Here is a 60,008-nt window from a genome sequence, read left to right on the forward strand (position 1 = left end):
TGGAACCCACAACTTCTGATTCTTCGTGGTATGAGAAAACAACTAAACTATGCTTCCTCCCTGCAGAGATTGATATTGGACACTTAATACAAGTTATCAAGAGAGAAAAGAGAGATTGGAACATGAATATAACAAAACATATCAGAGACAGGTTAATATTATTATCCAAGTTAGAATAATTATATGTCTGTATGACATCTTAATATTTCATTTCCCTTTTATATTAGAGTAGAACCTCACTAATTTATACTGGGTGACCTATTGTGAATTATTGAATTTTGCAAATTAGTACATAAGTGAACACACACAATGAATGAATGGATAATGTATCAGATGTTTACTTTGCACATGCATTTGACAAGTATGGTTTAGTTTTAAATGTTTATAAAATACTATTTAATATATTAGGAAATATGATGCATATTTTTAAAAATAAATGAAGTCTAAATATGAGACCTTGCTATAGAAGTCTGGTCAATCTTGAAGTGGAGAGAATCATTGGTTTTGTATTTTTTCTGAAGGAGGTGAGGGTAGGAGGGGAGATAAAAAGCTATGGGGTGTATTGATATAGTTTGAATTGCTGAGATTTTACTGCAAGCAGTTTACAAAGCTTTAATTTGTTTGGTTTATTATTCTTGTAGTTTAACTATTTTTTCATCCTATTCAAATTGCTCTTAAGGATAAAGTGGGTTAGATTCAGACAGTAGAAAGAATATAAGAGAGAACAGTAGGGAGAGGGAAGAGAATTTGTGACCACATTGTCATGGGGAAAAATAAGTTGAAGATTAATGAAAGGAAAATACTAACCTATAACTTTACTGAGTATAAAATTGTTTGCAGTGTTGTTGTAGTCATGTTGGCCCCAGGATATTAGAGATACAAGGTGAGTGAGGTAATATATATTTTTAATACACCAACTTCTGTTGATGAAAAAGCTCTTCTTCTGACCTGAAGAAGAACTCTGTGTAAGCTTGCAAGCTTGTCTCTTTCACCAACATAAGGTGATCCAATAAAAGATATTACTTCATCCATCTTGTCTCACTGAGTATAAAATTATCATTAAAGGCATGCGTACTGAAGCTCAGTATGTTATGTTTGGCAGTCATGTGATGAAGTAATCATAAATATTTTGAGTGGAAGGTGTCAACTTTTCCACAATGATAATGTTCCAAGTTTCTTTAAATCATTATTGCAGAATGGGGCAAAGCTTTTCTTCCTGAAGTCTGCTACCAAATTCTTAGCTGTCAATATTAGATGGCTGATAAGGGTTCTATATAAGTCTGTCAGAGAGAGCATTGTTGGGAGGCTTACTAGCAGGTAGATCTTTGAAAGGGGCAACAAAAGGCCACTTATTTATATAATCGTAAGACTGGAAGGGACCTTGAGAGGTCATCTAGTCCAGTCCCCTGCACTTGTGGCAGGACTAAGTATTATCTAGACCATCCCTTACAGGTGTTTGTCTAACCTGCTCTTAAAAATCTCCATTGATGGAGATTCCACAACCTCCCTAGGCAATTTATTCCACTGCTTAACCACCCTGACAGTTAGGAAGTTTCTTCTAATATCCAACCTAAACCTCCCTTGCTGCAATTTAAGCCCATTGCTTCTTGTTCTATCTTCAGAGGTTAAGAAGAACAGTTTTTCTCCCTTCTCCTTGTAACAACCTTTTATGTACTTGAAAATTGTTATCATGTCCACTATCTGTCTTCTCTTTTCCAGACTAAACAAACCCAACTTCTTCAATCTTCCCTCATAGGTCATGTTTTCTAGACCTTTAATAATTTTTGTTGCTCTTCTCTGGACTTTCTCCAATTTGCCCACATCTTTCCTGAAATGCGGTGCCCAGAACTGGACACAATACTTCAGCTGAGGCCTAATCAGCGAGGAGTAGAGCGGAAGAATTATTTGTGTCTTGCTTACAACACTCTTGCTATAACATCCCACAATGATGTTCGCTTTTTTTGCAACAGTGTTACATGGTTGACTCATTTTTAGCTTGACCTCCACATCCTTTTCTGCAGTACTCCATCCTAGGCAGTCATTATGGCCTATAACTATTCCTGCTTCTGCTGTGACCTTGACAATCTTACAAATTAAGCAGAGTTGGGTCAATAGTTGAGTGGGAGTCCTCCAAGCAAAACTTTAGGTGCTGTAGGACTTGATGGTAGTGATTCAGTACATGATAGTGCTAGTGAGGAACTGGAATTTCTGTTCTGAACTCCCTCCCTCCCCTCCCCCCCGCCTCAGTTCTGCAGTAGTGGTACTTCAACAACAAAAATTCAAAAACAGACTTCAGAGAGAAACTGCAGAACTAAAATTCATTTGCAAACTTAACACCATCAATTTGGGCTTGAATAGGGACTGAGAGTGGCTGGCTCACTACAAAATCAGCTTTCCCTCTCTTGGTATTGACGCCTCCTCATCAATTATTGGGCGTGGACCACATCCAACCTGATTGAATTGGCCCTATCAACACTGGTTTCCACTTGTAAGTTAACTCCCTTCTCTTCATGTGTCAGGATAATAATGCCTGCATCTGTAATTTTCACTCCATGCATCTGAAAGCTTATGCCCAAATAAATGTGTTAGTCTTTAAGGTGACACCAGACTCCTCGTTGTTTTTCTTGTGGGAAACTCAGCCGCAAATCTGAGTACTCTTTTCTAACCAGTTGTGCACCCTCCTAATAGCAGGTTCATTTGGGTTTGTTTCTTCGGTATGTTTATAAGAAAGTCATGTGAGATAGTATCAGAAGCCATACTAAAATCAAGATAGATCACATCTACTGCTTGCCCCATCCACGAAGCTTGTTAACCTGTCAAAGAAGGAGATTAGGTTTGGTTGGCATGATTTGTTCCTGACAATCCATGTTGACTGTTACTTATCAAGTTGTTTTCTTCTAGCTGCTTTTGATTGTTTGCACCCTTATCTTTCCACTTACCAAAGTTAAGATGACTGGTCTATAATTCCCTGCATTGTCCTTTTCCACCTTGTTATAGATAGGTATAATATTTGCCTTTTCCCAGTCCTTTGGGATCTCTCCTGTACTCCACAAGTGCTCAAAGATTGTTAATGACTCAGAGGTCTCTTCAGCCGGTTCCTTAAGTATTCTTAAATGTATTTCATCAGGCCCTGCTCACTTGAAGATATCTAACTTGTCTAAGTAATTCATAACTTATTCTTTTCCAATTTTAGCCCTCAGATCCTACCCCATTTACACTGATGTTCACTTCTAACTTTTTTGGTGAAAACTGAAATGAAAGTCATTTAATACTTTGGTCATTGCTATGTTTTCTTTATTGTCTTTCCCTCATAATTGTAATAGGACTACCCTGTCCTCTGTCTTCCTCTTGCTTCTAATGTATTTGTAAAATGCTTTCTTGTTACTCTTTATGTCACTAGCCAGTTTTATTTCGTTTTGTGCCTAGGCCTTTCTAATTTTGTCCTTCCATGCTTCTGTTGGGTTTTTTTTAATAGTCATCCTTCATAATTTGACCTGGTTTCAACTTATTGTATGACTTTGTTTGTTTGTTTCAAGCCTTTGAAGATCTCCTGGTTAAACTAGAGTGATCTGTTACCATACTGCCTATCTTTCCTAGGCATTGCGGTAGTTTGCCTTTGTGCCCTTAATAATGTCTCTCCAAAAGGCCGCCAACTCTCCTGAACTCTTTTTCTCTTAGGCCTTGTCTACACTACAAAACTATTTCGAATCTACTTAAGTCGAATTTGTGGATTCGACCTTATGAAGTCGAATTTGTGGATCCACAGTAAATACACTAATTCGAATTTCTGAGTCCACAGTAACGGGGCTGGCGTCGACTTTGGAAGCGGTGCACTGTGGGAAGCTATCCCACAGTTCCCGCAGTCCCCGCTGCCCATTGGAATGCTGGGTAGAGCCCCCAATGCCTGTTGGGGGGAAAAATGTGTCGAGGGTGGTTTTGGGTAACTGTCATCATAGAACCGTCAATCACGCCCTCCCTCCCTGAAAGCTCCGGCGGGAATTCTGTTCGCGCCCTTCTCTGGTCGGTTACAGCTCGGATGCCACAGCACTGCGAGCATGGAGCCCGCTGCGATCATCGCTGCACTTATGGCCGTTGTCAACTCCTCGCACCTTATCGTCCACCTCTTCCACAGTCAGCTGCTGAGAAATCGGGCGAGGAGGCTCCGGCAGCGCGGTGAGGACAGGAATTCACAGAGTGGTGCAGACCTGTCACAAAGCAGGGTACGCCGCGCCGTGGAGATCATGGTGGCAATGGGTCAAGTTCATGGTGTGGAACGGCGATTCTGGGCCCGGGAAACAAGCACGGACTGGTGGGACCGCATAGTGCTGCAGGTCTGGGATGAATCACAGTGGCTGCGAAACTTCAGGATGCGTAAGGGCACTTTCCTTGAACTCTGTGACTTGCTGTCCCCTGCCCTGAAGCGCCAGGAGACCCGGATGCGAGCATCCCTGAGTGTGCAGAAGCGAGTGGCCATAGCCCTCTGGAAACTTGCAACGCCAGACAGCTACCGGTCAGTAGCGAACCACTTTGGCGTGGGCAAATCTACCGTGGGGGTTGCTGTGATTGAAGTAGCCCACGCAATCGTTGAGCAATTGCTCTCAAAGGTAGTGACTCTCGGAAACGTCCAGGACATCATAGATGGCTTCGCCGCGATGGGATTCCCAAACTGCGGTGGGGCTATAGATGGGACTCACATCCCTATCCTGGCACCGGCCCACCAGGCCAGCGAGTACATTAACCGAAAGGGCTACTTTTCTATGGTGCTGCAAGCACTGGTGGACCATAGGGGACGTTTTACCAACATCTTCCTTGGGTGGGCGGGCAAGGTTCATGACGCGCGTGTGTTCAGGAACTCTGGTCTGTTTAGACGCCTCCAGGGAGGAACTTTCTTCCCGGACCACAAAGTAACGGTTGGGGATGTGCAGATGCCTACAGTGATCCTCGGGGACCCAGCCTACCCGCTAATGCCCTGGCTCATGAAGCCCTATACAGGCGCCTTGGACAGAGAGAAGGAACTCTTCAACTACCGGCTGAGCAAGTGCAGAATGGTGGTGGAGTGTGCTTTTGGACGTCTCAAGGGGAGATGGCGGAGCTTACTGACTCGCTCGGACATCAGCGAAAAGAATATCCCCGTAGTTATTGCTGCTTGCTGTGTGCTCCACAATCTCTGTGAGAGCAATGGCGAGACCTTTTTGTCCGGATGGGAGGTTGAGGCAAATCGCCTGGCTGCAGTTTACGCTCAGCCAGACACCCGTGCCGAGAGAATATCCCAGCGGGAAGCGCTGTGTATCCGGGAGGCTTTGAAAGCTAGTTTCCTCGGAGAGCAGGGTAACCTTTGACTCTCCACTTGCTTTCAATAGAAAGTGACCCTGGGCCTGTGTCTGTATGTGTCGATTTCGATCTGCGGTTACATACCCCGTTCTCCAAGTTTCCCCCACTTCCAAAGCACGTTTTAAATACAATTAATTGTTACACTCATTATTAATAAATCTTTGTTTTACTTTGCATTTCTGTTCAGTTGTTGAAACATGGACGCATACTGTGCTGGGCACGGTGTGCACTGATGTACAGACCGCTTGTTCCATAGAGGAATGACATCCTCCTGCTCCTACATAGGTCTCTGGGGCGGGGGACGGTTGCAAGTGGTTGTGCATCAAGGGGAGGGATTGCAGGAAGGGGTGGGTTTGCAGGAAGGGGCGAGTGGTGCCTTCTTTGGATAGGGGTTTGGATGACGGCAGTGGGCTGCGGGTTTGGGCGTAGGAAGGGGTGAGGGGTGTGGGGGAAGGGTGAGTATCTGTCCGTGGATGAGGGCTCTTGCTGGGGCTCAGGGCAGCGGAGAGGCTCGTTGCTACGGTGGAAGTGCATGGTAAGGGCAGCGTGCCTTAACATTAAGGGGGTGGCAGGTGCTAGGACCCTGGACAAGCATACACATCACAGAATGACCCGGGGCAGCATACACCACACAGAGTGACCCTGGTGCCTACTGACTGCAGTGTGTGTGTGCCCTGCAGTTGATCATGCCCCCAAGTCTGTACCCTGGTAATGTGGGCTATATCGTGCAATTATAAATCCCCTCCCCCCCCATACACGAAGAAATCCGCTGACACGAAAGACGTGACCGAAACAGTGAATAACAGCAAACAGCTTTTAATAATCTAATACACAGTGGGGGGATGAAACTTGGATTTGGGACTGGGTGAGCCTGTAAGGGAAGCACTTCTACAAATTTATAGCGTGAGAGGTGTGTGGTACATTAGCGCTATGCAGTGGTGCAGTGACAGTTCTCACGGCCCCTACCGCCCCTCCGTCTTGTACTTTGGGGGGGGGGGGCAGGACTTCTTGGTGGGGGAGGGAGGTTGCAGATACACTGCAGGGGGGCTCTGTCCTCCTGCCTGCGGTCCTGCAGAACATCAACAAGGCGCCGGAGCGTGTCCGTTTGCTCCCTCATTAGCCCAAGCAGCGTTTGAGTCGCCTGCTGGTCTTCCTGCCGCCACCTATCCTCCCGTTCGATGTGTGTGCGATGCTGTTGACATAGGGTCTCCCTCCACTGTCTCTGCTCTGCCGCCTCGGCTCTGGAGCAAGCCATCAGTTCCGCGAACATCTCGTCCCTAGTCTTTTTCTTTCGCCGCCTAATCTGCGCCAGCCTCTGCGAGGGGGATGCCGGGGCAGTCCGGGAAAGAGCCGAAGCTGTGTGATGGGAAAAGTAACTGATTTTCTTGAACAGATACATGTTTGCGAACAGTGAACACAGTCTAGTCAGTTTCTCTGAACAAGACCATACAGGGCAACAAGTCTCACGAGATCTCGGGACAAGTTCGAGATTTCGGAATACGCTCTCATTGGCTGCGGCATTGCACAGGAGAGCGGACAAGTGGGGAGAGACAGCTGAATCCGTCTAGCAGACAGTCCTGGTAAGCCTTACAGTACATTCTGCTTATCAGTTAATGGATAGCTGTGCCCTCCCGCTAAAGGCAATCTGGAAATCATATATTCTGACCCTTTTCCAGCCACTCCCGCCAGTGCACAGGAAAGATCAATGTATGCTTTTCCTATGTGGCCTACAACACGTGGCTGTTAAGCGAGGGTCATTGTTATGCAAAGTAAAAGTCAACCATTCACAACAGTAACAATACACTAATTGCCCTAATTAGATGCAGCATTTCATGAACGAGATCACCCTGATGCAGGTCCCTCGGAGTCACAAAGAGCGGATGCTAAGGGAAGCCCTGCAGAGACCAGGACCATATGCGGCCATGCTTGTAGAGGCGATGATTCCCATCTACATAAGGATGTCCTGGCGCGGAAGAGTGTGCTTCCACGGAGCACCCAACAAGGCACCTCTCCCCAGGAACCTCCTGCGGAGGCTTTTCGAGGACCTAAATGAGACCTTTCTTGAATTGTCCCTGGAGGATTATTGTTCAATCCCTATATGTGTGGACCTACTTTTCATATAGTTTTTCATTGAAAATTTTATATATAGTATTTCTATTTTTTATACCTGTTTTATAAAAAATAAATGTTTACATGTTTCTAGCACTTACCGCCTGATCCTTCCCCTGATTCAGAGTCCGGGTTAACGGCCGGGGAGGGTTGGTAGGGGATCTCTGTGAGGGTGATGAAGAGATCCTGGCTGTCAGGGAAAGCGGTTTTGTGTTCGCTGTCGCCTGCGCCGTCCTCCACAGACCCTTCCTCATCTTCCACATCGGCGAACATCGAGGAGGAACTGTCCAGGTTCACTATGCCATCCACTGAGTCCACAGTCACTGGTGGGGCAGTGGTGGCAGATCCACCTAGAATGGCATGCAGTGCCTCGTAGAAGCGGCATGTCTGGGGCTGGGCTCCGGAGCGTCTGTTTGCCGCTCTGACTTTTTGGTAGCCTTGTCTCAGGTCCTTGATTTTCACGCGGCACTGCATTGCATCCCGGCTGTATCCTTTCTCTATCATTGCTTTGGAGACCTTCTCGAAGATCTTTGCATTCCGCTTGCTGGAGCGCAGCTCCGACAGCACAGACTCCTCGCCCCACACACCGATCAGATCCAGGACTTCCCGGTCTGTCCATGCTGGGGACCTCTTTCTATTCTTGGATTGGCCGGACTCCTCTGCTGGAGAGCTCTGCATCGTTGCAGGTGCTGCGGAGCTCGCCCCGATGTCCAGCCAGGACGTCAGATTCAAAGTGCCCAGACAGGAAAATGAATTCAAATTTTCCCGGGTCATTTCCTGTGTGGCTGGTCAGAGAATCCAAGCTCGGACTGCTGTCCAGAGCGTCAACAGAGTGGTGCACTGTGGGATAGCTCCCGGAGCTACTAAGTTCGATTTGCATCCACACCTAGCCTAATTCGAGCTAGCCATGTCAAATTTAGCGTTACTCCACCTGCCGGGGTGGAGTACCAAATTCGAACTAAAGAGCCCTCTAGTTCGAATTAAATGGCTTCCTGGTGTGGACGGTTGAGCGGTTAGTTCAAATTAACGCTGCTAAATTCGAATTAAAGTCCTAGTGTAGACCAGGCCTTAGACTTGCTTCCCATGAGATCTTACCTACCAATTCTCATGGATTCATTCTCATCAATCAAATTAGTATTTTGATGCATCATTTTACCTTCTCTTTAAGATTTACTCCCATGATTATGGGAGTCTTCATGTACTTACCTAGAATCCAAGCCCTAGACCTGATAAAAATGTACACAAATACAATTTGAGGAGCCCCAGTAACTTCAGAAGGATTACTCAAAGTGTATGAAATTAGGCCAGGTCTAGATGGGAACCTTTTGCCAGAATAGCAAAAATGGTTAGGTGTTTTTTGTTTTATTTTATTTTATTTTTTTAATGACACTTCTGTGCCAGCAAGAGCATTAGTACAGGTGCAGTAATACTGGCTAAAAAAATGTTTTTGATACTTATTTTGCTTGCTGAACCTGTATAAGCTATACAGGCAAAAGTATGTTGTAATCAATATAAGCTGTGTCTGCCATACTAAAAATTCTGCCATTCTCTGAAATATTTGCCTGTTCAGGTATAGTGGAAAAAAAATAAGGCTTTAGTCTTTGTAGGATCAGGGACTTAGTGATGAATGAAAAGTAATTTTTAAAATATCACAATATAGAGATGTATAATTATACAATCTCATCTATAAGAGCATTTTGCAAACATAAACATCCTAAGATGCAGGTTTTGTGCATGCGATTCACACACATGCTGAGAGAGAGAATTCCTTTTTTTTTTTTAGAAAATGAAAGTTCAATATCCCAAATAGCAAAAGTGAAAGGAGCTGGTCAGCCACAATGTGTAACCTACCAATAGTTGTGCTCTAACACTGTGCTTCTATGCAGCACAGTATCTCCTTGAGCTTCCCCTGAAGTGGTGCAGACCTATACCGCTCTTATCATGGAGTACCTTAATAACATGATCTAGATCTAAATAGCTTTGTTGCACATCCCGGAAATAAATGTCCTAATTTCAAATGAAGGTATGATACTAATTTGTTCTGTACCAAAATTTCCAAAAAGTGACACTAGCATTGTATTTAAAGAGGGATCCATCTTGCAAACCTACACTTTCCTAATGAGAGAATTCACAAGACGCTCCGAGTTGAAACTTGTGGTGTTTTTAACTTCTCATTATGCATGTTATCACTAAACATATGGAAGAGTGGTATCTCAGTTTTGACTTCCGTGGGAGTTCTCAGTAAAAGCGGAGTAGGCCTCCAGGATTTGGCACAATGGGTCTCTCAGATAAAAACTCCTCATGTGCATAAGGATTTGCAAGGTCCAGTAATTTACAAAGCAATTATCCAATGACTAATTAATTGACTTTTAAGAGTATTAATGTATTTTACATTTTTAATGAATTTTTTGCTGCTTTTTACAGTATTTTCTTTTTCAGTCTTTGGAAATTTGAAACTGAAGTATGTTTTCTTACCAAAACTAGTTTTCCTCTTTTGTGTTCTCATAAAGAATTCTTACTGTATAAGTCTCAATCTAGAAAAATATTCTTTTTCAGGAAGGGTATTTAAGCACATGCATAACTTTAAGCATGTGATAAAGTCATACTGATGTACATGGGACTTCAGAATGTATTTAATTGCCTTCCTGAATCAGGGCTTAAGTGTTTAATTTCATCAAGCAAATCTTTTTTAAGAAGAGCATTTAAGCATTTTCAGGCTAACCCTCCCACTACTTGTGTGAATGATGGTTCTATGACTGGGTCCACTTGTAGGGGAGAGAGGAACTAAAAAACAATGATAATTTATTACCATCAAGATTAATTAAGGGATCAAGCTAAAAACTGAGTGAATAAGTCATGGTTTGAGATGAAAGCTTACTTAGTGCTATGCCTACTGAATCTCTTGCCTAATTTCTTTTCTACTTCAATTGACCATTTCAACGTTTGTTGTTCATCATATTGGAGGACATGAGTTCACATGGTTGTAATGTAAGCTACTTCATGTTTTTCCCACAGAAATATATTTCAAAATAACTTAGGCATGCTATAAGCCTAGGCAATAGTTGGGTAGAGGTGTATATGAGGAAAATTCTGACAAAGTTAGTTTAGGCCCCAATTCTGCAAGCACTTATGCGCAGTCTTAACTTTACTTCCATAAGTAGTAACATTTAAATTAAACTGCTAAACTTGTGTAAAGGTAACTGTATGATTGTTTAAAGAACTGGGGCCTGACTGGAACAGGACAAAATTATTTTACTGACATGAACAAAATGTCTTTAGACTTTGTTTTTTGTTAGGTTAGTCAAATCATTAATGGAGCAGAAGCAAAACTTGGGCTAACACAAAGTAAATTACTTTTGGACTATTCAAAAAGGGCTATAATATTAATGTATAGAAGGAATTATTTATTAAAGTTGTGTGTCTGTCATTTAAACCTATGCTTCCCATTGGTAAATTTTTGTATATAAACTGACTTGACTTAAATTACAATATGCTATTTCGGACTATTAACAAAAAACATGCAATCTGCTTAGTTCTCACTTGAAAAATAAATGCTATTTCTTCCCATAGATTTTAAACTTTTTTTATTTAGCTCAACAATTGTAAATTACTGGAATGAAAATTATCATAATGCTGGATAATTCAGCAGCATAAAGCTCATTCAAACCGGGCATGGCACTGAAATATTTTTAACGCTACTTTGATTCAAATGTACTTAAAATCTTGTTTATATATTACATTGACACTTACCAAAAGTCACGTCATCGCAATAAAAAATGGATAGTAATACACAACAAGGCCTATTATTATAAACAGTTAAACTGGAAATGTTTGTAACTATTTTCTTTTATACCTTTAGTGCTTCTGGCAAATTCAATCTTTTATTATTTTTCAATGTGTGAGGGGGCACACCCTCATTCTAGTAGAGAGGAGGCTAGCGAGCTCTTACAGGCTCATCCAGCACTAACCAGTAGTGCTTGCTTTGCTTGAAGGGAGGAAGCTTAAGAAGAGAGAGCCTTTCCATAGGAAGGAGCTGTGACTAGAGAGACTGCTCACCTTTTATCTTTTGTCTTTTTTCTTTTATTCTGATTCTTTCTCCCCCCTGGAAAGGAAGAGGGGAAAGAACCTTACTGTTCTTGTCTGGAGAATTAGCACAAATTGCCACAAATGGGGGAAGGACTCTATAAGCATCCCAAATCATGGTCTATTGGCAATCCGGGGAGCCCCCACCCACCACACAGTGCCATCTGATTCCTCACCACAGCACAATTCCTCACCAGTATGAGTCATTCCAGGAATGATTTTATCTACCACTGACGAGCAAAACATTGAAATATTTTCTGTAAAATATTTTTTGTAGTTTATTTTAAAATTTAAAAGGTTACAAGAATACAGTTACAAGAAACATTTCCATTTCTGCAGTTAATAGTGGGTTTATTGTGTCCAGCCCTACACTTTTGTGTGGAGAAGGGTAAACATAGTCTCCACCTACCCTATTGTATTACAGCAGACCTTGAACATAAATAGAAGAACTACAGGAATCTTGATGTGCCAGAATCCCCAGAAGGGGTGAGATTGTATATAATTAAAGTACAGTCTACCAATAACTTGAGGTAAGGAGTCCCAACTTGTACTCCATCACCTGACTACCATTGTTTCCAGTGCCATACAATGGTCTAGAAAGGTTAGAAGCTTGGCTCCTAGCCAATCACCTCATCTTCCTTTATCATTTATTTACCCTATACAGGATTATGCTCTTGTAATAAAGAACACTGACAAAGATGATATAGTCCTTCTGGACAATGTGAAGTAATGTGGTAAATTAAAGCTATTTATATACAGGTTTGCAAGGGAAGTAAAACCTGGGATTGGACATGATAGTTATCATTCATATATGGTTATAATATTTCATATGAAGCGTATGTGTGTGTATAATTGGTGCATATGAAGTCATGAGATTTTGCTCTATGGTTGTTATTGAAATATGTTGTGAGTTTGGGAGTCACCCACTACTCATTCTCCAGTGACAAAAAAGGAGGTGACCCACACCCAGGCCCACATTAAACAGCCATTCATCAGCAGGGTTGTTGAAAACAAGGGATTTACAATTATGTAAGAGTTACCCAAGCATCACAAAATGGGGATTGCTTGACTTTGTGACTCAGAAAGGCCGACCAGGACATGTCTGGGCTGGTATTTTCCAGGCACGTGAACTGAGGGTATAAAATAAGGGACAGTGGCATCATGCCTTTACATCTCTCCTCCCCCCACCTATGCTGAAGGCAACAAGAATGCCAGAAAGACAAAGACTTGAACTGAGGAGACTTGTCCCAGCCTGAGAAGGAAAGTCAACCTATGTATGAAGAAGTGTAACTTGCCTACAACATCCAGTAGGGGTGAGAACCTGCTTGATACAACTACTGCTTAGTCTAAGAAGGTTTAGGATTTAGACTACATGCTTGCTTTTTATTTTCTTTTGTAACTATCACTTATCTTTATGCCTACCATTTATAATCACTTAAAATTAGGGCTGTCAAAAAAATAATCATGATTAATCATGCAATTAAAAAATGAAGCAAGATTAATTGTGTGATTAATTGCACTGTTAAACAATAATAGAATACTATTTATTTAAATATTTTGGATGTTTTCTACATTTTCAAATATACTGATTTCAATTATAACATACAATACAAAGTGCACAGTGCTCACTTTATTTTTATTACAAATATTTGCACTGTAAAAAAACAAAAGAAATAGTATTTTTCAATTCAACTAATACAAGTACTGTAGTGCAATCTCTTTACCATGAAAGTTGAACTTAAAAATGTAGAAGTATGTACAAAAAAAATGTGAAACTTTAGTGCAGGGGTCAACAACCTATGGCACGCGTGCCAAAGATGGTACGCGAGACGATTTTTAATGGCATGCTCCTGCCTGCCGGAGTCCCAGCAGGCAGCAGTGTGCCATTAAAAATCCTGCCCAGCCCGGCCAGTCTGCTCTACTCCACCCCCCCTCCCACAGAGGGGAGGGGGCAGAAGCTTGGTCCTGCTGGCTCCCCTGCCTCTTCCCGTAGTGTGCTATGTTTCTGCCTCTCCTCCACCTCTGCGTCCTTCTCTCCCTGCCAGCCAATCAGCTGATGGCGCTTGTGAGGGAAGGGGTCGGGAAGGAGCAGAGTCAGCATGCTTGCTGCTCCTGGCGGAGGCAGAGAAGAAGTAGAGGGCAGGGCCTTGGGGAGGGGGAGAGGAATAGGGGCATATTCCCTCCAGCCCTCTGCCCTGAACCCTCCCCACACACACACCGCCCTCTGCCCTGAGCCCTGTGCCCCCCTCATACACACCCAGCCCTCTGCTTGACTCCTTCACACACACCCCACGACCCCAGCCCTGACTCTGGCACCCCCCCCACATCCCATGCACCCCCCACATCCTGACTCTTGCACCTCCCACATGCTCACCCCCCACCCTCAGCACCAAATGGGAGCTCCTGCACACACACCCCCACATTCCCACCTGCACCCCTCGCGCCAAATGGGAGCTGCCCAGGTAAGTGCCCCACACCCAAACCTCCTGCCCCAACTCTGAGCCCCCTCCCTCATTCTAGCTCCTGGCCAGACTCTTCACCCCCAGCCCTGTGCTCAGTGGACTTCCACCCTCAGCTCAGTGCAGAGAGAGGAAGAGAATGGGCCAGAACCAGGGAGAAGGTAGGTACCCACTGTATGTGGTCAGGGCCAGGACCCCAGACCGGCAGCGAGCTGAGTGGGTCCGGCAGCTGGGATCCCAGCTGGCAGGAGCTGGCGGATGGAACCCCTGAGCGGCAGTGGGCTGAGCGGCTCAGCCCACTGCTGGTCTGGGGTCCCGGCTGCCGGCCCCGCACAGCCTGCTGCCGGTCTGGAGTTGTGGCTGCCGGACCCTTCCCAGCTGCAGGCCCCGCTCAGCCCGCTGCCGGCCTAGGTGAACAGAACCCCAGACCAGCAGCGGGCTGAGTGGGCCAGCGGTGTAAGATCAACATTTTAATTTAATTTTAAATGAAGCTTCTTAAAGATTTTGAAAACCTTGTTTCTTTTACAGTACAACAATAGTTCAGTTATATAGTATATAGACTTATAGAGAAAGACCTTCTAAAAAACATGAAAATGTATTACCGGCACACGAAACCTTAAATTAAAGTGAATAAATGAAGACTCGGCACACCACTTCTGAAAGGTTACCGATGCCTGATTTAGCATCTACAAATCCACTCAGTCCTATTTCTTGTTCAGCCAGTCATTCAGCCAAACAAATTTGTTTACATTTTCAGGAGATAATGCTGCCCACTTCTTGTTCACAATGCCACCAGTTCACAATGAAAGTGAGAACAGGCACTGTTGTAGCTATTGTTGCAAGATACTTACATGCCAGATGCGCAAAAGATTCATGATTCACCCACCATTCCAGAGGGCATTCTCGATAAGGATCCAAAGAAGTGCAGACCGACGCATGTTAATTTTCATCATCTGAGTCAGATGCCACCAGCAGAAGATTGATTTTCTTTTTTGGTGTTTTGGGTTCTGTAGTTTCCACATCAGAGTGTTGCTCTTTCAAGTCTTCTGAAAGCATGCTCCACATCTCATCCCTCTCAGATTTTGGATGGCACTTCAGATTCTTAAACCTTGGGTCGAGTTCTGTAACTATCTTTAGAAATCGCATATTGGTACCTTCTTTGAGTTTTGTTAAATCTGCAGTGAAAGTGTTCTTAAAATGAACCACATGTGCTGAGTCATCATCCCAAACTACTATAACATGAAATATATGGCAGAATGCGGGCAAGATAGAACCAGAGACATACAATTCTCCCCCAAGGAGTTCAGTTACAAATTTAATTAACACGTTATTTTTTAATGAGCATCATCAGCATGGAAGCATGTCCTCTGGAATGGTGGCCGAAGCATGAAGGGCATATAAATGTTTAGCATATCTGGCATGTAAATACCTTGCAATGCCAGCTACAAAAGTCCAATGTGAACATCTGTTCTCATTTTCTGGTGACGTTGTAAATAAGAAGTGGGCAGCGTTTTCTCCCATAAATGTAAACAAACTTGTTTGTCTTAGCAATTGGCTGAACAAGAAGTAGTACTGAGTGGACCTGTAGGATCTAATGTTTTGCATTGTTTTGTTTTTGAGTGCAGTTATGTAACATAAAAAATCTGCATTTGTAAGTTGCACTTTCATAATAAAGAGATTGCACTACAATACTTGTATGAGGTTTATTTGAAAAGTACTGTTTCTTTTGTTTATCATTTTTACAGTGTAAATATTTGTAATCAATATTATAATGTGAGCAGTGTACACTTGCTATTCTGTGTTGTAACTGAATCCAATATATTTGAAAATGTAGAAAAACATCAAAAAAATAATAGATTTTGATTGGCATTCTATTGTTTAACAATGCAATTAAAACTGATTAATCGTGATTAATTTTTTAAATCACAATTAATTTTTTTAGTTAATCGTGTGTGTTAACTGTGATTAATTGACAGCCCTACTTAAAATCTATCTTTCTGTAATTAATAAACTTATTTTAATGTTTTTTTATCCTTATCACTGAGTTTGTCTAAGGTGCTTGAGAAATCTGCTGAGGTTACAAAGGCTGGTGCATGTGCCTTATCCTGTGTGACTAACTCCTGTTCAGGAAGCACCAGTACTTGCGGTGATAGGATAGATCAGCCATCAGACAGGTGGAAGCCTAAGTCTCTCAGCTGAGTCTGACAAAGAATGTCAACATATAAAACTTGATCAGGTTGGACTGAGACTACCAGGAAAAACATATTGTGACTGAAATAGTTATCTAAAGAATAGCTGAATGAAATAATGCTTCCTGACTGCACTGTTGTACTTTTAAAACATACATCGATTATCACATCATTATACACCTTTACCCTGATATAACACGAATTTGGATATAATGTAAATTCAGATATAACGCGGTAAAGCAACACTCCGGTGGGGCAGGGCTGCGCACTCCGGCAAATCAAAGTAAGTTCGATATAACTCGGTTTCACCTATAATGTGGTAAGATTTTTTTTGGCTCCCAAGGACAGCGTTATAACGGGGTAGAGGTGTATTAATAGTACTCAATAGAACCATTATTATTGGTCAGTAACTATTTGGAGACTTTAAAAATTCATTAACTTTCTTACAGAAACAAATTCTCATTGCAGCACCCAGCCAGGGTATCTGGGTTGTATGCTGGATAGATGACATGGAACAGCGGCCAATGGTTTAAGACACACTTCAGAAATTTGCCACCAGTAGAATGTGTGGGCGGAGGGGAGGGGGGAATGTTATTGCTACTACATGAACAATTTTATTCATGAAGCATTGCCAAAAAACTTCATAGCTCCCTGTCTGCAGCAGCACAAATTCCTGCATTCTCTACTATCCTTGACACCAAACTTCATTACAGACATGTTTTTTAAGGCCCATTGATGAGAAAGCAGGCCCATTGATGAGAAAGCTATATATATAGATATACACAGTAAACAAGTAGCTATATATATAGATATACACAGTAAACAAGTAGTATAAATACAAATATATATATATATATATATATATATTTGTATTTATACTACTTGTTTACTGTGTATATCTCTCCATTTCAATGTCTGATATTTCTGCACAAATATAGTGCTGCAATGTTTGTGATGCAAACATTGCAGAGGAAATGTTTATTTTAAACTTCAGATTTTCAAAAAAAACCCTCCCTTGGCATCTGTTCCAGGATTCAGGGTGCAGTACAAACCAGAGAGGGGTTGTCACCATATGCCCTGCAAACCTGGGTGCATTACAATGCTTTGCTGCTGTAGCTCCGAGCTGGGGACATTCTCACAACCAGCCTGTAAGCATGTGGATCAAACCATATGTGTGCTAGACAGCCCCAGTTCAGCAGCTCCAACCTCAGCTTCCTATCTGCAACCCCACAGCCCCACTCTGACTTCTTTTAGCCTTAGTTACAACCAGCAGGGTGACACTCCCTCAACACACTCCCAGTCCCACATTTTCCCAAAACCATGTGCTCTGCAATGTGCAGTTCACTCCTGAACAGTTCAGAGAAATAATGTTTATTCCTCTAAAGACACAAAAAACACATCACTGCTTATTAACTTAACTGGGGTTAAAACACCCTTCCATTTAACACAGCACTGAGTTGGTTAATAGTAAACATAAAACAAATTGTAAGGCTGAAATTGTTTGAAGAGTAAACAAGTCTGTTTACTGTAAACAAGAGCCGGTTGGGAATTTTTTGACAAAATTTTTATATTGAAATCAAAATTGTTCACAAAACAGGTTCAGTGTCCATGAATCTTGAAGAATTATTAGAAAGCAAAGTTTCAAAACTGTTGAAAATTCCCATTTTGACATATTCAAAATAAAAATGTTTTTTCTAGTTGAAATGACTTTACTGCTGTCTAGCTAAAATAGGGTTTTAAAAAACAAGAAATGTCAAAATTGAAATGAAATGTTTTGATTGACTCTTTTGTTTATTATTATTTCTTTTGTTTGTTTTTGCAAAAATTTGAGAGAAACTTTTTGTCCTGATAGGGCATCAGATTTATTTTTTTAACACTTTGAAAATGTTTACATGATGGGGAAACCTTTTTCCCTCCAAGCTCTATTTTGTATAGTGAAAAGTATATTGTTAGTTCAGAGGTTTCCAAACTCTTGTCTGTGAATTGGTAGTGCTCTTCAGAGACGTATCTGGTCACATGCTATGGGCTGTACTCCTTGTTTACTTTGCTAAATTACATTAAAAGAAGCTTAAAAGTATACTCAATGTGTTACTGATATTATTTTTTCCACATAAGCCATTGTTGTAGATTCCACATATTGCGTAAACTGATTGTGAATGGGAAAACAAATTGTCTGTGAAGTTGCCAATGGGAGAGGAGGTTGTCTGTGAAATAATCTTTATTAAGAGATGACCCACCCTGTGAAACTTTTGAGAACCCTTGGTCTGGGCATGCCATTCTGGCTGCACAACTCTTTACATTACTCTGCCTTTTGTCACTGGATGTGGAATAGTAGCACAATGCATGAGAATTCTCAACTTTCCACAAAAGTACTGAGCTGGATCTTACTCACTATCCCTTTTTGTTCAATCTTTTTTTCCCTCCATATAGCTGTTTCTGCAAGGGCCAAATGCTGTATTTCTTAGTAGTTTAGAATAACCGCAGTGTGACTGTGAGGGACTACACTGTGACTGTTGGTCTGCTAGGGAAGGGTTAAGAGTGTGAAGAAAGATTAGGTGCCTGATCCTATTTCTGTTGTAGTTAATGAATTTTGTCTCTGACTTTGGTGCGTCAGGATCAGGCCTTTGGTTGCTATTACAACATATACATTTTAACATTTAATTAATTAAGCATATAAAACACAGAGAAAATATCCTTTCAAAATAAACTTTTTAGATTCATTGAAGCAACTTGTATTTGATTTTGTGTTAATTAGGAGGGATTGTGGTGCCTCTCAGATATGAAGTGTGTGGTAAAAGCAAACAGAACGCTGAAAGGACAGAGCCAACCAATATTAACAAGGCTCTCTTTTTTTCTGCAAAGATTGCATAATATATGTGTGTAGAAAGAAAGAGACTATTGTGTGTTGCAAGAAGATTAGGGGAAGTGATTGCTGAAGTCAGAGAATAAAATCTTTGCAAGGTCACCTCCAGGAGCAGTTAGTGTTAGAAGACAGCGTGTACATAGCCGAGAGCAACAGAAAGTACTACCTATCATTGTAAATGTGATGGTCTGCTTCTGAGTCACTGAGATGATATTGCTGGGCTATTCTGTTTTGCTCCTACTGTGGACATGTACTGCAGAAAAAGGTAAGTTTATTGAAAAGAAAGGCATGATCCTCACTGATACTTTGGGGACAGTCTGGAACAAGTGGTCTCCAAAATATTTTATAAATAGATAAAACTTTGATTATCATTTTTTTTCAGCAGTCTTGGAGTCAAAACTAATTAAAACTGTCTTGCAGTAGTCAGTATGCAGTATCTTATAGTAAATGTGATCTCAACTGTGTATTTGGCTACATTTTTGCTGTAGTGCCCAATGCTATTAAACTGAAGTTCAGCTTTTTCACTGATTACTGTGCTTAGAAACTAGAGCCAAGAAGTCCAACGTGTTTGTCAGCTTAATATATTAATTTGTGTTATAATTGTTTAAAGCTAACATCTAATAATTGTGAATAAATAAATATCTCCTTTAGAATTAATAAGGTAAATATTACATACAATATTGAAAAAGTTATAAAATTTTCTTTTGGTTAAGGGATTTTGTATTTCATTACTGTAAGTCATTAGTAAGTTAAACTGAAAGAATACCATTTACAGTATTGACTGGAATAGATGCTTTCAAAATACGTTTTTAAAAATCCTGGTTGTATGGCTAGATGGCAGAGAAATAAACTTCTTGTCCATTAAAGGGGAAATGTTTTTGTATGAAAACTTTCTTTCATTTTTTTTTATTTCCAGCTGTGTGCTCCCTCTATTTCTTTGGTAGCCCTCTTGCCATTTATTGTAACACAGATGAGTTTCTTATGCCCTAAGGCTAACAAACTGCATTTTTGTTTAATTTTCAAATTCTTTCCTCTGTAATATAAGAATGTGTCTATACTGTCTACCTAGGGTGTATAATAGTTTAATATACAATATGCCTTCAATTGAGGAACTGTACCTGCATTTCCATTAGAAGGGTCTCATTGATCCATGTCTCACTTCTATGATCACTTTTAATTTTTAATTACACACATTAGTTACATAATTACAAATTACATACAATCCTGATCTTTTAGTCACCTAAGAAATCTCAGTAAATTTATGTGGGATCTTGCGGCTGAGTAAATATTGCAGGATTGGAACCTAATATTTTTCAGATAGCCTTTTCTCTTTCAGAATATTTCAGTGAGATTGAGTTTTAAACTGGAAAGTCAGTAGGCAATATCAGTGTTACTATTGCTATTATAATTTAAACCAAATAATTATTTATTAAAATGTATAACTAATATACTACTTTACAAACCTTTTACTAAGGTCTCAGTTGTTTCAAAGTAGTGTAAAAATATCTTCAAGTTTGAAAAAACAAGTAGGTCAAGTTTGGCCTCCATTTCACACCCATGTAACATTCCTCAGATAAGTGGGATTGCAAGGGTGTGTAAATGAGGCAACATTTGATTCAGCAAGGACAGATGTTACCATTAAGTTTCACTGTTACCATAGCCGGCTCCAGGCATCAGCTTAGCAAGCAGGTGCTTGGGGCGGCCACTTCTGAGAGGGGTGGCACGTCCAGCTATTCGGCGGCAATTCTGCAGCGGGGTCCCTCGCTTATGCTCGGAGTGAAGGACCTCCGGCTGAATTGCCACAGATCGCGATAGCGGCTTTTTTTTTTATTTTATTTATTTATTTTTGGCTGCTTGGGGCAGCAAAACCCCTGGAGCCAGCCCTGACTGTTGCAAATCTGGGGTAAATCCGTTTTCTACAGTGAAATGATTCCAGATCTACAACAATGTAAACAATAGAATAACTTGTCTCAGAGCCCTTTACTAAAGTGAATTTAAAACAAAAGTGTCACCCATCCATACAATTGACACAATTAGCAGAGCAAAGACTATGCCTTTAAAAAAACAGCTAATGGCCTATGCATCCCAGGATTTATTTTCTATTTTCTTTTAAATATATTTTAAAATCATGGTTAGTAAAGTTCTTGCTTGAGCAATAAATAGATAATTGAGATGAGTGAAATCCTATCCCCAGTGAAATCAATGGCAAAACTCCCATTAACTTCAAAGTGGCCACGGTTCCTGTCAATAAGTATAGACATTAGAGTTTAGATTCCCCCCAGCTTCTGTTAGTGTAAACCAGGAGTAATTCAATTTAAATCAGTGGAATAGCACCAGTTTGTGAGTGGAGTATCAGCCTCTAGAACTTAATTCTGAAATCTATTGGATGGAATAGACTACTGGATGGAAGCGTTACCCAGACTGCTCATTTGAAACTTGGGAAAGGGGGATGAATTTGAAAATTGTCGGTTGGCTCCTCCGGAGGATGGGATCATGATTACACACAGAGGTTGGAGAAATAGACTGTGCTCAGGAAGGGAAGAAGTGCTGGACTTTATAGGTTTTCCCTCTGGTCTGGGAGTAAGAAGTAGAAGGGTTACTGAAAACTATTGTTATGTTTATGTTATATTTACTCTGGCTAAATAAACATTTAGGTGTTTACCAAACCCAGAAGTTGGAGTCATAGTCAACTGAGATCTTTTGAAAAAAATCTGAAGAGTCCTCAAAATAGAGTTAAGAAAAGCAGACAGGATCATCCGATATTCACCAGTAAGTTTCCTGAGAGGAAGCTTTGAGGGGTAACAGGGCTGTACCAGTGACCCAGAGACATGATTTTTAAACAAGATGTGTGCCCAAGAAGGTGCAGTTTGTGACAACCTGTAAAGAAGGTTAGATTTGAGAAGAAAATCTTGAATATAAATGTTAGTCAAGTTTGAGAAAATTAATGTTTCATAGCCTGTTAGTTAGATTTTCTTAATTATGTAAAATATTGTGAGAATGATTCAAATAGTTGCCGTTATTAGTAGGGCTATGTGCAATGTAAGCTTTTACAGTAGCTCTTATGGAGACTATAGAGAGAAAATTACTTGAATAGATAGTTACTGTGCTGATGAACTGGCATCATGATTAATGGGGCCAACCATGAAGCATACCAACAGCATGTATATAGAGAGCAAATGGAATTGTGAACAAGATCAATTTGGGGTTTATATTGTAATAAAAACATTATATGTAGCTTTTTCTTTATAAACATGCTTGAAGTGGGATTTGAATATGATAGTGTCCTGTGTGTGATATGATCAGTCGCGCATTGGTATTCTATTTAGCTCCAATGCTGCTTAAATGTTTTTGAAGTTGCTAATGAAAGAGACTACAAAAGCAGATGATATAGGCAGGGAAGATTAGAAAAGTTAGTGCTATCTTTAATGAAAAAAATAATCTCCATAAACATAGAGTTTTTGACTATGCCTTTCCCATTCTGAGAACTCAAAGTGCCATGAACTTTTCTGAAATATACAATTTCTGTAGAATCTGAGAAATTCCTGGTCTCTTTTCAAACCAAGTTTTTTCTAGGAAATCCTAAAATGTCCTACTTCATTAAGGCTAGGGGAAAATAAATTGCACCGAAATCTTACATAAAATCCACATTCTGAATTAAATGATATAAAGAAAACCAAATCTAGAAACATGTGCAACCACTGAAATGGTCATAATAAGGTATTTATTTTAATTTGTCAACAAAAACAATATTGTCAAATGTGTCATTTATTAAAGAAAAATGAAGCAGACACAAGTCTATTTTCCCTTTGATGTAAGCATGAACAGGAAATAAGTTTTTTCTCATAGACATGAAGGGAAAATGTCACTACTTAATGGAATTTATATACTTAAAAATGGAAACACTGAAGTCCACATTCTATCCTTCTCACCACCTATTTGAACTTCAAGGTGAATACTTGGTGCACAAATGTGTCATAAAGATGCATTGCCGATGTATGAAAAAAACTGAAGGCCAAATGGTTTTTATATTTTAATGTTACTGCTGCACAAACACTCCTGCAGCCAAAATGTTGCTATTTAGTTATAGAACTATTATCATTTATCCATTCAAATGAGCAGAACTGTATGCAAAGGGAAGAAATGGGAAGAAAGAAAAGATACCTTTTTGAGAGAAAGCGAAGATGAGGAATGCATTTCACTTAGCTGTTGGTATGTAATAATTGCTGGTGATTATCAGAATATCAACCCAACATATTATTTTAAAAAAGGAGGGAAGCAAAAAGTTAGTGGATTAAAAAAGCAAATGAGTTTTAATGGGTCTTGCAAGTTACTCTGTGAAAGTCCCAGCATCTGGTTTTTGATAGCATGTGGGCACCCTCTAGTGGGCTTAGAGTAATAATTTTACACAGTTGTCTGCTTTAGTTTTACAGACTTGTTCTGTAATAAATAGTTTTCCTAGTTCTGCATAACTTTCTGAGTAACTCTCAGCTATAGGCATCCATATTAGTGAATTATAAATACTGAGAGGTAAAAAATGTTTTGGTGCTAATAAAATGAAATTCATTTCCTACATAAAGACAGTAATTGGAATTTATGCTGCAGAAGTTCAGGGGTAGTGGGGAACTGAAATGTATCACTCCCATCTGTTGCCTGGGCAAGAACCCATAGTGCAGCTTCCTCCTCCCACCCCAGCCTAGCAATGACATATTATCCCTGCCCACTTGCTTAATTGTTCGTTGTGTGTCTCCCTTCTAGTCAGCACCAGGACAACTTCCAACAGAGGGGCAGCATGGAGACCCCTTTATATGGCAATCAAGGATCGGGGGTGGCAGGTTATACGGGCTCAAGGTGCTCGAGCACCAGAAATATTCAAGGCTGAGGGCTGTGCTTCACCAATATTTGGAGCTGGGGGGTTTCTCCCCTGGCCCAGCCTGGAGCGGGCCCTGCCCCTCCCCCACTTCAGTGCTTCCCTGCCTGAAAGAAAACAGCCTGTGCCTCTCTCCCCTGCTTGTGCTGCTTCTGCCTAAGGCTATAGAGATCAGCGGCGGGCAGCCTCTTGGAGCACCGGGGGAGGGGAAGAGGGAGAGAGGAGTGGGGGGGGAAGGCACACACGTGCTTGGGAGCTCTCTTCCCCGCCCCCAGCACCCACATGGAGGAGACGCCAAGGGGACTTCGTCCAGGAGATGGACATCTGGGGTGGACCTCACTCACCTGAGCAGCTGCTGGGGCTTCGATGAGGTTTGACCCTGTGATCCACCCCCTCCCCCCACAGCCCTCACTCCTGCCCAATGCTGGGCAAGGGGCAGCCCCATCCCCAGTGAGACAAGGGTGATGGGCAGCAGGCTGCAGCAGAGGAGGAAGGAAGTCATATGTGCTGGCAGTCCCCCGCCCCACAGCACCCACCCACCTACCACAGGGGAGATGGGGGAGGAGGGGAGCTTCCTAGACCTGAGCAGCTGGTGCTTGGGTGAATTTTGTGACACCCTATCCCACCACCCCAGCCACAACCCTGTAGTCCCCACTCCTGCCCCATGCTGGGCAAGAGGCAGTTCCGTCCCCCATCCCCAGTGAGGCTATGGTGAGGGGCAGCAGCAGGGGAGGCCACACGTGATGGCAACCCCCCTGGTACCCACCATAGGGGAGGCGAGTGGGCTTTCTGGACCTAAGAGAGTCCCTAGGAGCATCTGCAGTGACCGTGGTGCAGAGTGAGTGTGCTGCCGGGGGGAGGGGGGTAGAGGAGGGGTCCCTCCCCTGGAGCTTGCTGCTGCCAGTAAGGGGGAGGAGTCCTCTCTGGCCCTAGCCCTGGGGCAGCCTGTCTGCATCCCAAGTTCCTTATCCTAAGCCCTGCCCCACCCCAGAGCCTGCGCCCCCAGCACCCCAACCCTGCGCACCCTCCTGCACTGTGAACCCCTCATCCCCAAACCCACCCCAGAGGCCTCACTTGAGGGGAAAAATGTGCAACTTAAATTTGGTGGTCAGTTTGGAGTATCATTGTGTTTAGCACAATACTTGATTATTTTACACCCTTTAAAGTATACAGGTGTTACAAAGTGGGAATGTTCTTAATGTTTTCTCTGAATACTGTGTGGGTGCCTCAGTTTCCCCTATGCATGTCTCAATGATTTAGATGGTGGGATAAGGGTGTGTGATTGTTGTAGAGCCCTAGAATGCCAGTGTGATGCCATCTGCACAGAGAATGGCCGAAACCCTGTCTCCAGGCAACTGATGGCCTGGGCTGCACTTCTGCAAGCTGCCAACTGAAGGTGTTGGAGAACAAAGAGATCAGGTGGCCTCCTAATGCTTGGAAAAGAGACAAAGGCCAGAGGAGGGAGTGTCAGTGCCTGTGTGGACTTCCGGGAAGCACATGGTGTGAAAGGGGATGCTGGAATGCTTTGGAACTACTCCATACAAAGCCAGTCAGTGCTCTGGGGGAGCCTCCTTTCTCTGAGCATACTGTCTCCAGGGCAAGAAGCTTACACCTTCCTGGGTCTGACCTCGGAGCATTCAACATGCCCTTCCACACTGTGCGCTTTCTGCAGCGAGTGTACCCAGGCAGGTCCTGGGGCAACCAGAGGTCCCTGCACCCCAACTCTGCAGTCAGACGTGACTCTCAGCCAGCGGGTAAAACAGAAGGTTTATTAGATGACAGGATCACTGTCTAAAACAGAGCTTGTAGGTACAGAAAACAGGACCCTTCAGTCAGGTCCATCTTGGAGAGTGGGGAGCCTAGACCCAAGTTCTGGGCCTCTCCCCATTTCCCCAGCCAGCTCCAAACTGACACTCCCTCCTCTGGCCTTTGTGTCTCTTCTGGACAAGGAGGCCACCTGATCTCTTTGTCCCCAACACCTTCAGTTGGCACCTTGCAGGGGAAACTGAGGCACCCACACATTATTCAGAGAAAACATTAAGAACATTCCCACTTTGTCACAACAGGTGCAACAAAATATAATACCGTATATTGAAGCAGGCAAGTGCTGCTTCTGATTTTCCACTTTTAATTGACCCTTGTAATCTGGTGGTGCCGATGCGTTGTAGCTTCATTTTATATCGGCTTACAGGGCTGGAGTGGGGGGGGACCCCATTTTCGGCACCACCAAAAATTATACAAACCTGCCGCCTATATTCAAGGTGTACCTTCTATTGCTGCCTCCAATCTGCATGTGGCCTCACCACTTGAGTGGTGCAAAGGACCTTGCACAAACCTTCCTGAACTCAGTGAATCTCACTGGGAGTAAATCCCTTATGACTGAACATTTTGCTTGCGTTTTGTTTTTTCTACAGAAGTTTTTGTTTCTTTTTGGTGATTTAAATCATTATAAAAAGTCTTTTTAGCTATAGCTGAGTTTTCAGACTCTGTGTTCAGGTCTTTTTATCTGCGAATCCGCAATTGTGTGCTAAAAAAAAAGTGGTGCTGCTGTTATAGTTATGCTGGAAGGTGTTAATTATCCCCAGTGTCTAGATATTTATTGTTTCACATTTGATTGACAATTTTGGTTTGCTATGGGATATGTACCAAGTTTTTTTCCATTCTATTAAAAATCAGGTTAGTCTGATGGTGTTATAAGAACATAAGAACATAAGAAAGGCCGTACCGGGTCAGACCAAAGGTCCATCTAGCCCAGTATCTGTCTACCGACAGTGGCCAATGCCAGGTGCCCCTGAGGGAGTGAACCTAACAGGCAATGATCAAGTGATCTCTCTCCTGCCATCCATCTCCATCCTCTGACGAACAGAGGCTAGGGACACCATTCTTACCCATCCTGGCTAATAGCCATTTATGGACTTAGCCACCATGAATTTATCCAGTCCCCTTTTAAACATTGTTATAGTCCTAGCCTTCACAACCTCCTCAGGTAAGGAGTTCCACAAGTTGACTGTGCGCTGCGTGAAGAAGAACTTCCTTTTATTTGTTTTAAACCTGCTGCCTATTAATTTCATTTGGTGACCCCTAGTTCTTGTATTATGGGAATAAGTAAATAACTTTTCCTTATCCACTTTCTCAACATCACTCATGATTTTATATACCTCTATCATGTCCCCCCTTAGTCTTCTCTTTTCCAAACTGAAGAGTCCTAGCCTCTTTAATCTTTCCTCATATGGGACCCTCTCTAAACCCCTAATCATTTTAGTTGCCCTTTTCTGAACCTTTTCTAGTGCTAGAATATCTTTTTTGAGGTGAGGAGACCACATCTGTACACAGTATTCGAGATGTGGGCGTACCATGGATTTATATAAGGGCAATAATATATTCTCAGTCTTATTCTCTATCCCCTTTTTAATGATTCCTAACATCCTGTTTGCTTTTTTGACCGCCTCTGCACACTGCGTGGACATCTTCAGAGAACTATCCACGATAACTCCAAGATCTTTTTCCTGACTCGTTGTAGCTAAATTAGCCCCCATCATGTTGTATGTACAGTTGGGGTTATTTTTTCCCATGTGCATTACTTTACATTTATCCACATTAAATTTCATTTGCCATTTTGTTGCCCAGTCACTTAGTTTTGTGAGATCTTTTTGAAATTCTTCACAATCTGCTTTGGTCTTAACTATCTTGAGTAGTTTAGTATCATCTGCAAACTTTGCCACCTCACTGTTTACCCCTTTCTCCAGATCATTTATGAATAAATTGAATAGGATTGGTCCGAGGACTGACCCTTGGGGAACACCACTAGTTACCCCTCTCCATTCTGAGAATTTACCATTAATTCCTACCCTTTGTTCCCTGTCCTTTAACCAGTTCTCAATCCATGAAAGGACCTTTCCTTTTATCCCATGACAGCTTAATTTACGTAAGAGCCTTTGGTGAGGGACCTTGTCAAAGGCTTTCTGGAAATCTAAGTACACTATGTCCACTGGATCCCCCTTGTCCACATGTTTGTTGACCCCTTCAAAGAACTCTAATAGATTAGTAAGACACGATTTCCCTTTACAGAAACCATGTTGACTATTGCTCAACAGTTTATGTTTTTCTATGTGTCTGACAATTTTATTCTTTACTATTGTTTCGACTAATTTGCCCGGTACACACGTTAGACTTACCAGTCTGTAATTGCCGGGATCACCCCTAGAGCCCTTTTTAAATATTGGCGTTACATTAGCTAACTTCCAGTCATTGGGTACCGAAGCCGATTTAAAGGACAGGTTACAAACCTTAGTTAATAGTTCCGCAACTTCACATTTGAGTTCTTTCAGAACTCTTGGGTGAATGCCATCTGGTCCCGGTGACTTGTTAATGTTGAGTTTATCAATTAATTCCAAAACCTCCTCTAGTGATACTTCAATCTGTGACAGTTCCTCAGATTTGTCACCTACAAAAGCCAGCTCAGGTTTGGGAATCTCCCTAACATCCTCAGCCGTGAAGACTGAAGCAAAGAATCCATTTAGTTTCTCTGCAATGACTTTATCATCTTTAAGCGCTCCTTTTGTATTTTCATTGTCAAGGGGCCTCACTGGTTGTTTAGCAGGCTTCCTGCTTCTGATGTACTTAAAAAACATTTTGTTATTACCTTTGGAGTTTTTGGCTAGCCGTTCTTCAAACTCCTCTTTGGCTTTTCTTATTACACTCTTGCACTTAAGTTGGCAGTGTTTGTGCTCCTTTCTATTTGCCTCACTAGGATTTGACTTCCACTTTTTAAAGGAAGTCTTTTTATCTCTCACTGCTTCTTTTACATGGTTGTTAAGCCACGGTGGCTCTTTTTTAGTTCTTTTACTGTTTTTCTTAATTTGGGGTATACATTGAATTTGGGCCTCTATTATGGTGTCTTTAAAAAGGGCCCACGCAACTTGCAGGGATTTCACTTTAGTCACTGTACCTTTTAACTTTTGTCTAACTAACCCCCTCATTTTTGTATAGTTCCCCCTTTTGAAATTAAAGGCCACAGCGTTGGGCAGTTGAGATGTTCTTCCCACCACAGGGGGAATGCTATTGTATTATGGTCACTATTTCCAAGCGGTCCTGCTATAGTTACCTCTTGGACCAGCTCCTGCGCTCCGCTCAGGATTAAATCTAGAGTCGCCTCTCCCCTTGTGGGTTCCCGTACCATCTGCTCCATGAAGCAGTCATTTAAAGTATCGAGAAATTTTATCTCTGCATTTCGTCCTCAAGTGAAATGTTCCCAGTCAATATGGGGATAATTGAAATCCCCCACTATTATTGGGTTCTTAATTTTGATAGCCTCTCTAATTTCCCTTAGCATTTCATCATCACTATTACTGTCCTGGTCAGGTGGTCGATAATAGATCCCTACTGTTATATTTTTACTAGAGCATGAAATTTCTATCCATAGAGACTCTATGGAACCTGTGGATTCGCTTAAGATTTTTACTTCATTTGAATCTACACTTTCTTTAACATATAGTGCCACTCCTCCCCCTGCACGGCCTGTTCTGTCCTTCCGATATATTTTGTACCCCGGAATGATTGTGTCCCATTGATTGCTCTCAGTCCACCAGGTTTCTGTGATGCCTATTATATCTATATCCTCCTTTATCACAAGGCACTCTAGTTCACCCATCTTATTATTTAGACTTCTGGCATTTGTGTACAAGCACTTTAAAAACTTGTCCCTGTTTATTAGCCTGCCTTTTTCTGATGTGCCAGATACTTTTTTATGTGACTGTTTATCATCTGATCCGGCCCTTACATTATATTTCTCATTCCTCTGCTCCTGACTATAACCTGGAGATTCTCTATCATCAGACTCTCCCCTAAGAGAAGTCTGTGTCCGATCCACACGCTCCTCTGCAGCGGTCAGCTTTCCCCCATCTCCTAGTTTAAAAACTGCTCTACAACCTTTTTAATGTTTAGTGCCAGCAGTCTGGTTCCACCTTGGTTTAGGTGGAGCCCATCTCTCCTGTATAGGCTCCTCCCATCCCAGAAGTTTCCCCAGTTCCTAATGAACGTGAACCCCTCCTCTCTACACCATCGTCTCATCCACGCATTGAGACTCTGAAGCTCTGCCTGCCTACCTGGCCCTGCGCGTGGAACTGGGAGCATTTCTGAAAATGCCACCATAGAGGTCCTGGATTTCAGTCTCTTCCCTAGCAGCCTAAATTTGGCTTCCAGGACATCTCTCCTACCCTTCCCTATGTCATTGGGTACCTACATGTACCACGACCACCGGCTCCTCCCCAGCACTACACATAAGTCTATCTAGATGCCTCGAGAGATCCGCAACCTTCGCACCAGGCAGGCAAGTCACCATACGGTTCTCCTGGTCATCACAGACCCAGCTATCTACATTTCTAATAATCGAATCTCCCATTACTAACACCTGCCTTTTCCTAGAAACTGGAGTTCCCTCCCCCAGAGAGGCAACCTCAGTGCGAGAGGCAACCCCAGCACCATCTGGAAGGAGGGTCCCAACTACGGGAAGGTTTCCCTCTGCTCCCATTGACTGCTCTACTTCCCTGGGCCCTTCTTCCTCCTCAACAGCACAGGAGCTGTCTAAGCGGAGGTGGGACAATTCTACAGTGTCCCGGAAAGCCTCATCAACATACCTCTCTGCCTCTCTCAGCTCCTCCAGTTCCGCCACCCTGGCCTCCAAAGTCCGTACATGGTCTCTGAGGGCCAGGAGCTCCTTGCACCGACTGCACACATACGCCACCCGCCCACAGGGCAGGTAATCATACATGCTACACTCAGCGCAATAAACTGGATAGCCCCCACTCTGCTGCTGGGCTTCTGCCTGCATTGTCTCCTAGTTAGTGAAAGGGTGGTTTACGGAAAATAGTTTTGGAATGTGGTTCGGTTTATAGGTTTTAGGGGGGGGGCACAAGGAAGGGGTTAGGGCTGGCGAGGGGCTCCCACTCCCTTCACAACTCCCTTGCGAAACTCCCTGTTAGCAGCTCCTGGTCGCAAAGCTCCCTGGTCGCTTGTGCGCGGCTTTATAAAGCCCTGGCCTGAGTGAATGCCCCGCCCACTGATTAAGGCTCAGCCAATTACCAGAGGCTTCGAGCTTTCAAACCTGTTGGAGAAAAACAGAGTTCTCACTCTCAGTTTGGGTGCAGCAAGTCAAATACTTTATTTTCTCTAGCAATTGCCTGGAGGGAGAGAGCAGAACAGGTCTCTCTCCAGGTAAACAATTACAGCAAGCATTTATATCTTCTGTTACATACAATAATGGACGACAGCTGCATTTTTTTATACATCTGTCCTCCTCATATCTTATTTTCCTCAACAATTTAGACTATAGTCTACATTCTATACTTATCTAACACAAGGTCACAACAACTTCTCATACAGTTCTTTCCCACTTGCCTCACACAATCCTTGCTTCTACAAATCTCGTGTAATTAGGGTTACAGCTAGCCTGACTCTTGCTCACACAAGGGGACTGTTTGAATATGAAATCCCCTTCAAATCTCTGTCAGTTCTTTCTCTACTTCCACAGTGTCCAGTTTGTACATTGTACATTGGCCAAATAGGACAGTCTCTATGCAAAAGAATAAATGGACACAAATCAGATGTCAAGAATTATAACATTCAAAAACCAGTCGGAGAACACTTCGATCTCCCTGGACAGTCAATAACAGAATAAAGTGGCAATTCTTCAACAAAAAAAACTTCAAAAACACACTGCAACGAGAAACTGCAGAAGTGGAATTAATTTTCAAACTGGACACCATCAAATCAGGCCTGAATAAAGACTGAGAGTGGATGGGTCACTACAAAAACTAATTTCCCCATGCTAATTTCCCCCTACTGTTACTTACACCTTCTTGTCAACTGTTTGAAATGGGCCACCATGATTACATTGGTCTCATTACCACTACAAAAGTGATTTTTTCCCCCTCCTGTTGAGAATAGCCCACTTCCACTTTAATTGAATTGTCTCATTAGCATTGACTCCCCACACACACACTTGGTAATGCAACTCCCATCTTTTCATGTACTGTGTATATATACCTGCCTACTGTATTTTCCACTCCATGCATCTGATGAAATGGGTTTTAGCCCATGAAAGCTTATGCCCAAATAAATTTGTTAGTCTGTAAGATGCCACAAATACTCCTTGTTGTTTATGCTGACACAGTCTAACAGGGTATCACTCTGAAACCTTCCAGTTGCCCATGATCTTTCTAAACACTGTGTGGTAATTACAATCAAGAAGCTGCACTTGCTTGCTCTCAAATCTCATTCTTCCTTTTGTTAACATTATTTTTGGGTATTTACCATCTATTTTAATAAAAAATTTCTCATTTACTTAATATCTAGATTGTGAAACTCCACCTCCTAGAAGAACTAAGGAAATACTTACAGAAACCTGGGACAAGGCATCCTATCCACATGGTACTTTAGCAACTTACAACTGTCGACCTGGGTACATAAAACTTGGTCGTGTTACATTTCAGTGTACAAATGGTGTGTGGAAACATGTCCCCCCATATGTGGAATGTAGAAGTAAGTATCTGTACAAAATGTGAATATGTTCAACTGAAGTACTTTCTGTCATTTTCCCTTTTTCTTCAGGTCAACATTTAGGGAGACATCACAAAGTCCTCACTTGGGCAATGATACTCATTAACAACAATTGGAGTTTTGTCTGTAATAATTCCAAGTTTTGGCCCCTAAACTTTAGTGAGAAAGAAAATTCCATTAAAAAGAATCTCTATTATTACTACTGTGATTTACAATACAGACACCAAAGGTACAGATAGATGATTTAGCAAAGCAGGTGTTTTTTAACAGTTGCTCAAGGTAAACATAGCTACTTCATAGTAAGAAATAACTAGAACTGAGCAAAATTCAGAATTTCCATCCTATGGGAAATTCTTACATTTGAACATTTATTTTTTGTCATAAATTAGGATGAAAAGTTGATTTTTGAAATGTTTCAAAGAATGGAAATTAAAAAAAAATTGGTTCTGAAAGGTCAAAACAGTTTTGATTAAATAGAACTGATTGAAATGTTTCATTTCAAACTGCATTTTACCGAAGTGACGCATTGCCTCATGGGAATTGATGTTCAGGCGCCTTGATACCTCCATTTTTCCCATATAGGCTCCCTGACCAGACTACAACATTTATTATGTACTGAGAATCATCTGACCTCCATATTACATCATACATATCAATCAGAGGGAAATCCACAGTGCATTATGGGAGATGTAGTGCTCCAGGGAACATGGCCTGCAGGAGAGAAGGGGGACTCTGAAACCTGTCATTATATAATGGATTCATAGAAATGCAATTTAATGTTTTATTGGCCTGATTCAAAACTAAATGTTCTGGGTCGGGTCAGTTCAAGAAATTGAAACATTCCAGTTCAGGTTGAAGTGACCTACAATGAAATATTTCATTTAAATTTTCCCAATGGAAAATCAAAAATGTTTGGAAAGATCAAATTTTTCCAAAGAAAATATCAATTTTGCAGAAACTGCATTATCCATCAGAAGGTCATTCAGACAGATAATTCCTGACTAGCTCTATGAATAATAAAGTCAGATTAACATCTACTGTAATTTTGAATTAAAAAAGTAAACTTCCCATAAATTTTACCATATGTTCTTTCAAGTCTGATGTTGTAGATATCATATAATCATTTAAAAAGAGATTATGTTTGTAAAGCTCATTGAAGAAGCAAAGCAGTCTGAATAAAGCTAGATCTTTGAAGGTCATTAAATAGTGCTTGTTCCAAGAATGAACATGGCCAGCACTTTTAGGAAGGGGTCCCATGATTCCTTTCCTTTTATTACATGCTCCTTTAAATCTGGAATCAGTTATCTTCTCTGAGTCATCCAAATATGCTTCTTTCCCAAATAGTCTACATCTCTAATCAAAATATCCTACATATAGCAAAGTTAATTTGACATGAAAATCATTAAGAGAAAATCATAGATTCTAGGACCAGAAGGGATTATTATGATTATCTGATATGAACTCCTCCATAACCCAAGCCAAAGAACACAGCCCGATAATTTCTTCATCAAGACCATAATTTCTGTTTAAGATAGAACATTGATTTAAAGATTGCAAGTGATGAAGAATCCACCCTGTCCCTAGGTAAACGGATCCGATGGTTAATTACCCTCATTTACTTCTTTTTGCCTATTTCTAGTTTGAATTTACTTAGCTTCAATTTCCAAACATTTGATTTTGTTATGCCTTCTTCTCTTAGTTTAAAAAGTGGTCTATTATTGGAAATCACTTCCCAGTGGAGACACTTCTAGAGCACAATCAAATCTTTGTTTAATCTTCTCTTTGAGCCTCTTTAATTTCTCAGTCAGGCATGTTTTCCAGACCTCTAATCATTCTTGTTGCTCTTTGCAATTTACCAACATCTTTTGTGAAGTGTGAACACAAAAACTGGACACAGTATTCTAATAATACACAGTAAAGAAATCAGAGGTGAAAAATTATGCAGAATAGCTACAGAACTAGAGTAAATGGTTCAGAAACTTAGCCAGTGAGGCCCTGCTCTTAAATATGAAATAAAGGGTGATGTGAGCTTAATCCCATTCCCTCCCTCCTTTTTTCCAGGAAGAAACCAAAGACACTTTTTTACTACAGGTTTTTTGCCCTTCCCTTTGGGACGTGAATGCTATAAAAGATCTCTCTTCTATGTACAAGTCAGGTGCTTCTGCAACTGCTTCCACAGATGTCTCCCACCTGCAGCTCTCTCCTGCTTATAGCAGACCTCAGAGAAATGTTCTTGAGCAAATAGATCTATTAACTGGTCATAAGTTTCTGCCCCTTTACTTTTTTGAAATTTTTTTTTCCAAATAATCCACCATTTTATGAATATATTCCCTGTGATTTAACTTGTCAACCTTTTAAAGGTTTATAAACTTTGTGGTATGCCTCTGGTGTAATTTGAAACCTTTCTGACAAACAATTTTAAAATGTCATACTTCATAGTCTCATTTACATCCATATAATTAAACACCTTCAAAGTTTTACCATTCAGTTTGGAGAGTAAGATGGTCATTCTCCAATCATCAGAGTTGTTATGTACACTGCAGATCCTTTCAAAGGTGGTTAAATATTCTTCAGTGCAATCAGTCTCCCTGTAACTAGCGCACAGTTTGTCCCAGCTGTGTGATCCCTGGTGAGGATTACACATGGGCTGAAGGATCTGCTTTTGTAAGTCCAGTATGCTCAGGGCGTGCTGCCTGCCATCTCTTTTTCTTGCCTCTCCTTCTTTTCTTTGACCTCTGCTTCTTGGGCTTCAAAAATGTTGTCGTCCAGCTCCAGTGCTCTCTGGTGTGTGGCTTCCACTGCATCCCATTTATCTTTGGCTGCCCAGAGATGGTTCCTTCTCTACTTTTGCCACCTCCTAGATGGCCAACTCCAACTTCATAGCTGTTTCATTGAGGGCTATACCTGTGCATAACTTAACTTGTTCCATGAGTGAAAATCTCAGTTCCACAGTGATTTTCCCTTCATCATCTAATTCACGAGCTTCACACTGCTGCGCCAACTATTGCTTATTTAGTTTGGAGTCGATTTCTTGTCTACTCATTTTATACTGCACTCTATTTCCTTACCTGAAATAAACAGAAAATAGCAATCCATAACCTGTTTCTTCATTTTTCACCATTCTAAGGGTGACTCTCTCACAAGCAAACTGGATGTAGATCCTGCCTGATTACTCCACTGTGGTGCTTCCCAGGGGTAGGGTTGTGAGGCACCTCACTACCACCTCCCCTTATCTGTGCTTATCAGGGTGCAGCTTCCTGACACCACTAGCCGCAGGCAGAACGAGCACACTCTCTCTGCCTATGCAGGCTGTGCTGTTCCTCTTCAGGTTAGTGATAGGCACACACCAATCCCCAAGTCCTTCAAGCATCTGCCTGTAGCATCCAGCCCCAATCCACTGGACACTCCCAGATCCTCTATTCCCAAAGGAATAGAACACCACAGCTTACCAGTTATACCACAGAATACAGTTCTGCTTAACACACAGTACTTAAGTTTGTTTATAGAGAAAGCATTTTTAAGTTTATTTAGCAAAGAACAGAGTTTCAAATGATAGCAAGCTGAAATATTGGAAACAAAGGGTTACGTCTAAAACAGAATCATAACACACATAATGGAGCCCAGACTTAACTAACATGATACTCTTCTGTCTAGTGATCTTTACGTCACCCAAATTTCTTCTCCCAGGATTTAAAAACTTGTGATCCTTATTTCATGAAGGAAAACCCTCTGTTATCTTGCATCCTAGATGAAGAATGTAGAGTTAGGGTACGTCTACACTACAGGATTATTCCGATTTTACAGAAACCGGTTTTGTAAAACAGATTGTATAAAGTCGAGTGCATGCGGCCACACAACGCACATTAATTCGATGGTGTGCGTCCATGGTCCAAGGGTATCGTCGATTTCCGGAGCGTTGCACTGTGGGTAGCTATCCCGTAGCTATCCCATAGTTCCTGCAGTCTCCCCCACCCCTTGGAATTCTGGGTTGAGGTACCAGTGCCTGATGGGGCAAAAATCATTGTCGCGGGTGGTTCTGGATACAGCCTCACCCCTCCCTCCGTGAAAGCAGCAGACAACTGTTTCGCGCCTTTTTTCCTGGGTGAACTGTGCAGACGCCATAGCACAGCAAGCATGGACCTTGCTCAGCTCAATACCGCAATCGTGGACATTTTAAACACCTCGCGCATTCTCATGCAGTCTATGCTGAACCAGGACCTGCAAAGCCAGGCAAGGAGGAGGCGGCTACGGCAGCACGGCGATGAGAGTGATGAGGACATGGACACAGAATTCTCTCAAACCGCGGGCCCCTGCGCTTTGGAGATCCTGATGGTAATGGGGCAGGTTCTAGCCATTGAATGCCGATTTTGGGCCTGGGAAACAAGCACAGACTGGTGGGACCACATAGTTTTGCAGGTGTGGGACGATTCGCAGTGGCTGCGAAACTTTCGCATGCGTAAGGGCACTTTCATGGAATTTTGTGACTTGCTTTCCCCTGCGCTGAAACGCCATAATATCAAGATGAGAGCAGCCCTCACAGTGGAGAAGCGAGTGGCAATAGCCCTCTGGAAGCTTGCAACGCCAGACAGCTACCGGTCAGTTGGGAATCAATTTGGAGTTGGAAAATCTACTGTGGGGGCTGCTGTGATGCAAGTAGCCAAAGCAATCATTAAACTGCTGCTACGAAAGGTTGTGACTCTGGGAAACGTGCAGGCCATAGTGGATGGCTTTGCTGCAATGGGATTCCCTAACTGTGGGGGGGCGATAGATGGAACCCATATCCCTATCTTGGCACCGGAGCACCAGGGCACCCAGTACATAAATCGCAAGGGGTACTTTTCCATGGTGCTGCAAGCACTGGTGGATCACAAGGGACGTTTCACCAACATCCATGTGGGATGGCCGGGAAGGGTTCATGACACTCGCGTCTTCAGACGCACTGCTCTGTTTAAACAGCTGCAGCAAGGGAATTACTTCCCAGACCAGAAAATAACAGTTGGGGATGTAGAAATGCCTGTTGTTATCCTGGGGGACCCAGCCTACCCCTTGATGCCATGGCTCATGAAGCCATACACAGGCAGCCTGGTCAGTGGTCAGGAGCTGTTCAACTACAGGCTGAGCAAGTGCAGAATGGTGGTAGAATGTGCCTTTGGCCGTTTAAAGGCGCGCTGGCGGACATTACTGACTCGCTCAGACCTCAGCCAAACCAATGTCCCCTTTGTTATTGCTGCTTGCTGTGTTCGCCACAATCTCTGTGAGAGTAAGGGGGAGACCTTTATGGCGGGGTGGGAGGCTGAGGCAAATCACCTGGCTGCTGATTACACACAGCCAGACACCAGGGCGATTAGAAGAGCACACCAGGAAGCGGTGCGCATCAGAGAAGCTTTGAAAACGAGCTTCATCATTGGCCAGGGTAGGGTGTGACTGCTGTGTTTGTTTCCCCTTGATGAACCCCCACCCCCCTTGATTGACTCATTCCCTGTAAGCAACCCACCCTCCCCCTTCGATTACAGCTTGCTTAAGGAAATAAAGTCACTATTATTTAAAAATCATGTATTCTTTATTAATTCATTATAAAAAGAGGGAGAGAACTGAGAAGGTAGCCCGGGTGTGGTTTGGGAGGAGGATAGGAGGGAGGGAAAAGACCACTAAAAAAATTTCACAGTAATGACAGCCTTTTGGTTGGGCTGTCCACGGGGGTGGAGTGGGCGGGTGCACGGAGCCTCCCCCCACACGTTCTTACACATCTGGGTGAGGAGGATGTGGAACATGGTGAGGGGTGAGGGTGGTTATACAGGGGCTGCAGCGGCACTCTGTGATCCTGCTGCCGTTCCTGAAGCTCCACCAGACGCTGGAGCATGTCAGTTTGATCACGCAGCAGCCCCAGAGTTGCATCCCGCCACCTCTGATCTTCCTGCCGCCACCTCTCATCTCGCGCATTCCTCCTGTCCTCATGTTCACTGGCATCTTTCCTGTAATTTGATACTACCTCCTTCCACTCATTCAGATGAGCTCTTTCCTTGCGGGTTACTTCCATGATATCCGAGAACATTTCATCTCGCGTCTTCTTTTTCCTCCGCCTTATCTGAGCTAGCCTTTGGGATGGAGTAGGGAGGCTTGAAAAATTTGCACCTGCATGAGGGAGGGAAAAAAGGGAGAGAAGTATTTAAAAAGATACATTTTACAGAACAATGGTTATACTCTATCACAGTGAACAGCACTATTCACCTTACATAGCACATGTGATTTCACTACAAGGTCGCATTTTGCATCTTCATATTGAGTGCCTGGTGTTACAGATCTCACAGATGCAGGTCCGGGCATCAGATTTCAGCTTGCATGCGACCATGGTAAGCCACTGTCTTTCGGCTTCTGCAGCCTTCATATATACAGTGCTTTACCCCTCCCCCCACCGCATGGCTGGTATCATGCAAGCTCACTGCTAATCACCCCCCTTCCCCCCCCCCCACCACATGCCTGGTAGCTGGGAAGATCCCTGCTGGCCAAACGCGAAAAAGCTCATCGCTATTTCACTCCTCCCCTCCCCCCGCTTGGCTATGTGCAAGGAAGGATTGTTTTTAAGCAGCAGGCCACGAGCCCAGTAGGAAAATGGGCATCTCTGTCCCCTTAATTAAATTCCTGATTTTCAACCAGGTTACCCTGAACGATATCACTCTGCTGAGGATAACACAGCAAGATAAAGAACGGATGTTTCTTGAATGCCAGCAATCACTGGGACCATACACAGCTATGCTTTGTCATGCAATGATACCCGATTACTTGCTACATGCATGGCGTGGTAAAGTGTCCTACCATGGTGGACGGAACAAGGCTGCCTTGCCCAGAAACCTTCTGCAAAGGCTTTTGGAGTACCTCCAGGAGCGCATCATGGAGATGTCCCTGGAGGATTTCCGCTCAATCCCGACATGTTAACAAACTTTTTAAAGTAACTTTACTGGCCGCGAATGCATCCCAAGTCCTCAGGGCAAATCAATCATTAATAAACGCTTGCTTTTAAACCATGTTTTATATTTAAAAAGGTACACTCACCAGTGGTCGCTTCCATGACTTCACCATCTGGGCTAGTGGCTTGGGAGGGCTGGTAGGGTAATTCCGTCTGGGTCAGAAAAAGCTCCTGGCTGTTGGGTCTAACGGAGTGCTGTGTGCTCTCTACAAGCTCGTCCTCCTCTTCTTCATCGTCATCTTCCCCGTCCGCAGAATCCTCAGCCATGGCTGAGATTACAATCCCCACTTCGGAATCCACGGACAGGGGTGGGGTAGTTGTGGCGCAGCCCCCTAAAATTGCATGCAGCTCAGCGTAGAAGCGGCATGTTTTTGGCCCTGCACCGGACCTTCCGTTTGCTTCTTTGGTTTTCTGGTAGGCTTGTCTGAGCTCCTTAACTTTCACTCTGCACTGCACTGAGTCCCTGCTGTGGCCTTTTTCCATCATAGCCTTGGAAATTTTTTCAAATACTTTTTCATTTCATCTTTTGGAACGCAGTTCTGTTAGCACTGAATCCTCTCCCCATATAGCGATCAGATCCAGTACCTCCAGTGCAGTCCATGCTGGAGCTCTTTTTCGATTCTCAGGAGACTGCATTGTTACCTGTGCAGATGAGCTGTGCGTGGTCACCTGTGCTGATGAGCTCTCCACGCTGGGCAAGCAGGAAATGAAATTCAAAAGTTCGCGGAGTTTTTCCTGTCTACCTGGCCAGTGCATCCGAGTTCAGATTGCTGTCCAGAGCGGTCACAATGACGCACTGTGGGATACCAGCCGGAGGCCAATACCATCGATTTGCGGTCACACTAACCCTAATCCGATATGGTAATACCGATTTCAGTGCTACTCCTCTCGTCGGGGAGGAGTACAGAAACCGGTTTAAAGAGCCCTTTATATCGATATAAAGGGCCTCGTAGTGTGGACAGGTGCGGCGTTAAATCGGTTTAATGCTGCTAAAATCGGTTTAAACGCGTAGTGTAGACCAGGCCTTAGTCTCTGTACCTACAGTTGCAGTCCAAAAATCCATGATCTTCACTTATAAAAGACCTTCCTGGTCATTTATTTCCTGCTGTAAATTCCCCCTTCCGAAGATTTCATAATTCCATCATTAACATTTAGCTCAGACTGTAAATGTGCATTCATTGTGAACTATACAATACTCCATTTACATTCAGACAGACTGCTAGATAAACATTTTCTGCCTGAAATAAACTTGTTTGTCAACTTTTGGTGACTGACTCCAACTCACAGGCCAAAAGAACATAAGTGTGTGTGTGTGTAAACCCCTTACATATTATCTATACATACATTTTTTCAGTGATCCTGATGACCATTGTGACACAAACTTTCAGTAGATACCTTACATGACACTCTTGGCAAACTAGTAGGTAGATACCAGACCAAGGGGGATCCCTATAATCCTTATGTACACTGATGCCCTCTGCCATATGGCACCAAGAGGTCCCTGGCTCACACATCCTTCTATCTTAAGAAGTCCTTGGGCTCCAGTTTGAAGGGTAACCATTCACCCAGGGTCCCAGCTTGTCATTGTAGGAGTGTATTTATCTTCTGCAGAACCAAAGTGCCATCTCTCAGTCAGATATCTTTTCATGAACAATGTTTTTCATATAACTCAAGCTCCTCACTGCTATAATCTGGGAATTTATGACCAGGTATTTAAAAACTTCATTAGCATGCTGGAATTTACTATATCCCTGAGTTAAAAAGTCAATGCATAATTACAGTTCTGTCTCCGTGTATCACCTATGTAACAAGCAGTACATGTAATTTACTTGATTGACTTAATAATATGTTTATTTTCCTCCTAATATACATGTATGCGTATAGAAGCATTTCTAAAGAGCCCTTACCTCTTTGAAAGAATCCTTTTGAAAGTGTTCAAGGAAAAGTTTTAAATATCAGGTCAATAAACCTTGTGCCTTAAAAAAATATTAACAAATTGGGACTTTTCAATGTGTATTTAAATCTGATCATAGGTCTGACAAAGCATCCAATTTTAGAGCAGAGGCCTTTAGAGTATTAACAAATATTTTATAGAGTCAGATTCTTTGCTGTTTGTCACTCAGAAAGCAAAAATTTGGATAGTCCCAGTATTTAATTCGCCAGCATTATGGTTGAGTTTTCAAAAGCGCTCGGCATTCAGCTACCACTGAAATCAATGGTAAAACTCCCATTGACTTTAATAGGAGAGAATTAAGCTAATGCTGAAAGCTTTTGAAAATCCCACCCCATATAGCAAATACAATTCCTATCTGACAGTCAAAGTTACCTCCCTTTACAGCACTGTAGAAGGTTTATAAACACATTTCCCTTTTTTTCCACCCCCACAGACAAGCCCTGTGGCCATCCTGGAGATATTCAGTTTGGCTCCTTTGAACTTACTGCTGGAACAGAGTTTGTATTTGGTGCTCGCGTTGAGTACAAATGTGATGAAGGGTAATGTTGTTTTGTTGTTCAATATACTGATAGTACTAGAGCAGGTCAATGTGGGGTGTAAAAGTTAATGGAGTAAGTGTCTAGTTATGGCTTTGCGATTTTATATTTAAGACTGACAGATTTACATTCTGTTAATATTGTTAAATTTCTATAGTTAGAAGTGGTTAATGATGAAAGCGCATCCAGTTTCATTACATTAAAAACACCTTGGGTTTCCATAAGACTATTTAACATAACTCTTTAAACTTATACCTTCAGATGTACTTCTGTAGCAGAGTATCAGAGGGGTAGCCATATTAGTCTGGATCTGTAAAAGCAGCAAAGAGTCCTGTGGCAACTTATAGACTAACAGACATATTGGAGCATGAGCTTTCGTGGGTGAATACCCATGCATCCGATGAAGTGGGTATTCACCCACGAAAGCTCATGCTCCAATACGTCTGTTAGTCTATAAGGTGCCACAGGACTCTTTGCTGCTTCTGTAGCAGAGTCAGCCAAACTTTGTCCTCCTGAGGACCACTCCTAGTTTGCTTAGACTGACTGCAGTTGATCTCATATTTAATATGGAGATCCAGGACTCAGAAACTAATGAACTGATGAAGCCTTGTTACGGGGCTTAGTGGGTCAGAGGCCTGATTTTCAGAGGTCAGCACTTGTGAAAATCAGGCCCTGACCTACAAGCCAAACATTAATCATTCCTGTTCTATAGTAATTGCAGAGAATTTTTTTTTCAAATTACGACTTTGTGGTAGACTTAGTAACTACATTCATCGTGTGCTTTCACGAATAACTATAGCTCTCTAGAAAGAGCTTTAGTAAATTGAATAAAAAATCTTCTGTATAATAAGATATACTCCATTACAGTCTGGCTGTTTTGCACTGCTCTGGCAATGCAAAACATCCATAAACTTGGCTTAATCTACCATTTTCACCAGGTTTATGCCTCCTTTGTGCTAGAGGGTACCAGTGAACTGGGCTTAGAAGTTGCAATTCTCCCTAATGTTGTGGGACCACAGTGAATTACAATGGTTTCTATACACAGGGCTGAGCCAGAGTTTAGCATTAGCAGCTCTCTGTAATAAAGAAGCTTCAAGGAAGCTTTACTTCTGCCACTTACTATTCTGCTACTGTGAGCAATAGGAAGTTTAACAAAGTGGAGAAGGAGCCCAGTAGAGACAGTATTGTTTCCTTCTCCAGGCGAATGTTTTGGGTTAGTTTATATATTAGAACAGGGGAAACTATTTGCATTGTTTTAACTGTAATAGCATCACATAACCTGTTAACACATAATGCTGCTGTATTTTAGAGTTTTATATTTTGGTTACAATTTTTTTGGTAAGTTATCAGATGCTCAGCCAAAGAAATTTCCGTGAGTGTCAGGCAGATGGATGGAGCAATGAACTCCCCCACTGTGAAGGTAAATGGAGTCTACAACAATCTTTTTTTCAAACTGATTTTTATTTAATATTTGCCTGCTTAAAACTATTTAGGACCCAACTGTGATATCTTTGCTCACATTGATTAGTACCTTTCTCTAGAGCCCTCTGTGCGACTATTTAAATTTCGCTCCCATCCCGCCCTGCAGTGCCCACGCCCACTCCCACCCTCTCTTGAATTATTTCTGGCATTTTTATCCTGCTCCAAACCAAAAAAAATCTTAGATCCCACAAATCCCGCAAGAGAGGGGAGGGAGATAAACACATATAGGAAAGAGAAGCTCAAACAAAATAGCAATTTCCCAAATAGGCTACACTTGGTAAACTGACAAGAAATGTAGGGTTTTCCTCCAAATTTCCACAGTCTGGGGTTTTTTGGTTTTTTTTGGTTTGGTTTGGTTTTTTTGGTTTGGTTTTTTTTCCCATCCAATCCCACCCACAATAAATACATTTTAATTTTTCTACTATTATGGCAGTGTGTCCTGCAGGACCCACAGGATCCCAGTCCAGCTGCTGGGCTCTACCTTACTCCACATGTAGTCTGATTGGTTTCAGTAGTATTACTCATTCAGCATGATCAACAATGTCATAATCTGTCCTTTAATGTTGTTCTTAGATATTCTCCTTCTTAATTATGTTCTGTAGAGCTTTAATACTTATGGGGAAAGCGTTCTGTCGTACAATGAATACACATCCCACAGTATAGTATTTGTGTTATGATGTGAATGTGACTTTGGCCAGTAAGAATTGTTGTTATTTATATTTCTTTAGTCCCAAATTTTTAAGGGTTTCTCACTAAAGGAAAAGCATGACTACCTGTGAATGTGTGCGCTTAATCGTGCATGATTATACATTTATAAATCTTTATAGATTTGTTTGAGGAACCCTGAAATAGGATGCAAAATCAAAGAATGTGCAGATGACTGATATACTGGAGAAAGTTGGGAGAAGAAAGAGATGGAGGCAAAATTCTGGTCTCAGATATGCACATACACTCCCATTAATGTCTTTGCGGACATCCAAGGGTGGAATTTGGCCCCATCTAATGGCTACCTTTGTAATAAGGAATATTTGATCACATATATTTATTCTTTTTCTTGGGTTAGTGCAGTTATGATAAATTAGAGATATGAGCCAAACTTTCTGCTGAGATAAATTGTACTCACTTATACCAGTGATGAATTTAGTCCAATATCTTTATCAAGGATTTTGAGCTAATAACTGTGAACTGATAGATATGTTTTGGTCAGTCTGCAGTTCTCTACAGTTTTCCAACTGATTAGTCTGTGAGCAGATGTAGTCTTGGCATAAGCAAGAGCAACTAATTTTGACTTTTAGCAGGGCTTGGGCTGTGAGTGCCACTGGATATGTTAGTTGGACTCCCATCTATCACTCAAGGCAATTCTAGGTGAGCACTCTGTCTGCAACCAGGACGAATGCACAGCAGAGTGAGGAGACTCCATGTACCAACTTTCTCTGGTGTCTCTCAGTCTGACTTTATATCATATTAGTCACTGTGGTATCTGAGTATGTGATAAAGCTTAATTTTGTGTTTACTGTGTAGTTTACTTATAGTATTTTTTTCAGTTGTTCTGTATTTTAATGTTTATCATAAAATCGTAGGACTGGAAGGGACCTCAAGAGGTCATTTAGTCTAGTCCCATGCACTCATGGCAGGACTAAGTATTATCTAGACCATCCCTGACAGGTGTTTGTTCAGCCTGCTCTTAAATCTCCAATGATGGAGATTCCACAACCTCCCTAGGCAATTTATTCCAATGCTTAACTACCCTGACAGTTAGGAAGATTTTCCCAATGTCCAACCTAAATTGCCCTTGCTGTAATTTAAATCCATTGCTTCTTGTCCTATCCTCAGAGGTTAAAGAGAACAATTTACCTCCCTCCTCCTTGTAACAACCTTTTTTGTACTTGAAAACTGTTAGCATGTCCCCTCTCAGTCTTCTCTTCTCCAGACTACACCAACCCATTTTTTTTTCCAATCTTCCCTCCTAGGTCATGTTTTCTAGACCTCTAATATTTTTTGTTGCTCTTCTCTGGACTTTCTCCAGTTTGTCCACATCACCCATAACTGGACACAATACTCTAGTTGAGGCCTAATCATCGTGGAGTAGAGAGGAAGAATTACTTCTTGTGTCTTGCTTATAACACTCTTGCTAATACATCCCAGAATTATTTCTTTTTTGCAACACTCTTTAACTTATTTTTATTGCTGATTTTGTTTTACAATAGTTACAGAGTAGGCCTTAAATTATAGCTTTATTTTTACAGTGAGCAAGTGTTTACCAGTAAATGCACCAGAAAATGGAAAAATCCTTGCAGCTGGTGTATATGAGGCAAACCAAGAATTTTCCTTTGGCCAAGTTGTACAGTTTGAATGTAATAAAGACTATAAACTTTCTGGATCTAAAGAAATACATTGCTCAGCTGATGGAAATTGGAATGCTGCTGTACCTACATGCATAGGTGAGAAGAAAATTATCTTTTAGTTTAGTGAAATTTCTCTTTAGCCAAAGTGATTTCGAAGGTACTGTTGATGTATTCATCTCCATTGCATGATATGTGTAAAGGAAGTAAAATCTAGAAAATTTAGTCATAAAGTCTTCTAGACATTCCCCAATCTTCACTGAAAAGTTAACACTGATGATACATAAGACATTATACATGAGTGAATAAATGGAACAAGAAAGTACCTACAGCTGAGAATATTCATTAATTTTTTGCATATTCTAATACTATCTATTCTGTTGACAGTAGATCAACTAGATAGTTGGCTTTTTGGAGCCAAAACTAGTAGGAAGGAATGAGATTAATTATATTCCTTCCTGTATATCAAACAGAATTGTAGCCTAATTTCCACTCAAGTCCACCTGACTTGTTACACTGTTGTGTTGCATTGAGATTGTATGCTCTTCAGGGCAGAAACTGTGGCTTTGTTTGTTTTGTAAAGCATATAGCACATTTTAGGAACTTAGAAATAACATCATCACATTCTACATGAAATGTATCAGGGATGTGCCTATTTCTTTTCCTAATAGCATGAACTTGGTAAGCACCACTTTACATCTTTCCACCTCCTTGGGTGCTGAGATATCAGGGGATGTTCCATTCCCTCATTTCTTAATTGGGTGGCTCAACGTCCCGCCACAGACATGGAGGGAGTGGCATTCTTCAGTACCTAAAATACTAGTTTTTCACGTCTCCTGAAATAATATTGCTTAACACAGAGCACTCCTGCCATATCTTATTTCTAGGTCCTGCCCATGCATTGAGAAGAGTTGATCTCTGTGAGCACATCTGATTGTAGGCTATATCAGTTGCTTTTAATTTTTACCCATTCAACCTGCAACTGAACTAGGAGCAAACAGCCAGGTTCTGAAGTAAAATTAATCAGCCAGAGTGTTTTTTGTTAATGATATGGTTTTACTAATGAAGTGCATTAATCTTTCCCCTGTGCTGAGTGTGACATATACAGGATAACTCCATATGTAATATCTTTTTAACTGATAACTTGTCACATGCACATATTATTATCTATTCTTAAAAATTAACAGACTAACCTGCAAACAGAGTTTGAGTCTATATGACATTTGATATTTAATATCAAAACCAAGTATGCTTCCACTTTATTGGTATTCTTAAAGTATTTAAAACTGAAACAATCATGGTGGATCGTGCTTTATTCAAATTGGCTTGGCCAGATATCACTTATTTGATTCTTAATTTGCTTTGTAAATAGAGATCATAGTATGAGATTGATTTACCAATGTTCTTGCATCAGGCATACTTGCTTCTGAAAAGATTTCTTAACATAATATTTCCATTTAATATTGAACCCAATGAGTTTTCAGAGTCAGGAAATTCTTTATATATTAACTGATTATGAAGTGTTTATTTAGGAAATGTATGGCAGTGACAAGCACGTTGGGCTAACTTTTGCAGCTCTGGCACCCCCCTACTTCTTATAATTCAAATGTGGAAGACTGGTATTAAATATGTAATTTGTTTAAAGCTGCTGCTAGAGTGCTGCTGCTTTTCTGCCATTGAGCTGACTTTGTCTTCTGTATATTTACCCCAAATTGCAATTATATCTTCAAAGTCCAAAGAAAGATTCATGAAATCTATCCCAGGTTCTAGATGGGCTTTTATATTTTATACAGAGACTTAAATGTTATGATGAAACACAGATTTACTATTTCCTAATTTACATAATCTTAAAACAGCCATGTCAAAATGAAATTTTGTATTTATTTTCTAGGGGGTGTTTTCTTAGTTAGGCATCACAACTTTTTTTTTTAATTTTGTTTCTTTTGTCCTTAGTGATAACCTGCGAACCACCAGGAATTAATAATGGAAATTTAATGACTCCAATGAAAGTTTACAGGGAGAATGAACGATTGCAGTTTATTTGTAATGCTGGATATACATTCGGTGAAAGATCTGATGCAGAGTGTACAGAATATGGATGGCGTCCAGAACCATTTTGTAAAGGTCTGCTTTTGCCCATTTTATACTGTGTGTTCTGTTACTTTTATCTAGCTAGCCAGCTATGGTCCTGGTCCACAACTAATGTTCCAAGGTACTATAGTAATACAAATACATAATTATTATATATGCTGTATCCTGGAAAGCAGTGACTCTGAAAAGGATTTAGGAGTCATAGTGGAAAAACAACTGAACTGTGATGCTATCGTAAAAAGGGCTAATTCAATCTTTGTGTAATATATAAATAGAGGAGCAGTGAGTAGAAGTAAGGAGGTGTTTTTTACCTCTGCAAAAGGCATTGGTGAGACTACTACTGAGATTACTGCATCCAGTTCTGGTGTCCAATTTTTCAACATCCTTTCTAAAATGTGGAGAGGAAGCAGAAAGGAGACACAAAAATTATTTGAGGTCCTGAAAAAATGCCTTACAGTGAGAACTGAAAGAGCTTATTCTGCTTAGTTTATTTTTAGAGCGTGGTATCTTGCCCTCAATATGTTGAGCATTCTTACTCCATTGTAAAATAATGAAGTGCCTGCCTGCCAATCAGTGTAGCCTGCTGCAAACAGAGTGGACATGTACATCTGACCTAACCAGCTCCAGTCTAAAAACAACTGTTCAAAAAGGGTCCCCTCCCCAACAGCACAGTGCTACAGAAACACTCCGTACAGAAAGAAAAATGCAAAAAGAGTCACTGAAACCACATGAAATTCCTGATTGCTCTTGGGTTAAAAAATACTGTCACATTACAGGCGTCAACATCTCCTGATTTCAGTGGTTACTGTTATAGACTCTAATGTCCTACCAGCCAATGAAAGCTGGACACATTTTCCATTGCAGCATGTAAACACCTTGTTTGGTTTAGTCAGTGGGATCATTTAAGAGGATGATGTGAGGATCTCTGGATTGGTTAATAATTAATCAATGAGAAGATTATAGGCTTGGTGGGGATTGTTGACACTGGGGCAATGGTTGGGATAATTAGGTAATTAGCTCAGTAAGGGGAAGATATATAATTGGAAGGATCTTTCTGACACATGCCTATGCTATGTTCTGCAGTGCTTGGAATCTAAAGATTAAAGGTACACATGGGGAAAAGAAACAGACTGTGTGCATGTTGTGAATAAGGGAACACGCAAATGGGCCAGACAGTGCAGAACATCAGGTAGCTGAACAAACACCCTTTGGCAGGCGCCTTAAAAATAAATCTCCAGCAAGAGTTAGCAGGCAGGATGGGAGGTGGGTGGACTAGAAGGAGTGATATTTCACCATCAGAGTTGCAACCCTCACCATCTCCTGGGATACTAATGACACCACTGCACCTTCATCTTGATCCTGAAAGATGTCCTGATGAGACTGGGAAAGAGAGAGGAACACAGAAGACATCGTCACCTTCACCATCTCCAGCTAAATCCTGAATACCACCTGGGATGTGCAACTTTGGTTCCTGCTGTCCTTCCCTCCCTCATGTCATCTTCCACCTCCACCTTATTCTCTTTTCTATCTCCCTTTTTGCTTTCTGTTTAGTAAAAGTCTGGACTACCTGTACAGTACTGTACATTTTGCAACACTACTGTGAGCTTGTGTCAGAAAGGCAGCTGAAAGCAATGTCCTAAACAGCCCAATGTTGGTTCACGTTTGCCAGGTCTCTAAGTCCCTGATAAGGGGGTTTGCTGTGCTTGTGTTTCTCCAGCAGTGAAGAAGCAAGTAAGAGTCAGCACTAGAGACCAGAAGCTGCATTGCGTATTTTTGCTATTCCTTTCTCTCCTTTTTTGGGTGTGTTTGTCTTGTTTCATCTTAAAGGAAGCAGGATCAGACTTTAACAACAACAGCAGTAAGCTCAAGCCCATCTCAGCTAATTTCTCTTTTTCCCCATAAAGACCAGTTATCGTTAATACTGTCTAAAAGATAGTCAAGAGAGGGGTTTCCTTCTAAAATCTCCCTATAGCTAAAGGGAATAAGGGACATTGTTAAAATAAAGCCTTACTTCTAACTTTGCATTTCAAATACTTTAACTGTTTTTCCTATGTCTTATAAAGGTTAACATGATTTTAATGGTTAACATGATTTTAATGGTGTGTTTGCCATGAGACTAAGCAGACCCAGGGCACTGTACTCAACACAAACATGGTTCAGTGGTTTGTACCATGATGCTGTTACGTTAACACCTTGGAATATCTGGAACAACTTATTCCATCCAACCAAACATGACAGGAGGGTAGTGTGGAATGAGTTTCCAGAAGAGATTAGACAAATCCAATGGGATCACCTTTAGGTCTCACTGCAAGGCTTCATTTTTTGGTAAAGTTTTTCCACAATAGTCAGAATGACACTTATAACAACTGACCCCTTCTCACCCCCAAAATAAAATAACTACCCCAAGCAAATACTCTGATCTCTAAAGATGGGTAAAAAACTGTAGACTTCATCAAATCCATAGGAATCTCACCATGCCAATGTTATGCAGATGATGTTCAAATATGACAGTGCTAGTAAAGCTAGTAAAAAAAATAGATACAAATAATTTTAATTGAAGGGGGGACTTACAGCCTAAAGTCCTTTTTATTACAGTTGCTAAACTTGTTTATCTGTTTTTGTTTAGAAATTAGATGTGATCCTCCAATAGTGACTAATGGAATCTACGACCCCGCACAAGAAGTGTTCAGAGAATTGGAAGTAATCAGAGTGCACTGTAATCAAGGATTTCACTTTGAAACGGACAATAGGGAGAAGACAGCAGAATGCACAAAGAATGGTTGGTTACCTATTCCAAGATGTATCTGTAAGTTACTTTTATTTTAACATGTTTTTAAAATATCAAAGCCCAAACAGTTATACAATGATTATACAATTTCTGCAGTTGAGAATGTAAACAGAAATGAAACAGGTATACTTGCAGGGTTTTTCCTTTTACAAAGTTTAAGAACATAAGAACGGCCATAGTGGGTCAAACCAAAGGTCCATCTAGCCCAGTATCTTGTCTTCTGACAGTGGCCAATGCCAGATGCCCCAGAGGGAATGATCAGAACAGGTAATCATCAAGTGATCCATGCCCTGCCACCTATTCACAACTTCTGGCAAACAGCGGCTAGGAACACCATCCCTGCCCATCCTACCTAATAGCCATTGATGGACTTATCCTCCACAAACTTATCTACTTTCTTTTTGAACTCTGTTACAACCTTCGCCTTCACTACATCCTCTGGCAAACAGTTCCACAGGTTGATTGTGTGTTGTGTGAAGAAATACTTCCTTTTTTTCATTTTAAGCCTGCTGCCTTTTAATTTCATTTGGTGACCCCAGTTCTTGTGTTATGAGAAGGAGTAAATAACACTTATTTACTTTCCTTATTTACTTTGATGGACTTGAATAAAGCACCTGTGAAAATATGATATGGTATAAGTTAATGCAGTTGTAAATAACTATACAACTAACATATACACAATGATTTATTTGACAAAATGTGCTAGACTCAACCCTTCTACAGGGAAGATTTGTAGCTGTGTGTTTTATCTATCCAAATGATAGTATGCCAAGCACAATACCATTACTGTATGAATGGTATAAAAGAAAAAAAAACCTATTGTCATAATTGGATTCTGAGTCACTCACATATACCACAGCCCTAGATTTGTACTATCCATTTTTGTTTCCTCATTTATTCTGAACGGTCACAGTCTCTTCCTGAAGAAGAGCTCTGTGTAAGATTGAAAGCTTGTCTCTCTCACAAACAGAAACTGGTCCAATAAAAGCTATTGCCATACCCACTTTGCCTCTCTAATATACTGGGACTGACATGGCTACACCAACAATGCATACAACAGGTTCTTTCAGGCAGTTCTTTTCCCTGTGCAAAATCAAGAAGTTCTTTCTCAAATGTTTACTCAATCTTTCCTCAGGTAAAATCCCAGTGGCTGCAATGAGAGTTTTGTTGAGTAGGGACTGAGTAAAAACGTATCGAGGACTTCAGAATTTGGCTTTGATGATTAGAAACAAATGAAAGCTGTCTAAAACAGGAAGAGGTGTAAGTGGATTTGGAGCCCAGCAATGGTATTATAAATTAATTCTCTGATAATGTGACTCCAGATATCTTGGAAAACATGGAGTTAATTCCCCCTGGATCTGCACACAAAGGGAACCTTTAGTATGTGGATCATGTCCTGTCTTGTGTGGAGGAAATTCCATCACCTCCATGACACTATCTTGCCAACTGGGGGATGGCCCTGTATCATGAGGAGATCCCACACAACATGTGGGTTCTGGGGGCTGGAAACCCTGCCTACCAGGTGAAAGCTCTATCTCGTGCTCCAAAGGAACAATTCGGGTAAACTGTGATTGTAACCTTGCAGAGCTCTTCTTTCCTTCCACCTCTTCCAATGAGTGTCCACAGAAGGGGGCAATTTTTCTTGCATGTACCTTGTAATATTATACATTTTAAACTTTTTTTTTAAAGTGAGACCCTGTGACTACCCAAATATAGAAAATGGAGCATTAACTGACTATTATGAACGTTACAAAGAACGAACCTTTCCAGCACAGTTAGGCTTGTCAATTTACTACAGATGTCTTGATGGTTACGTATCTGAAAAAGAGGAGGACTGGACTCAGATCAGTTGTACTAGAGGGGGCTGGTTTCCTGCGCCAAAATGCCTTAGTAAGTAAACATATGTTTGTATTATTTTCTTAAATTCTAGTCTACTATAACTAATAATTATATACAGCAATGGACAGAACCAGGACTGTGACAGAAGGTTGGTGTTACTACAATTCTGCTCCATTCTGGCTCCTTGACTCCCCCAGCAAAGACTGTCACCCAAGGACATGAGTGTCTCTTTAAAAGGATTCAAAAGCATAAGAAGGAGGCAGTACTTGGAACAGGCCTTCAATAAACCAGTTGTAGGATTTGCAGAGGGGTTGTTTGTATTTTGTTCCTTTTTTCCCACTTTTTTTCCCCTTTCACCTTATTGCTGATACCTTAACCAGCATTTCTGTTTCTCTCACAAGGGAACAGGATAGAAATTGGTATCCCTTTGAGAGTGAGAGTGTTTGTGGAAGGTACTGGGATCTTTAGGATTTTGAAAGGGTGAGCAAAGATCAATAATAACCTGTGTGGAGAGAGACCTAAGAGGAGGGGTATTTTGTGTTGTGAAATTTGCTACACGAAGAGAGGCTTAGGTGGTTCTTTTGTCTTTGGGATGTTCAGTTGTAAGAAAATTGCCTGTGAGAGTGACAGAACTATAGGAATTCTTTTCTCTTTTGTACCAGTGCCCATGTGTGCACATGCGTACACACACACTCTTTCCCCCTGCAGTGTGGGAATATATTGTTTCTTAGAAGACTTTTGCAGCTTGCCCTGGAGATTACTATTTTAGGTTGCATATCTTATCCCTTTTTCAGGGCTGCTCTTTGGTGGCAAAGAGAGTGGAGTGCCACTGCCAGATGCTCTGAATATGGAGACCTAAAGCTGGTGATCCTGACATGTGCTAAGTCTGCTTTGCAACACTCTGGCCATACAAAGCAGATTTAAAGCTGACCTAAGTAGCCAGCTGAAGACTCCTCTATATCATTCCACTTTGGAGTCTCAGGCCATCCATCAAATAACTTAATCTAATAACTGTCTATAAAACCTTCCCTCTTATTTGTACAAAGACTAGCCAAATTCTGGTAATTTTCTAAATCATACAAAACTACAAATGAAAGAAACTTTAACAAGTCAATTGTTACAATGAGACGTAGGCTTTTTTGAGTACATTGATGGTACATCAATTATCATACAAATAATAATCTCTATACCCCTAACTAGACAAATATTTGATACATAGCTAGTGTATAAACATAGCCTAATTCTCAGTCTTACACAAGATCGTAAAATTATGATTTTCATTAAAAACATCAACTATTAATATCATAATGAACAATTGAGTGTAGTATTTCATATACACAAATACTACAGAAATCATTTTACTTTTCCTGAAAATTAATAATAATAATAATAATAATAATATTTGGCTGTGTTCCAATAGTGAGTAGAGGCATAACCAAGATTGGATCCCCATCACTTTGTACTGACACAGCAAGAAACAGTCCCTCACTCAAAGAGCTTGCAATCTAAATAAACAAAACAGGCAAAAGGTGGAAGAGAAAGACACGGAAAGGTGTAATGACTTGCCAACACTCACACAAGTTAGTCTCAGAGCCAGGAATAAAACTCAACTCTCCTATTGGCCAGATCAATGAGTGGAGGCCCCCTTTTCATCAACTCAGTATTAATAAAAGCAAAAAAGTACCCTGCTTATGACAACCAACAAATCATGAATATTACTGAATAATCATTAAAAGAAAATCAGACAATGAATGGAATAAACTGCCTGGATAAACATAAAAATATGGAACATTAAGAGCCAAATGAAATGATGCATATTTAAACTGGCATCTTGCAAATTTTAATTGCTCCAAATTCAGTTATTGTATCTTGAAATGACAGTGTTTGAAATAAATCCCATTCAATTGACATAGTAGCCAGAGCATTAAACTTTGTCTCAGCTTGCCTTAAAAAAAGTTGTTTTCAGTCAAGTATGGCAGAAACAATGATCACTCTGCTTCACAGTTGACAATGGGTACAGTGAAATGCAGTCTCCATGCAATGTAAATATTCAGAAAAACGTTGCTCAGATATTTATCATACAAAAAATGTGGTGATTCCAGTAACTTCTATCCTGCATGTCACAGCATCTTATAAATTCTGAAAATTGATACATTTTGGCGGAAAGCTGAGGTTCTAGATCATTCAAGTAAGCATTGAGCAATGTGTGAGTGCATGTTTTCATCTCCCCTTCACTTCACTTTATTTGATCAAGAAATGTAAGAAAACCGAACGTTGTGGATAATTAGTGTACCATTAACTTCTTTTTAGTTCTGAACTTCGTTTATGGAGGATAAGATAAAAGCAGTCAACCTGAAATATCCCTTTCCCTCAAAGAAGTGTCACTTCTGCCATCAGGAAATTTTTTTCTTTACAGTATGTTTGTGCACTTCATTGTTGGATTCATCAGCATAACCTCCCGATTGCTCTAATTAGTAGCTTCTTAATTGGCTCCAGGTATCCTAATTAGCCTTCCTGTCTTAATTGGTTCCAGCAACTTCCTGATTGTTCTGGAAGAGCCCATTATCTTTCTTAGGGAAAAGAGACTTGCTTAATCTGGGGCTAATATTTCTACCTTCTATCACTCCTGTTTAGCCCTGTGACCTCACTCCCATTCCTGTTATCTCATTAGTTGTTCCCCGCAGTTATTTGGTATCCCGGACCTGTGGATCCTCCCCTTAGGCTGCGGGGAGGTCCTTTAGCAGTGGGCTCTGCCCGCCCACTTACTGGATACCAACAGGATCACTCTCCTGTAGCCATTTGGCCTGACCCTGTCACAGAGTTTTTTAAGACAAGGAGAGGTTCTTGTTTCCTTTTAATAAGATTGTTTCATAGAAGCTTCCATGCCTGGGCAACACCATAAAAAAGATGTTTTCTGAACAAAACTGAAACATTTATGTCTTCCATGCAACAATCAATACTGCAAGTCCTAGCTAAGTTCAGAGAAGAGCTGTTGATGTCATTTGGATCAATAAACTGTTCATAGTCTGGAAGAGTGAATTGCCCATCTGGCTTTCAGTTGGTATAAACCCAATTAAGTCCTCTTTTATGGCACCACGTATGCAGTAGCAGAAAATGACAGATAACTGATTATCATTGGTGATATCAGGAGCTGAATCTACTATCAAAGAGTAGTATTTTGCCTGTTTGACTTCAGTTACAATGAATTCCAAAACCTTATGAGCTCAATGAACTCAGTTTTTTTTGACAAGTAGGATGGGTGACCTTTCTCTTTGTTTCCATAGTGTTTAATATGCTCTCTTACAAACTGGTCAAATTAGATGATGGCTTCAAGAATATCTAGATAATTTTGGTTCTGAGGAAAGCCAATAACTTCCTCCCTTGCTCTAAATGCTAACCCGCATTCATCAAGAATCTTAACTGTCACAGTATGTCTTGAAATGTCTTCCCAGTAAGCAGTTTGTGTTAGACGCCGCTGTAACATCTCCCTGTCAATGTGATTCTTGCTTTGTGAACTTGCTAGCCATGCAACTATGGGGTTACAGTGTTCCACGTTGTTTTCATGAGAACAAGTCTTTTCCTCTGCCTTTTTTCCAGTTGGAAAAGCCTGAGATTATGAAGGTGCTAAGATTATTAGGCAATGAAAAGAGTTTTCACATAAAACAGAATACTGCTCCTGTGGGTTTAGAATGCTTTGAACAATGGCTCTGACAATGCTCTCCATTTGGTAGTTTTCAATCAAAAAGAAGAGGTGAAAGATACCATTTCTGATACCGGGGCGGCTCTAGGAATTGCGCCGCCCCAAGCAGGGCGGCACGCTGCTGGCGGCGCTCTGGCAGTCGCCGGTCCCGCGGCTCCAGTGGACCTCCCGCAGGCACGCCTGCAGATGCTCCACCGAAGCCGCGGGACCAGCGGACCCTCCGCAGGCATGCCTGCGGGAGGTCCACTGGAGCCACCTGCCACCCTCCCGCGGTACGCCACCCCAAGCACGTGCTTGGCGCGCTGGGGTCTGGGCCAGCCCTGTCTGATACTCAAAAACTATAAGTTTGTCATTTCAGAGTTACAGCCGTGTTAGACTGTATCCACTGTGGCAGAGCTCTGACCTTGCCCCCGTGGGTCCTGCTCTTCTAGGCGGTTTATGCTAGCCTCAGTGGCTCACTGTGACCCTCCAAATAGCCCTTCTCTTTCTAGGGCCAGGGTTACAGTCTACTGAGCCCTTTTCATCATAGGCCAGCAAGGAGGTTGGTGAGAGAACTCCCACATTCTCTGTTGTCCCTGGGGGGCTTATTTCAGAACAGTTTAGCCTCCTGTCCTGACAGGTGCCTGACGTCCCCTCCCAGGAGATGTTACTGTAGTGGTGGGTTGGGGGGAACCCAGGCCCATCCTCTGCTTCGGGTTCCAGCCCAGGGACTCTAATGGTAGCAGCTGTTGGCAGCCAATCTGTCACTGCCAGAATTGCTACATTTCCCTGGGCTACTTCCCCACAGCTCTCCTGCTTCTCCCTTCTTCACCCTTACCTTAGGGCTCCCTTAACGATGGTTTGAGGGTGTCTTCATTAACCAGCCCTTCAGCCGCACTTCCTCTCCTCTGGCTCCCTGGCTTTCCTCTGCCTGACTGGAGTGAGTCCTTTTTTATAGTATCAATAGGGCCTTAATTAGAGTCAGTGGTCACATTAGTTTAATGGCCTCACCTGACTCTTTGCAGGTTAATTAGAGTGAGGTGTTCTCATTAACCTAGAGCAGCCCTTCCTCTGGTCAGTCAGGGAACAGAAAACTGTTAATCCAGTGGCCAGTATATCTGCCTTCTGCTATTCTGCTGTATCCAACTGGCCTGGGTCTATCACACCGCAAAAAGAACAGGAGTACTTGTGGTACCTTAGAGACTAACAAATTTATTTGAGCATAAGCTTTTGTGGGCTACAGCCCACTTCTTCGGATGCATAGAATGGAACATATAGTGAATGAGCCCCTGATGGCATGGCTGATGTGATTAGGTCCTATGATGATTTCACTTGAATAGATACGTGGACAGAGTTGGCATCGGGCTTTGTTGCAAGGATGGGTTCCTAGGTCAGTGTTTTTGTTCAGTGATGTGTGGTTGCTGGTGAGTATTTGCTTCAGGTTCGGGGGTTGTCTGTACAGGTCTGTACAGGTCTGTCTCCCAAGATCTGTGAGAGTGAGGGATTATCTTTCAGGATAGGTTGTAGATCTTTGATGATGTGCTGGAGAGGTTTTAGTTGGGGGCTGAAGGTGACAGCTAGTGGTGTTCTGTTATTTTCTTTATTGGGCCTATCTTATAGGAGGTGACTTCTGGGTACTCATCTGGCTCTGTCAATCTGTTTCTTCACTTCAGCAGGTGGGTATTGTAGTTTTAAGAATGCTTGAAAGACATCTTGTATGTGTTTGTCTCTGACTGAGTGATTGGAGCAAATACGGTTGTATCTTAGAGCTTGGCTGTAGACAATGGATCATGTGATGTGTCGTGGATGGAAGCTGGAGGCATGTAGGTAAGTGTAGCGGTTAGTAGGTTTCCGGTATAGGGTGGTGTTTATGTGACCATCGCTTATTAGCACTGTAGTGTTCAGGAAATAGACCGCTTGTGTGGATTGATCTAGGCTGAGGTTGATGGTGGGATGGAAATTATTGAAATCATGGTGGAATTCCTCCAGTGCTTCTTTTCCATGCGTCCAGATGATGAAGATGTCATCAATGTAGCGCAAGTAGAGTAGGGGCGTTAGAAGATGAGAGCTAAGGAAGCGTTGTTCTAAGTCAGCTATAAAAATGTTGGCATATTGTGGGGCCATGCAGGTACTCATAGCAGTGCCACTGACTTGAAGGTATATATTGTCCCCAAATGTGAAATAGTTGTGGGTGAGGACAAAGTCACAAAGTTCAGCCACCAGGTTAGCTGTGACATTATCGGAGATATTATTCCTGATAGCTTGTAGTCCATCTTTGTGTGGAATATTGATGTAGAGGGCTTCTACATCCACAGTGGCCAGGATGGTGTTTTCTGGAAGATCAGAAGTCAGTGGTGTCTCGAAGATAGCTGGGAGTACTGGTAGTGTAGGGCCTGAGAGAGTCCACATAGCCAGACAATTCTGATGTTAGGGTGCCAATGCCTGAGATGATGGAGCGCCCAGGATTTCCAGGTTTATGGATCTTGGGTAGCAAATAGAATACCCCTAGTCGGAGTTCTAGGCATGTGTCTGTACAGATTTGTTCCTGTGCTTTGTCAGGGAGTTTTTTTAGCAGATGGTGTAGTTTCTTTAGGTAGTCCTCAGTGGAATCAGAGGATAATGGCCTATAGAATGTGGTGTTAGAGAGCTGTCTAGCAGCCTCCTGGTCATATTCCAATTTATTTATGATGATGACAGCACCTCCTTTGTCAGCTTTTTTTATTATGATGTCAGAGTTGTTCCTGAGGCTGTAGATGGCTTTGTGTTCAGAATGGCTGAAGTTATGGGGCAAGTGATGTTGCTTTTCAACAATTTCAGCTTTTGCACATTGACAGAAGCAATCTATGTAGAAGTCCAGTCTGTTTTGACCTTCCAGAGGAGTCCACGCAGAATCCTTTTTTTGTTGTTGTTGTTGTAGTGCTGGTAGGGAGGATTCTGTGGGTTAGTATGCTGTTCTGAGGTATGTTGGAAATATTCTTTGAGTCAGAGATGTCGAAAGTAGGATTCTAGGTTACCACAGAACTGTATCATGTTTGTGGGTCTGGAGGGACAAAAGGACAGGCCCCGAGATAGGACAGACTCTTCTGCTGAGCTAAGAGTATAGCTGGAAAGATTAACAATATTGTTGGGTGGGTTAAGGGAACTACTGTTGTGGCTCCTTGTGGCATGTAGCAGTTTAGATAGCTTAGTGTCCTTTTTCCTTTGTGGAGAGGCAAAGTTTGTGTTGTAAACGGCTTGTCTAGTTTTTGTAAAGTCTATCCATGAGGAAGTTTGTATGGAAGGTTGGTTTTTTATGAGAGTATCCAGTTTTGAGAGCTCATTCTTAATCTTTCCCTGTTTGTCACTGCGATTCTGAAAATAGAGCAGATCTTTCTCAATACATGTAGTACAAAACTCTTCCATTATCAAACAAGCCGATTTAGCCAGATTTTGTTCAACACTAACAGCAACATCACCCCCTTTATCGCTATTATTCATTCTACCTTCTGTATGGACAAGTGTTAGAAAAAGTGGGTCATCTTTTTCATCATTAGTTTTCTCCTTGATTTCAGGAATGCTTGCCTTTTCTTCTGAAATCTCCTGAGGGAACAAATTCATACTCATATCTTTGCTTTGATTATCATTTTCTAAGAAAGATGATCCACCATGGAAGATGATTCTGAAGCAGTACTAACAGAGAAATAGTTAGCAAGTTTGGGTAACTTGCTTACAATATTCTCTTTCTAACTTTTTTGCTGCTCTGTTTTGAAATTGTCAACTGGACATCTTGTTTAAGCAAGGTTAAAACAATACTGCAGTTCTGTCATTATCACCCAATGGCAATGGCAATTAATACCGCCAATTCACACCCTCATTACCAACAATTCAAAGTCTAAA

The 60,008-nt window shown here is 41.7% G+C and overlaps 1 protein-coding gene across 1 annotated transcript; it reads left to right on the plus strand.

Annotated features, from left to right (window-relative positions):
- The first annotated feature begins 19,132 nt into the window (after positions 1 to 19,132).
- LOC123376531 (complement factor H-like) lies at positions 19,133 to 52,527 on the plus strand. Its single transcript, XM_045028590.1, has 8 exons — positions 19,133 to 19,299; positions 32,254 to 32,439; positions 41,809 to 41,914; positions 43,255 to 43,331; positions 45,640 to 45,834; positions 47,689 to 47,859; positions 50,453 to 50,632; positions 52,304 to 52,527. Exons 1-8 carry the CDS (start codon positions 19,242 to 19,244, stop codon positions 52,510 to 52,512), a joined length of 1,182 nt encoding a protein of 393 aa, XP_044884525.1. The 5' UTR covers positions 19,133 to 19,241; the 3' UTR covers positions 52,513 to 52,527.
- Positions 52,528 to 60,008: the final 7,481 nt, after the last annotated feature.

The sequence above is a fragment of the Mauremys mutica genome, chromosome 8 (genome assembly GCF_020497125.1).
Source record: "Mauremys mutica isolate MM-2020 ecotype Southern chromosome 8, ASM2049712v1, whole genome shotgun sequence".
Classification (NCBI taxonomy): domain Eukaryota; kingdom Metazoa; phylum Chordata; order Testudines; family Geoemydidae; genus Mauremys; species Mauremys mutica.

Bases quoted from the DNA above. Each gene is read 5' to 3' on its own strand.
- LOC123376531 (XM_045028590.1), top strand. From the start codon at position 19,242: ATGATATTGCTGGGCTATTCTGTTTTGCTCCTACTGTGGACATGTACT. The intron at 19,300-32,253 runs GTAAGTTTATTG...CTTAATATCTAG, and splicing joins GACATGTACTGCAGAAAAAG to ATTGTGAAACTCCACCTCCT. The intron at 50,633-52,303 runs GTAAGTTACTTT...TTTTTTTTAAAG, and splicing joins ACCTATTCCAAGATGTATCT to TGAGACCCTGTGACTACCCA.